The sequence below is a fragment of the Chrysemys picta genome, chromosome 14 (assembly GCF_011386835.1).
Source record: "Chrysemys picta bellii isolate R12L10 chromosome 14, ASM1138683v2, whole genome shotgun sequence".
In the NCBI taxonomy this organism is placed as follows: Eukaryota; Metazoa; Chordata; order Testudines; family Emydidae; genus Chrysemys; species Chrysemys picta.
The window spans coordinates 37818078-37890166 of record NC_088804.1 but is presented as its reverse complement, the minus strand read 5'-3'; the positions used below and the strand labels follow the sequence as shown (position 1 = coordinate 37890166).

Here is a 72089-nt window from a genome sequence, read left to right as displayed (position 1 = left end):
GTTGTGTTCATAGATGATTCAGATTCATCTATGTTAGATTGTTGCGATCTCTTTACTAGGGCTGTTTGATTGGCGTCCGGCTGGCAATTAGTATTTATTGTTATGGTCTTTTTCAAAGAGCCTAGGGGAGTTAGGTGCACAGGTTCTATTAGCCCAGTTCCCTTAGCTAAATATTGTATTTAAGCTGGGATTTTCATAGAAGCCTATTTTCAACCCTCTCATTATTCACCATTAAACTCTAATGGCAAGAGCTAACAAAACTCAGCTGCTTCATTTTGCAAAGGTTTGTGCAAAAATTCTCTTAGGCAGATGCTCCAGTAGTAGAAATTGTTATAGCTATTGTGGAGCGATGACTATTTATACCAGATGAGGATCTGCCACTCAGTGGTTTCACTCTGCATGGATTTCCCACCCCCAAGATTTGCTTTGAGTATCAGATTTGAAGGAGCCCCAAAACCCAAAGGGAAACTCAATTGTAACCACGACTTTTGCTTGGTCTCAGTTCAGACCCATCAGTCAACCCCGATTTGCTTTGAACTCAGTCATGCTTGCCTCAGAAAGTTCAGGAAGCTTAATAAACCTTTGGAAAAACTTGGGCTGAATTTGAAGCTTGTAACAAAACATCAAACCAGGAGAATTTCATGTGGTTTAGCTGTGAACATTTGCAACAACTCTGGGAAGGACCTTCTTTCGCATGGCAAGAAACGTGACTGGCAATGTTCAAATAGCCAAGTCCAGATTATGAGCCAATGGGTAGCCCTGAGAATGCCTTGGCAAGTATCCATTCAAAATAACAATAGCGATAAAGTTAGTAATTGAGTTATACCAGCGGAAAACAAGCAAACAGGCAAGCTAAAGCATCTTATGCTTTTAATAGGTTGGTTTTGTATCACTAGAGCTTAGCAAACATACATAATGGGCCTGATCCTCCTGTCTCTGTACACTGTAGTACAGGGGTCGGCAACGTTCGGCACACGGCTCGCCAGGGTAAGCACCCTAGCGGGCCGGGCCAGTTTATTTACCTGCTGACGCGGCAGGTTCGGCCGATTGTGGCCCCCACTGGCCGCGGTTCGCCGCCCTGGGCCAATGGGGGCAGCGGGAAGCCATGGCCAGCACATCGCTCGGCCCGCGCCGCTTCCCGCCGCCCCCATTGGTCCGGGACGGCGAACCGCGGCCAGTGGGGGCCGCGATCGGCTGAACCTGCCGCGTCAGCAGGTAAATAAACTGGCCCAGCCCGCTAGGGTGCTTACCTACCGACCCCTGCTGTAGTAAATCATGAGTAAATACATAGTAATGGAGTTGCACCAGTGTAACTGAGATGATTATCAGGCCCAGATATGCTTTTAAAACTGTTTTAAATACCTCCCCTGTAGATCAGGAATGCCCAGAAGAGTAAGTTTTACATCTAGGGAAGTGCTGACACAGTCCTTTTTGCAGCTATAATATTGTTTCAAATTAGAACACTAAAGTATTTGAAATAAAACCATGATGTTAAATATAACACGTATATTTGCACATTTTTAAAAAAATTGCTATTTACTAGTTCATTATTAACATTAAAGATCAGAGGACAGATGATTGCATATATTTGTCCTTTAATTATGCTCAGGGCCTGATCCTATCACTATTAATCCTGATTGTGATCTCTGCTGCACCTGTGCAAATCCAGAGCAACTTCAGTTGATTTACTGCAGATTTGCACTGTGTAACTGAGAGCAGAATTTGGCCTATTGCTTACCGGGTACATCCCCGTTGAGCTTATCCAACCATGAGAGTAATGAAAGGCTGAAGTGTCTTACAACTATTTTAAGCACAATTCAACAATTTACCTTAATGTTGAGGTGAAACAAGATTTTCTGTTTATTTTTCATGTTTCATAAGGTATTCACTTCTTTTAAAAACCTACTGATGCATTTAAAAGATTTGCCAAATGTTCGTAGTACCCATTTTTCATATGTACAGGTATTAAAAGGTAAAAAATAATTATACAGACAGATTTTCATTTATAGATTTTAAAGCCAGATGGGACCATTATAATGATCTCGTCTGACCTGCACAACATACATGTTAATTATATTGTGGGGCTGGAGGGCATTGGCAGTGCCAGCAAGTGTGTATTTGATCATCAGCTGACTGAAGCTGAGGGCATGCTAGACACCTTTCATTCAGGATAATGACTTCTTCCGTTTAAGCTCCTGCATTTAGTTTAGGCTCTAGAAAGTGTGTTATGATTTTGTTTGATATATAACCATTTGTTTCTCACTTTCTATCATTTGCATATCTGTTCTTGGATTAAATAAACATTTTTTTTTGCTTCATAAATAGATGTAAGTACTATGTGTTAAGCAGAATGGGGATCCTGAGTTGAATCTTGAAGCTGGTGTGCACCGTTCTTTTGGGAGTCGTGAATTTGAAAGCTCAGTGGAACAGGAACTGAGCACTTCAGAGGGATGCTTGTAGGCCTCGGGGATTGGGGTGTGACTATTGCTAGCCTGCACAGAGACAGCAAGAGGCCTGGTGGAGTCTTGCTGCAGACACAGACAAGACTTCCTCATGCTAAGGGCAGGTGCCCCACACCTATGGGTAGCCCTGGGAGCATCACAGCAGAAAAACAGATTTTTCAGAACCTCTGATTGTAAACTGATTAGCTGTCAATCTTAGGGATGTGTGCTGCTACCCATCACCCTAGTATCTCAGCACCTTCCATGTAAAATCACAAGAGCAAAGTCCTGGTGGTTTTCATGGAGTCCTTTCCTCTTCTCCCTTTTTGGGGTAAAAACTCTGCTTGGGGATATTTTTGTTCTTAGTTATGGGTTTGGGCTTTATTTAATTTTTAATTTTTTGTTTAGGTGTCTACATATCTATTTCCATTCACCCAATTTTCCATCTTTTCTTTTTCTTATTCTATGTTTTTGTTAGGCTAGTAGTTATTGGTTCCATTCTAGTAATCCGGACCCTGAGCTGGCCTATTGACTTCAAAGAAGCTGTGCCGATTTTAGAGCTTGTCAAAAATCCCAGTGATTTTTCTTCTCCTTTTTTTTTATTTTTAAAAATATTTCCCATCACAATGTTTCAGTTTGTTTTTAAAACCATTTTTGGTAAAAACAATTTTGGTTTTCAAAAACCAAACCGATTTTTTTCTTTTTATTATTTTCTTTTATTTTTAACTGAAAACTGAACCAAGAAACAAAAGCTTTTACTAAAAATGTAAAATATATATATATTTTCATTTTTTCATTGAAAAGTCAGAAAACATTGACCAAAATGAAAAATTTCCATTCATATTTTTGGGTTGGTAGAAAAAACATTTGCCATTTTAAAAAAGATCTCTTTCGGTCTACACTAGTTGTCCTTAATGTGTGTAGGTCTACTGAATTATTAGGCCCTGATCCCAAAGACATAAGTAACTCTACTTTTGTTAATAGGTCCATTCATTTCAATGAATAACTCACACAAGTTAAGTTATTCACACGTGTAAGTGTTTGCAGGATCAGGCAATATAAATTAGTCACAGAAATAAGAGTATTAAATTGGACTCTAGTTTAAGTTATTCTCTTTGGCAGCCAAACTGCTTGTTGTTATACATGTTTTTATAATCACGATCAATGAAACATTGTTCCTAAAATGCGAGCAAAAAGAAATGGCTTGAGCAGGGCAGGACAAAGTGAAACAATCATCTTCCAACTCCCCCTTTTCCCCATTGCTGGTCTTTAAGTAGCAAAACTTGATCTTCTGTCAAAGCAGATTTTTAGTGGTTATACAATAAGTAGCGGGACAAGCTGGGATATGAAAATCCTTCAAGGTTCTTAATCAGCAGTCTATGCAGCTTACTACAGGCTCTTTTTCTGCTCTTTTCTTTGGAAGAAGTCATGCTTGAGAATTCTTAATCCACTGCAGCCCTTAGCACAGTCCCACAGGGACCTCACTCATGCTTGTTATCATATGTTCACCATGTCAGAGGTCAAAGGGCACAGTGTGGGACTTAAGCCAATCACCATCTCACAGTTCTACTGAGCATTATCTATGATCACAGTTAAAGGCTGGTGGGAGAGGGATCTAAATGTAACAACCTTTTTTCATTAACATAGAGTTTGGGGGTGGGTGGGAGGGAGAAGTCACATCGCTTTGTAAATACATCCAGAATTTGTTTGAAATTTTATAAGGTGTTTTTCATTCCCCGGTATTGACTTAGTTCTAATGAGCATGAGAAATTTAAATATACAACTCCCTTCTACTTGAAAAAAGAAAACAGTATATTTTAAACAATCATACAGAAATGTGGTGTCAGAGAACAGAAAGGCCAACAGGTTGGACTTCCAGAGAGTGGTCACCCTGAACCCCTGAACAGTAGAAAGTTAGCTAAATCTAAATATTTGAAAGAAAGCATTGGTAGGAGCAGAGGTAAGACATTGTTCACAATTAAGAGATGGCCCAGTCAGATTGGGAAATGTTCAGATGCCTTTTGGATATTGCAATTGTCAATCTACTGCTCTCTATTTTTATAGGGCTACAAAGAAACTACCTCCTTCACCTTAAAAAAATTCCATCTTTTCTTCTCTTGCATCTGAAGAAGTGAGGTTCTTACCCACGAAAGCTTATGCTCCCTATACTTCTGTTAGTCTCAAAGGTGCCACAGGACCCTCTGTTGCTTTCTACAGATCCAGACTAACACGGCTACCCCTCGGATATCTTTTCTTCTATATACTTTACTGAAAATCATGTAGCCAGTACAGCTGAGCGAATAATTCACGGTGAATGATTTGGTCCATGAATTTTCCCATTTTTGTCCATGTTCATGATTGTCCAGCTACAGACCACAGCAGTCTCATATTGATTCAGGATGGTTGAAATTCATTTTTGCTAGAGTTGATTGGCCCAAAACATGCCACACTGCTTAAAATTCAGTGTAGGTTTGTGAAATATTAGGGTTTTATCTTGCAAAGATTTGATACTGACCACAGTGTCATTATACTGTAGCCACAGTACCAACATACGGCATCATCCATTGGCCTCAATTCAATAGTTCAGTCATACCAGGCAGTAGCACAGTTCCAGTTTATTTTTTTATTTTTAATTTGACAGTATACTGTGTGACAGCAAGAAATTAACCATCGGTGTCCCTGTAACCATTTTAACTTCAGGCATAAAGATCACTCATAAAGGAATTTATGAAACAGCTTAGTCCGGCAGATTCAACTGGCTAAATATTGTTGACAAATAAAAACATCAGCTGGAAAACTGAACTTTTGCAATTAAGCAATAAGAAGAGGTGTTATGCTCTTTGGGTCAGGGACTGTTTTTTAATTGTGTGCGTGTACAGTTACTAGCGCATGGGGTTCCATTCCGTAACTGGGAGAAGCCAGGTTCTGCTGTAATGCAAATAAATAAGAACAACAAAATGGATCCTTAGACTTTTATCCAAGTACCAGTTCACAAAACCTCCTCAAAACATCTGTGGATCAAGGAAATATCATGCCAACTTTACAGATGGGCAAAATGAGGGACAAACAGGTTAACTGATTCACACCATAGGTTATTGAAAAAGAAACTTGATTCCCAAGTAGCTACTTTAACAACTAGGCCACATTGCCTACCCTAGTCCTCTCTACGGTGCAAATAAACAGATATTCTCCCTGTACGTCTGTGTCATCCGTTTCCAGAAATGAGCACTTAGGAACTTGAAATGATTTCTAAACATGCCTTGTCACACATTTCAAGCAATTTGCATTTCACACAGCATATGTACGCACTCACGTACACACACAGTTCATTTACACATCACCCTGCCTACAAAGATTCACAAAACCCCTTTATTAGGTGTAAAATGCTGGCTGCGGCGGGGCATGTCTGAATTCATTCTTTGAATAATTTGCACCTTTCATTGGGCCATCAAAGAAATGACTGCTGAACAACTTTAATGAAAAATATAGGGGGCAAGAAGTATTTCAGATGTTTTGCTATGCTTAACAGTCAATGTTACAATATAAGAATGGAATGGCACTGTGAATTCATATTCCACCAATTATCATGAATACCAGATTAGCTCATTATTTATTCATCTTGCCATTAATTTGCCCTATATTTATAAATATAATTTAAATAAATGTATAAATATAAATGACAGTTTAATGCTGTTTTCCAAGATCCAGTGGCTTCTTCTTGAAAGAAAATAGCACAGGTCATTTGCTGGAAGATTCTCTGCATCTTGAAGTCTTTAAACCATGATTTGAGGACTTCAATGGCTCAGACGCAGGTTTGATATAGGAGTGGGTGGGTGAGATTCTATGGCCTGCATTGTGCAGGAGGTCAGACTAGATGATCATAATGGTCCCTTCTGACCTTAAAGGCTATGATTCTATGTGCATATATGCATGTGTGTGTGTGTGTATATAAAATAATGTAGCATCTAACCACCGTTAGCTAATGACTACACCTATGGAGGACTCCAGCTATAGAGAAACCAATGGACACAGCAAATGGTCTTTTTTTCTTTTTTAGCATGTATTTCAAAGATTTGGGCACTGTGCGCCATTAAAAACATTGATCAATAGTTTATCTTTGACTATTCATTAGCAGGGATGGATTGGCTCCCACCAACTCTACTCTGTGCACCTCTTGATCATTATTTTTTTTAAATAATTGTCAACATATTATGATTTATAAGCCTCCAAACAAACATTTTACCAACAAATAGAAACACAAGTGCACACATTGTTACAAAAGATGTACAATTTCTAAGGACATAGGTAGAGCCATACTGGATCTGGCCAATGGTCCATCTAGACCAGTATCCTGTCTTTGGAGGGAATGAACAGAACAGGGCAATTTTGCCATTCAGCCCAGTTTCTGTACTGGAGGTTTAGAGGTACCTGGAGCTTGGTGTTGTCCCTGACTATTCTGGCTAATAGCCATTGATGGACCTACCCTCCAGGAACTCATTTAATTCTTTTTAGCCCTTGCCAAGCTTTTCAAAACTAGCCTCATGTTAGGACCTAAATATGAATTTATGGTAGGAACCTAATTCAGCAAAGCATTAAAGGATGCAGTAGAACCTCAGAGATATGAACACCAGAGTTATGAACTTACCGGTCTAACGGACACACTGTCCTCAATCAGGGGGCAGTGCTGACCAAAAAAAAGCAAATGCTGTACTGCCTCTGGGCTTCAGCCAGTGAGGGTTGGGGCTGCAGCTGCAGGCTGGAGCGGGGTGTGTATGTGTGTCAGGCTCTGGGTGGAAGGGGCACTCAGGGCTTCTGACCCTCAGGAGCACTGGGGCACAGGGTTTTAGACCAGGGTGTGTGCTGGACTTGGGGCTTCAGCCCCATGGCTCCGTTTCTGGTTTCAGCTGGGGAGGGGGAAGGTGCACTGGGGATCGGGTTTTAGCAATGGGGGGGGGGTACCGGTTTCAGCACAGCACTCCCCCCACCGTAGCTAAATCCCAGAGCCTGAGCGCTTCCACCCACACTGAAACTGGAGCGGAGCCATGGGGGTGAAGCCACAAGCCCCAACGCTCTCCCCAGGTCTATAGCCCTGAGGGCTAGTGCCCCCAGAGCGCAGAAGCCCTGAGCACCCCCCGCTGGGAGCCCTGACGGCCCATAGAGTCAGAAGCCCCAATCCCCCACCCTGAGCGCTGCCCCCCTCCCCAACCATGTGGCTGCAGCCCCAGCTGCCTCCTGGCTGAAGTCCATAACATCTTGTTCAGCGTGGTCTCTACGCAAAAGAATAAATGGACACAAATCTGACATCAGGAATCATAACATTCAAAAACCAGTAGGAGAACACCAGCCTCTCTGGTCACTCAGTAACAGACTTAAGGTGGCAATTTTGCAACAGAAAAGCTTCAAAAACAGACTCCAACGAGAAACTGCTGAACTGGAATTAATTTGCAAACTAAATACCATTAACTTGGGCTTGAATAGAGACTGGGAGTTGCTGGGTCATTACACAAATTGAATCTATTTCCCCCGTGTTAAATATCCTCACACCTTCTTGTCAACTGTCCGAAATGAGCCATCTTGATTATCACTACAAAAGGTTTTTTTTCTCTGCTGATAATAGCTCATCTTAATTAATTAGCCTCTGAGAGTTGGTATGGCAACTTCCACCTTTTAATGTTCTCTGTATGTATATATATCTTCTTACTATATGTTCCATTCTATGCATCAGAAGAAGTGGGCTGTAGCCCATGAAAGCTTATGCTCAAATAAATTTGTTGATCTCTAAGGTGCCACAAGTACTCCTGTTCTTTTTACAGACAACCAAGATGTCCGTAACTCTGAAGTTCTATTGTATGATTAACTTTAAGCATGCTCTAAAATTCCATTAAAACTAACTTGATAGTATTACAATAGCATCTTGAAGTATTACAGGAGTCAATGTGGCTTAATGGGTGTTTAAAATTAGGCACATGCTTAAGTACATTGTTGCATCTGGGCTTTAGTGACCTAAGCCCTGATCCAGCAAAGTATTTAAGCATGTGCTGAACTTTAAGCCTATGAGTAGTTCCAGTGATTCAGGAAGACTACTCCAGTGGTTCAAGTTAAGCACATGCTTAAGTGCTTTGCTGCAGTAAATCAGTGGCCTGATTTTCAGAAGGGCTCGATGTGCTACTAACAGGAGCTTGTTTAAATCAAAGGGAGCAGAAATATGCTCTGAGAGCCATTCTAATTTTTATGATCTAGGTACTATGGCTGGTGTCATATTCCAGCTAAAAGAAAAAGGAAAGAATCACACTAGCCACCTTGCAGGTGAGATTCCATCAGATGACCCCCTTCAGTGAAGGTATTACTAAGTTCTTCATGTGTAAATACACATGATGCTTTTCATATGAGCAAACAGTGCTACCCCAAGTCAGTAAGAGAGCAGAAGCACAAGGCTTTTTGACGTTAATCCGCATAAGCCTAAGCAGTTCATAACCATGATGCTCTGGAAATTAGACACCACCTATCATTAGACTGCAACATCAAGCAGCACAATATGTTTCAGAACTAGATTTTTAGTCGAGCTATAATAATTGAAGCACAATTTAACCCTTAACCTCTCAGCACATGGGTCACATTTCTGCCCCATAGAGGACACACACCAAGTGGCTCATGTTTATTTTCCAATTGTCATTTTCAGTTTACATTGAAGAGCCTGATCTTTCAGTCGGTAACAAATAGCTACTGAAACCTGCAGAAGACTTTTGCAGTCGGCCTGCACCTATAAACCAGTCAGGCCCCGGAAAGACACTTGGAGATTGCAGCGCATTTGCTTCTCACAACAGCTGTGAGAGTTGCAAAAGTTTTGAAGTTCTGGCTTGCGCATCCTAACCTCGTTCAGACTGTTCTGCTTCATCAAGGGTTGTGAAACTTACCAGACTTCACTAATTTTAATGTTCAGGCAAGAGAAGCAATTCAATGAAGTCAATAGGACTTGTGCTTAAGTCACTTAAGACTTGATCCGAAGCCCATTAAAGTTAATGAAAAGGCTCTCAGGGTATGTCTACACTGCAATTAGATACCTGCACTGGAGGTCTCAATCTAAGGGTCAGTTTAATTGCCATGTAGACGTTTAGGCTTGGGCCTAGAGCTCCAGCCTGAATGTCTACATCTCAATCAAACAATCCCTTAGCCTAAGCGCCGTGAGCCCAAGTCAGCTGGCATGGGCCAGCAGCAGGTTTTTAATTGCAATGTAGAAATATCCTCTCTGACATTAATGGGCTTTGTATGAGGTCCTTAGCTGCCATTTGGATTTAGGAGCATAACTTTAAGCTCTCTTTTCCCCCCTCAAAATTGTGGCCCCCTGATTTTGTAAACATTTAAGCATCTGGTAACTTTATTGACATGAACAGTCCCAATGGATTACTCATCTGAGTAAAGTAATCCATGTGCTTAAGTGTTTCCAGGCTCTAGACCTAGTTCTGTACAGATGATATATCAGACATTGGCCTAATGGGCACCAGGACCAGATAGCATTCACCCAAGAATTCTGAAGGAACTGAAATATGAAATTGCAGACCTAATAACTGTGATATGTAACCTATCACTTAAATCAGCCTCTGTAACAAATGACTGGCAGATAGCTAACGTGATGCTGACTTTTTAAACAGGCTCCAGAGGCAATCCTGGCAATCATAGGCTGGTAAACCTATCTTCAATACCAGGCAAATTGGTTGAAACTATAGTACAGAACAGAATTATCAACACGATGTGTTGGGGAGGAGTCAACACAGCTTTTGTAAAGGGAAGTCATGTTTCACCAATCTATTAAAATTATTTGAGAGAGTCAACAAATATGTGCACAATGATGATCTAATGGACATAGTGTCTTGGACTTTCAGAAAGTCATGGGATAAGGGGGAAGGCCCTCTCACGGATCAGTAACTGGTAAAGAGTTTGGAAACAAAGGGTAAGAATAAATAGTCAGTTTTCACAGTGGAGAGAGGTAAATAGTTGGGTCCCCCAAAAATCTGTACTGGCATGTAGTGAGTCGGTGTGGCTCCCCGCCGCCCCAGAAGGAAAAGAGCCCATCCAGAGGCTGGAGTGGGCGGAGTTAGGGAGTTCTGAACCCACCCCTCAAAGGGTCAGGCGACGACCCGGAAGTATAAAACCGGGCCCTCAGAACTCAGTCTGGGCCCAGCAGCCGGAGAGACCAGACGTCTCCAGCCTAGCTCGGGGCTGGGAAACCTCCGCGGACCGGAGTGACCGCCAGGAGCCGCCAGGCCTGCCCTGCGCCCGCTACCCCGAGGAGCCGCCGGGCCTGCCCTGCACCCGCTACCCCGAGGAGCCGCCGGGCCTACCCTACGCCTCCTATCCGGAGGAGCTCCTGGACTTGCCAAACGATCCCTGGCCGGACAAACCCATGCTCCAGGATCCCCCCGAGGCCGACGCCAGCAACCAGGTAGGCCCAGAGGGGGAGTCTGGAAGTAGCCCGGGGGCAGCTGACCCCAGTCTGGCTGCAGCACTGCCAGAGCCGATGTCAGTGTGTTGCGGCCAGGATCCCCACTGACGAAGCAGCGGGTCTTCTGCCGCTGCTAGGGCCCCGGGCTGGGACGCAGTGGAGTGGGAGGGCCTGCGTCCCCCCTGCCACCCAACCTGTGGATGGCCGTCTCCCCCTCTCCCAGGCCTGTTGAGGCTTAGGCCTATTACTGTGGCTCAGCCCTGCCTGAGGGCCTGAGCTCTGCCTCCGCGTTTGTTGCCCCGCCCTGACCTTGGGCCTGGGCTAAACACTTTGTTTACTGTTGCTCAACCCTGACTAAGGGTCTGAGCCCTGGTCTAATGCTGGTGCCTGCCCTGAGCCAGGGTCGGGCTTCCTGTATCTTTCAGGACTACAAAGGCTGCCGGGCGAGATCCTGCAGCCAGACAAGGCACTCAAGCCCCAGCAGGCAGTGAGTCGGTGTGGCTCCCCGCCGCCCCGGAGCGGGTCGAGCCCCGGCCAACTCCTGTACATGGCACCAGTGCTGTTCAACATACTCATTAACGATCTGGAAAAAGTGGTAAACAGTGAGGTGGCAAAGTTTGCAGACAATGCAGAATTACTTAAGATAGTTAATTTCAAACCTGATTGCAAAGAGTTACAAATGGATCTCACAAAACTGGACGACTGGGCAACAAAACGCCAGATGAAGTTCAATGTTGATAAATGTAAACTAGTGCACATTGGAAATATAATTCCATCTATACATACAAAACAATGGGGTCTTAGTTAGCTGTTACCACTCAAGAAAAGGATCATCCTGGACAGTTCTCTGAAAACATCTGCTCAATGTGTAGCAACATTCAAAAAAGCGAACAGAATGTTAAGAACCATTAAGAAAGGGGTAGATAGTAAGACAGAAAATATATAATGCCACTATATAAATCCATGATACGCCTACTCCTTGAATACTGCAGATAGTTCTGGTCACTCCATCTCAAAAAAGATATATTGGAATTGGGAAGTGCACAGAGAAGGGCAACAAAAATGAGTAGGGTTACAGAACAACTTCCATAGGAGGTGAGATCAAAAAGGCCGTTCAGCTTGGAAAAGAGACACCTTTTGAGGGATATGATAGAGGTCTATATAATCACGATTGGTGTGGAGAAAGTGAATAAGGAAATGTTATTTATCCCTTCACATACCCCTCACTGCCAGGGGATGTGGTGAAGGCTAAAAGTATAAATGGGTTAAAAAAAGAATTAGATAAGCTCATGGAGGATAGGTCCATCAGTTGCTGTTAGCCAAGATGGTCAGGGATGCCACCCCATGCTCTGGGTGTCCCTAAACCTATGATTGCTCTTTATATAAACACATCAGAGGGATAAAAAAACAGGGAGGGAGAGAAGTTATTTAAGTTAAGCGCCAATGTGGACACAAGAACAAATTGCTATAAACTAGCCATCAACAAGTTTAGGCTCAAAATTAGGCGAACGTTTCTAACCATCAGAGAAGTGATGTTCTTGAGCAGCCTTCTAAGGCAAGCTGGCTTCAAGGCTGGCTTTAAGACTGAGCTTGATAAGTTTATAGATGGGCTGGTATGATGGGATTACCTACAATGGCATGTGGCCCATCGGCAATTGTCAGTAGCAAAAATCCCCAAAGGCTGGAGACGGGACACTAGATGGGGAGGACTCTGAGTTACTACAGAGAATTCTTTCTAGTGAAGACCTGCTAAATCGATGCCAGAGTGCTCTCTGGTTGACTCTGGTACTCCAACTCTCTGAGAAGAGTAAGGTAAGTTGACGGGAGAGCTTCCCCTGTCGACGCAACGCGGTGAAGACACCGTGATAAGTCGACAAAAGCTATGTTAACTCCAGTTACGTTGTTCATGTAGCTGGAGTAATGTAATTTAGGTCAACTTACCCCGATAATGAAGACAAGCCATAAGTGACTTGCCTATAGTCACAGAGGAGTCAATGACAGAGCCAAGAATTGAACTCAAAGCACATGAGTACCACTTCAGTGGCTTAACTGCAAGACCTTCCTCTTGCTTGGTTGCACAAATCCTACAGTGGTTGTCAATAGGATTTATTGTTGGATGAATCCATTCTTAACTCAGAGGCATTAGAAAGCCACTATTCTTCGATTGAACTATGCTTTTTCTAAACCCCACGCCAGCCTCATGGTCAGGAATTTTGGGAGCTACTCTGGATTAAATAATCAATTAAATAAGAAGGGGAGATACAATGATATGCAAACTCAGCAATGTGCTGCGCATTAAGGAAAGCTCCAGGTGTGTTTATACACTGAGAGTTGCAGATGATGTCAGAGTAAGTGACCATGTTTAATTATTAGTGAAATAAATACTCATGGCCATGTTTATATCATGTTCCGAATGCAGGACAAGAGAAATGCCTCCGGGCGGGTCTGATTTAATCTTGGGAAATGTGTTTTGATTATGATAAATTTTAAGAATGTCTAAAAACCAATGGCATCCTATTTTGTCCATTGTATGATTTAAAATAAACCGAACCACACTTTTTCATGCACAATATCTCATCAATGATAAGTCCCAAACCTACATGTAAGTAACGTTGGGCATCTGAGTTAAACCTACCCAAATGAGCAAACTCATCCTGCTATGCTGCTTTTTGGCTGCCAAATCTTGGACACCTACAGGAAGTCTCTTACACAGAGAATGAACAAATAAGTGTAACCCTTCGGGTTCCGTTTCAATAACGCAATGCAAAACCGGCTCGAGCCCCCACCCAGTGACCTGGGACAATTACATACCCCACCCCCTGGGCAATACTTCCCCTCTCGCAAGCACGGAGTCTGAGTGTAACAGAAAATGTTTAATAACATGAGGTAAACGACATCAGCATTAAATTGGAAAAACACCACAAACAGGATTCATAACACAAACCATGAGCAAAAAACCCACCCCAGCAAATTGGGCTGTGTCCTTTCCCTTTGGTTCTTGAATCCAGCAACCCCAAAATCACCCAGAGTCCCCAAAGTCCAACACCCCCAAAGTCTCTTGGGTCCAGCAACCACCCAAAGTCCCAAAAGTCCAACAGACCCCAAAGTCTCTGTCCCTGGTCAGTGCCGCCCCAGAGTAAAAGGGGGGGCACGTAGGGTGTTAAGGGGCACCTTACGTGATCTGAGGCCGGCTGGCCGTCTCTCCGTGGGGTTCTGCCACAGCCTTCACCACGAGCCAGTCCACTTCCTGTCGTCCCACAAACTGCTCCGCTCTACAAGCTGCTCCGCTCCGCTCACCGACCTGTGAGCAGTTCCAGCCGTCCCTGCAAACAGCTCCGCTCGCCGTTCCTTGGGCCACTCCAACCGGCCCCGCAAGGCTCCACGCCGCTCCTCCAGTCGTCCCCACAAATTGCTCCACCAGCTGCTTAGCAATATAGCTTCAGGCTCCCCCACTAGTTAACACAGCACTCAGTGATCTCAGCTCTTAATAACTTTAGCTCTTTTGTGATTTCAGCTCATAGTAGGGGAGCCCCAGGGCTATTGCACCATTGGCCCAAAGTGAATTCAGCTCAGCAGCCTGTAACTAGACGCCTAATGGAATCAAAGTTAGCTCTGACATTCAACAGTGGAGAGAGAAGGTAGTGCAATTGGTGTTTCAAATCCTCAAGGGGTGGGGGGGGGGAAGCATACCATCAGGTACAAATACTTGTCCCCATCCTCTCTCAATTCACTGGGTTTTGTAACCCATGCCCCTTGTCAAGCAAGTGCTACTTAGGTAATGGTGAAGGACTCACTCAGTCCTTCTGTCATACAACAGTTCCACTGGCCTTGATTCACAGAATCAGGGTAACAAAACTTTATTCTTCCTGCCCCAATAACAGAGAAAACTGGGGATCCCACACCAGCCAAAGTAACCACTTTGAGTTGCTATTGTTTCATGCCAGGCGAGTGGGTGTGCCTATGCAAACAAGATCAGCCCCTGGAGTTCTTTTCCACACTCGCCATAATTCACCACCAGATGTCAGGGTAGAGCTCATCCTGACTCTGCTTACATCAGGAATTGATCCCATCAGATAATTCACTATTATAGGCACTGCATCACCTCTTTCCCCAATGCACATCCACCTCCATCCCAGCCTCATGCTGCTAGAATCATAGAATATCAGTATTGGAAGGGAACTCAGGAGGTCCCTGCTCAAAGCAGGACCAATCCCTCATTAAATCATCCGACCATGCTCAAGATGTTGATTCCCACACACAAAAACTACAGGGCATTTAGGGCCATAAGGGATGGGATAGTCCAAGAGTTGTCCTGTAGTATCTAAGAGCACATCTCTTTGAAGAAACCCATAATACATAGTTACAATGGAGCTTTGGCCTCCATTCCAAATGTCTTGGCTTTAGTGGGTAAGTCAGACCTTGAGCCCTTCTAAGAGTTGCATGAGATTTTAGCTGCTCAATTTGCTTTAAAATCATAGGGGGTCATGTAGCTAACCCTCTGCCCAAGAGTTGGCAAGAGACGGCCAATAGATACATTATGTGGCCTTTCATAATGATTGTAAGAATTGGTTTGGTGGGCTCTATGAAACTCTCTTTGGGTGGGCTTGAATTTCCCCCACAAAAGGCAATTATATACTCACTGATTATAAACACTAAGCTTTCCAAATACTGCACTCAGCTATGGGCTGGACTCAAAGTTAGCCAAATCAGTCAGCCTTGTGCCGGATAATGACAGCTGAACTCTGATAGCATCAAATGCTGGATGAGGTCATCGCTTCTAAAATCCCACTTATCCTTACCCAAACACTGCGAAAAACCTTCAAACTATCAAAATCATACATAAAGTATCAGACTTAATAAAGCTATTGTATCATGGCAAGGCCTGTATTTAAGCTTCCTAAGTCCTTGCTGTTTCCTTAGGTATAGATTATTTGGTTTTCTCTAATGCAGGATTCTATGCATTGTTTTTACAGAACATGCACAGTGCTGTTCCTCTGAGCTAAATCCTTTCTTCCAGAGCATATAGCTTGGAAACTTTAAGTCATTTTTTGTGTGTGTAGACTGCACCCTTCTATTTCTAACATCTTTGTGCAAAGCAAACAGCCATATTTTCTCAGTGTTGATGCAGCATGAGCAGAAGAGACACACACACTGTACTCCCTTCCAGAGACTTCACTTTTGTTCTTTCTTCTTGTTTTCCTTGCTTTAAAAGGAAAGCAATTCACTCTTAACCCTTGGGACTGTCAATAGCACCAGGATTTCAGCCATAATCTTTTTCTTGTACAGTAAATCATATCTAAAGGTGTTGGTTCATCCCTGAGCCCAACAGAAGAGATGTATACACACAAATTACCTTCAACACCTTTTGTGATCTCGGTTGTGGACACTGAGGCAACACGCTTTTCACAGGTGTCTGAAAATAAGAATGATTTGGAGTCAGGCCATGGCATATTCACTGCTTCCAGTCGTGAGATAGGTGACTCTAGGTGGATTTGAGCTGGAGACCAAGCGCCTAGAAGAGGCAATGTTCCTGATCTCCGGTTGCTCATTACCTTTTGTGGCAAACTGAGCATCACTTGGAAGTACAACTATAGAGGGTTATTGCTGATGAAAGCTGCATCTTGACAGCCCAGTCAGAATTAAGGCAGCTGGAGTATGGTTTGTAGTAGCAATTGAGCAGTGATTGTGAGTGGCTCAGTATGATGCATGGGCATTTCTGGGGGGGAATTAAATCCTGGTTCCACTGAAGTCAGTGGCAAAATTCCCTTGATTTCAGTAGGGGTCATGATTTCACCCCAGGAGCTGAGGGAAGAATAAAACTGCAATGAGTCAAGGGGTGCAGAAAAAAATGCCCCTTATCATTACTAAGAACATAACCAAACAATAGAAGACAAAACCAGAGAGAGCAAAAATAATTATGCACAAACCATACATCAGCTTATTCCCCTTCACTAAATCTCAAATCCTCAACTGGCAGCTCCTTCTGGAAACACTATTTTTTACCTTGGAAAGAATTCCCATCATGCCCTGCTCTTAAAAGGACACTTAGTCCTCCGTGAAAATTCACCCAATTTTCTCCCCTCCCTCTCTGCTGAATCTCTTAAAGGAGAAGATGGCCATCTAAATCAGTGGTTCTCAAACTGGGGCTGCCGCTTGTGTAGGGAAAGCCCCTGGCGGGTCGGGCCGGTTTGTTTACCTGCTGGGTCTGCAGGTTCAGCCGATTGCTGCTCCCACTGGCCGCGGTTTGCCGTTCCAGGCCAATGGGGGCTGCGGGAAGCGGCGGCCAGTAAATCCCTTGTCTTGTGCCGCTTCCCGCAGCCCCCATTGGCCTGAAGCAGCGAACCGCGGCCAGTGGGAGCTGGAATCGGCCGAACCTGTGGAACCAGCAGGTAAACAAACCGACCCGGCCCGCCAGGGGCTTTCCCTACACAAGCGGCGGCCCCAGTTTGAGAACCAGTGATAAATCATGTTTAGCATTTTGATAGACAGAGAAAACAAAAGAGTGTATAAGTTGAAAGATTCCATCTTTCTAGCACAAACCTGCTCCCCCATCTTCCTTTGAATCCCCCCTTACCATTCACTTTTCTAATTTTTTTCCAAAGCTTATTTATATTAGCAATTTATTGAAGGTAAAAAAACAACAACCAGGTGCTGTTGTGTCACCATAAGACACAAAACAATGTCACATCTCTCATTTTCCTTTACAAAATCCTCCCTTCCCCCATCAAATTCTTTTTAGTGGCCTCTCTCAAACAGGAGAAGCTAGAGGTAATGGCATTTGTTTCTGAAACATCTGGTATGTATCAATATGCAAATTAGTTAGCCACAAAAGGAAACATACAAAGAGATTTTAGTCTAAAGACCTCATGTTTTTGTTGCTGTTTTAAGAAATTGTATCCAACCACTGCTGTGCGCTATTTTTTTAAAACGTATTTGTACCGAATCACCATTTGAGAGCCGAAGTTTGTTTGTTTTAATTTTAAAAGCGATTGTTATCACTTTTTCTAGGATCAAAATATTTTATTGCCAAGGGAATTTAGGCCTGATGAATTATGATTTAGTTCTTAATGGGAGCCCCTGTCAATAAGTTTTAATCCATGCATCCACTAGGGCAAGCAGACTTGCGTGCTTTGGCAAGTCATTTGGAAGTGACTTGGAAAACACAGGAACAAGATGTTATCAAAGTGAAGAAGTCAAAAGTGGGCTTGCTTTCATTTCTTTGAGAGAACTTTCTCCAAGGTTTGGAAAGTTCCATCTCCAGAAGCTGGGGCTGTATTGAATTCCTGAAGAAAAAGAAAATAAAGACAAGGCTTTTCAAAGACAGGAGCAAAAAGTTAGGCTCCTAAACCCAAAATTAGGCTCCTAAATAAGTGGCACAATTTTCAGTAGTGCTGGGAACCCATTGACTTCAGTAGGAACTGCTGGGTGCTGAGCATTTTTGAAAGTCAGACCCCTTTTTTAGGAGTTTAAATATGGACTTGCATTTGTTGAGACAGGATTTTAATATACCCTGTATATTTTAATATACAGATCTGGAGAGATCAGGGATTCTAATCTCAAATACATAACCAAGAACAGTTGCATGAATAACCTCAGAGAAGTACATATAATGGTGTAATTTAGACCCCAATCGACTTAACTCCACCTCCAGGAGAGGCATAGTGCTTAGGTTGATGTAGACACTACATTGCTTACATCGCCTGTTGCTGCCTCTCAGGAGCCATCCCACAATGCCCCACACGGACCATTAAATTGGTGCAAGAGCTCCTGGTGAGGCCGTGCACTGCCAACACTAGCGGAGTTGTGTGGAAATGCAAAATTGATTTAATTACTGCCGTAGCTGTATGTCGGCGGGAAGTAATCGATTTGTCGGGGATCAATTTATCGCATCTCGTCTAGACGCGATAAATCGATCCCTGAATCGATGCCCGTACTCCACCTCGGCAGGAGGAGGAGTAAGCGGAGTTGACGGGGGGAGCCGCGGCGGTCGACTTGCCACCATGAGGATGGCCAGGTAAGTCGAACTAAGATACTTCGGCTTCAGCTACGCGAATAGCGTAGCTGAAATTGCGTATCTTAGATCGATTCCCCCCCCGGTGTAGACCAGCCCTTAGGTTGACTTAATTCTGTAGTGTAGCCTTGCCCTCGGGGAGTATGCTGATATGCATAGATATCCAGCACAGAGCACACCAAAAATAAAGTCTACGGACCAAATAGTTTTCTTCCACATAAATAAACATGCAAAGGACTTGAGAAGCATGAAAATGGTGCAAGAACTGGCCCAAGGAAATTGTACCCTATTACTCCCTCTGATGACAGCTCCTCCCTAGCTGAGGGGGGAAGCACTGCTATTTTTGACTTGCTATTGCCAACAGTATGGAGGCTGAAGATCTGCAGGAAACACACCGCCAAATGCTGTAGATCTCAGTTATCTTGGCTTTCAGCATGTGCTGCTAAATGGATAGAAACCATGTTTAAACCAATTTAGGAGTGTCTACACACAAACGGCACTCATTTTAAATCAACTTAAAAATCATACTTTTCGTTAAACCCATGGAACTTTGTGTTTAGACTTGGTCAGAGGCAGAATAGGCACTACAGACAAAGCCTGATCTTCTACAGCTTTTCATCTTATGTGGCCATTTAGAACTTTAGGTTGGTAGTGTGGCTTACTGGTAGAGCCCTGGATTGGCACTCAGGAGATTTGGGATCTATTTCCAGCTTTGCCACTGGCTGGCTGAGAGTCCTTGGGAAAGTCACTTCACCTCCCTGTGTGTCAGTTTCCCCGTCTATAAAACGAGGATGATGATATTGACCTCCTTTGTAAAGTGCTTGGAGATCTACTGATGAGATGCACTAGATAAGAGCTATGTAGTGTGCAAAATGAGTAACTCAGCGCTGTATCATTTGACACCCATTTCACACTCTCTTTGCGTAGGTGTAAACAAGGATAGCGTGTGAAGCAATGGTGAGTCAGCCCCCAAATATTTTAAGAACAGAAATTGTTGTCATTCATACGTAGACTTTTTAAATTTAAACATTTCTTTACATGTCAGACCAAACAGAATTGTGCTAATGTGAGAACATGAAACAGACTGTAATAAAAGAAAGAGATGAAGTTGGATGAGGTAATATCTTTTATGGGGTCAGCTTCTGTTAATGGAAAAGGCAAGTTTTCCAGCTTCACGGAGCTTTTCTTAAGGTCTGGAAAAGGTAAACAGAGTGTCACAGTTAAATACAAGATGGGACAGGTTGTTATGCAGAAGATTGCAAGAGATCGCTTAAGATGGAGTGGGCAATTAACACCTCTGCAGTAATAGGAGAAAGGAGGCTTAGTAAACTACAAACTGATGAGCCATAAAACTGTTGAGACTATCATTTTTAGGCTATGTCTACACTACAGCTTATGTCAGCAGAATTTATGTCACTCAAGGGTGTGAATAAACCACCCTCCGAGTGACACAAGTTACACCAACATAAGTGCAGGTGTGGACAGCGCTATGTTGGCAGGAGACCTTCTCCCGCTGACATAGCTTCTGCTGCTTGTGGAGGTGGTTTTATTATGCCGACAGGAGAGCTCTCTCCTATCTGCATAGAGCAGGCCTGCACAACTCATAAAGTGGCGAGGGCCGTATTACTCCAAAGAAAACAGCTGAGGGCCGAAACCCTCCGAGAGCCGCCAACCCCGCACCAGCGCCACCCAAAACACAACACCGCGCCACCCGCCCCACAAAAACAACCCCCCCCAGCGGTGCCGAAACACCCCCCCTTTCCCCTAGCGCCACCTGCCCCACAGAAACAAACCCTCCTTTCCCAGCGTCACCCCACCGAAAAAGCAGTATTGAACCTCGGTAATTTGTTATAGCGGGCCCCAAAGGTAGTATAATTAAGGTAAAAGAAAAATGTCTTTTTGCTAGAAGTAGAATAAGATCTCCCCCCCCCCCACTTTGTAATCAATTGCCCTGTTGAATGAATGAGGTGTGAATGAGGAAGGTGTGGAAGGCAGGCACCTCCAGACAGCTGCAACACTTGGAGAGGGCAGGGCCGGCTCTAGGATTTTTGCCGCTCCAAGCAAAAAAATTTTTGCCCCCCCCCCTTTTTTCGTGCCCCTCTGCCCCCGGCCCCGCCGCAACTCCACCCCTTCTGAACCCCTTCTCCAAATCCCCAGCTCTGCCTCCTCCCCTGGTGTGCCGCATTTCCCCCCCATCATTGCTTCCTGCAGGCCCCCCGTGACCTCCCGCCCTAGCTCACCTACGCTCCGCCTGCTCCCCCTGGTGTGCTGCTGCTCCACTTCAGGCGAGGGAGGGCGGAAAAGTGGAACAGTGGTGCATTCAGGGGAGCAGGCGGAGCGGAGGTGAGCTAGGGTCGGGGAAAGCAGGAAGTAACGGGGGGGATAGAGGAACCGCTCCCCGCTCCAGCTCACCTCCGCTCCACCACCGTCGCCTCCTCCGAGTGCCCGCCGCTCGGCTTCTCCTCCCTCCCTCCCAGCCTTGCTGCGAGAAATAGCGGTTTTGCGTGCGGCAAGCCTGGAAGGGAGGGGGGAGAAGCGGAGCGGCAGCACGTTTAGGGGAGCAGGTGGAGCAGAGTAACGGGGGTGGGGGGGGGTAGAGGAACCACTCCCCACTCCAGCTCACCTCCGCTCCACCACCACCGTTTCCCCCGAGAGCCCCGCTGCTCGGCTTGTCCTCCCTCCCAGCCTTGCTGCATGAAACAGCTGTTTCGCACGCATCAAGCCTGGGAGGGAGGGGGGAGAAGCAGAGTGGCGGTGGCGCTCTCAGGGGAGCAGGCGGAGCGGAGACAAGCTGGGGCGGCGGGGACACTATTTCCCCATGCCCCAGAGTCGGCGCCTATGATGGCCGGTGCCAGAATGCCGCCCCTAGAAATGTGCCGCCCCAAGCACTTGCTTGTTTTGCTGGTGCCTGGAGCTGGCCCTGGGAAAGGGGATGGGAGCCAGACCAGATCAGTAGAACAGGTCAGCCACCGATTTGCCGCTCGCCTCCTCAGCCCCCCTCCCCCGGCTCGCCGACTCACTCCCTGCAACTGCCTGCCCATTTGCCTACTCACTCCCCCACGGGCCGCACAGTGAGCCCACCTACTCAACCCCCGCGGGCCGCACAGTGAGCCCACGTGGGCCGCATGTTGTGCAAGCCTGGCATAGAGCGTCTTCACCAGAGCCACTGCAGTGCAGTATGTGTAGACATGCCCTTAGTGTCTAGCAAAGTTATGAATTTAAGTTCCTAGACTTGTCTTTTGAAGGTGCTGTGCAGGCTTCCTTTGAGGACAAGGACTGATTGGTGAGATCTGGAGTGATCGCTTTGTGAAAAGTGTTTGCCCAGGGGTGCTGGGGTGTTTTAGTCTTTCATCATTGTTTTGTGTGAGTTCATTCGAGAACGTAGTGATTGCCTGGTTTCACCCACATGGTTGGTCTTGGGGCATTTGATGCACTGGATGAGGTACACCAGAGGTTGTGATAAGTATGTGTAGGACCCATGGATCTTGAAAGGTGTGTTGTGGAGTTATTGAGCATTGTAGCAGTGGAAATACGTCTGCAGATTTTGCATCTATTGTTCTGGCAGGGTCTGGTGTCACTTTGAGTTGGTGTGTCCTGGTCTGCGGGGAGCTTGCTAAGGTTGGGGTGGGGGTTGTTTGAAGGCCATAAGGGGGGTTTGGGAAAGATTTCTTTGAGGATGGGGTCCCCATCAAGTATAGGTTGTAATTGTTTGATGGTAATCTAGACTTACCCGGAACCCACACCGGGTAGATATCCAGGCTGAGTGAATTGCGAAAAGCCAAACAAAGCATAAACACAGTGAAAAGTAACTAGACTTTCAAACTCTCTCCATTTCCACAGCCAAGCTGAATCAGTAACACAGCTTAACATAGGATTTTTATCAAGATAAGTTCCCTGACAACTTTTCATTATGGATCAAACTGAGTACAAAAACTTCCTCCACAGGCTGGTCACGTTTCTATTGAGAGTAAAGCTCTTATTTTCCATGTCACATCATCTGTGTACGTGGGCAAATTCTCCCAGGGTAACCAACTGCCAAGGAAGCACATTGGATTAAGTCACAAATGGGAAGTGCTCTCATATATTAACATAAGAGAACTAGTACACAGCTTGCTGGAGCTGGCTAGGGATTCAATAGCCTTTCCAACTCCCTCCTTCCCCTCCCCGTAATTTTTTTTTTGTTTGTTCTCCATGAAGTTATCTTCCTAGAGCAAGCCCCAGAAAAAAGACCTGCTGCCAAAGCAGGCCATCACAGTCAGTCAGTCGGAGAGGAGATGAATGTTCTGTTTTTAAAGTTAACAGAAGTGGGTTCCTCAGAGTTCAGACTGGTGTCACAGCACACTCCGAACTCCTACACATTTTGAAACCTGATCTTACACCTTGCCTTTTATGAAGATGAAATCCTTGGCAGGTGATTATTTTGCTTTCTCACATCATATCAGACGGACTAAGCACTAGTCTGCTTGTTAAGAGCCAGCTGTTGAAGAAGAAGTAACCTCCCCACCCCACTAGCCTGTCAGAAATTCCACGCTGACTTAGCTGCCACTGCTATCTGTGCTATGTTGTTAGGCTTGACTACTAAGCGGTGAGCATAAGCATATGAAAAGGTGGGTCCCCAAATCAATGCTCAGTTAGGGAAATATAATGCAGAAAAGCACAGGAAATCAAACCACATAGCATGGAAAACTATGTGCGTGTGCGTGTGCCAAGTCACTCCATATCAACAAGCACACAAGGGCAGCTTCCTGTCTCTGATGACGCTACGCCTTAAAGGTGGCTTTTCACCTAGGGGACAGCTTTGAAACGCAGACTTGCTTACAACATTTTTAACACTTAACAGCTGAGAATTCCCCCTTCCCCAACACGATCAGTAAAGTTTGGCGTTCAACAAACATTCCTGCCTCCACAGCCCCATCTTTTGTGCTCAGTTGATCCTTAGCCAGGGAAGTCGTAGGGGCAAATAATTCTCCTTCACTCTCTGGGGCCGGAGAAACAAAAATACAAACAAAAACTTGTGGATCTGAAAAGGGGGCGTAAGAGGAGGATTCAGCCTTAGTGGAATCATCATCCAATTCCAATTCCCTGGGCCTCTGAATAGGGAGGGTTTGGAGTGACTAGTCTCTTCTCAGCACTTCCACACCCCCCCCCAAAAAATCAACAACAGCCAGCTTGGATTTTCTGAGAAAGTGCATGCTGTCTCCTTCAGCACATTCTTAGGCTTTGTCTACACTGGATTTTGTTGGTAAAACTTTTGTCGTTCAAGGGTGTGAAAAAACCACCCCCTCAACCGACAAAAGTTTTGCCGATGAAAAGCGTCGGTGTGAACAGTGCTTTGTCGGCAGGAGAGCTCTCCTGCTGACAAAGCTACCACTGCTTGTTGGAGGTGGAATTTTTTTGTCGGCGGGAGAGCTCTCTTCCGCTGACAAACACTGGCTATACTGCGTGCCTTTTAGAGGCACGGCTGTAGCGCTAAAAGGTGCGTAGTGTAGACATAGCTTTACTCAGGTTCTACCTCTTATAGCATGAACCTCTCCCCCCACGCCAACGGGGTGGGCTTTTTCTTGGGACAGCAGAGGTGGGGGGAAACTCTAGTAGCGTGGTGGTGGGAGGCAGTGAAGTGGTATGGGGCCTCCATGCAGATGATCCTGATTTGGATTGGACAACTTGGGGGAATAAGTGGTTTATTTAACCAGAAACCTTGCTAGTTCCAAATGGGGTGGAAGGAGAGATGGAAAAGAAACTTTAGAAGCGCAAGCTCAGGGAGCTTCCAGTGCTTTACGTGTGAATAATCAACATAGGGGACAATTAGTGACATTGCATGCATTACTTAAGTGTCAAGATGATAGGTCCTGCAGGATGAGGTTCTGGGCTCTAACGAAGGACAGTTTTATCAAGACACAACTAGCTACAATATTAGGCAAAGAGAACAAAGGAAATTACTACCCATGTGCTCTACCTCTTGAGAAAAAAAATCACTTCTTTGCTCCGCATGTCCACACTTTAAAAAGATCCATCATCATAATGAATCCCCTCTCCACTGTCATCTGCCAAACAAACCTTTCTGTGACATGCCTCCAGCCAATCTCACCTGAAAGGAAGGAGCCCAACATAAAATATCATTGACCTTTCATTAGCAAATTGAGCCTGGAGATGGTAGGCTAAGTTGGGCGGAGCCCATTTGAAACATGTGGGTTTTCTCTAGAATTAGTCTTGGCAGGAAAATATTTTTTATTTGATTGAAGAATAGAGCCAGTGCAGGCTACCATACTAACATATAAAAAGCATGAATCAGTATTAAAAAGTGTGCAATTTCAGTATGACCAAAGGAAATGGAGTTTGTTCCACTATCAACAGGAGAAACATATTTAAGTCTCAAATATTTTCTTCCCCTCTTAAAGCTGAATTTGGATCATTTTGAAATGAATTCAATTTCTCTACACTGAAAGGAACAATCGGCCAATTTTGTCCCTAGTTCAACCATTGATTTTGGCCCTGTGTATTCTGCTGAATTGTTTTTCCTTCCTTTCCCCCTTTCTGCTGTCATTTCTTCATTTGAGCTACTATGGCTCTGATCCAACGCCCATTAAGGTAACGGAAAGACTCACATTGACTTTGGTGGGATTTGGATCAGGCCTTAATATTTTTGCAGCGAAAGGTAATTATTGAGGGGAGTTCTGGCTTCAGGGAGAGCTGGAGTGTGTCCAGTATCAGTTCTCTTTAGGACATTAAGAACGTAATAGAAAGTGGCTACTGCTACTTGAGCATAGAAAAACCCTGTAGTAAAAATGCAACATTGGTCCTCCTCTTGATGAAAAAAGAAAAATCCCCATGACCAGATTTGATTTCTGGCTTCAGCACTGAACACACACCGAATGTTGTCAAGATTCCCCAGGGTGACTTGCCTTTTGTGGACACAGTTCTATGCTTCCACAATTACTGAGGATGCAAATATTATGCTTGCATTTTGGCAGGCGCCATAAAATTGCAGGCAGCATTCTTAGAATTTACAGGTCTAATTAGAGATCGTGGCTGCAAATGAGGTAGTAATACATGCGGTAAGATCTGTGCTTGCAATTAAGTGATACATTTAACTTTGTCTATCTACGCACATATTTTGCATACACACGTGCACACAGAAACAGTCACATCCACATAGCCTTATGACACTGTGACATGGTTAGAGAAGAGAAACGGGAGCCAAGACGACAATGTGGGACCTTGGCAAGTCATACGACCTCTTTGTCAATCCCACTTGCAAAACTGCACTACACTGAAAAAACAGATGCTTCTTCTGAGCTGCTATTTCCTTGGTACAGATTTAACAGTTATAAACGTCCCCTTTTATTCATTTTTAATGCAAAATTAAACAATTTTGGGGGCTTTTCATTATTTAACAAAAATACACTAATACTACAAGAACTTGACCTTGAACAACTGAATTTAACATCAATTTTCCACGAGTAATGGCTGAAGAAATAATTCAGAATTTGGTCCACAGCATGTCATTCTTGCATATAACAAAGGTTCATTCATAACTGTCTTCATTTTTCAAATATATATTATATTAGTGCAAAAATAAGCAAACATTTTCTTTTTCTTGTGGAATGGGGCATAAAATAATTGCCTTTAATATGCAATGCCTGGAAACATTATTTTACTGATACAGAGCCCTTGCTGGTCTGGGAGTTTCTCCCATTGTTCTTGTTGGTAGTTTTGCACCTATCTCTGAGGTCAGAATTTGACCTATTAATAACTAACCTGCCTGAATATGGCATGTAAGTCCTATAGTCTTACTGAAAGTGTGTGTGTGTGAGGTGCATTGAAATGAATTGGTTTTGTGTGATTGTGGTAAAATATTAATAAACCTTCTAAATGTTAAAATCTTTGTAATATATAACTATAACCATATGCACACACACACACACACACATTGGTGGAGAAATATGAGTCCCTATTTTCCCAGTGCAATGCACCCTTTTAGGATAAATTATTTGTTGTTGGTATAGCTATGAACGCATATAAAAAGATGGTCCTCTTTCTAACACTCTCTCAGTGTGCTAGAATCTGATGCATTAGCTTTAGTGCTGTCATGGTGCTGGTGAGTACATGCCATTATAGGTAAGATCATGTAATGACTTCTACCATCCACCTCTGTTTTTAAAGGGTTGTAATAAGAGAACCATAAAAATTTGCTTTGAGATGAAACTTGGTATAAAAGTTATCAACCAGGAAACATGGTAAACCCATTACAAAGTCAGAATTTACAAGTTACCACATAGTCGTATACAAGATATTGATATGAGATACTTATATAGGAAATAATTGATGTCTATGTACCATGTTTGGACATCATGGGTAGGATTTTAAAAAGCACTTGGCATTTGGCCTCATTTTCCCCCCATCAGAATTGATGGGAGTTTTACTGTTGACATGGACCATTTTTGAAATCACATTCTCTAGATTTTGGCACTTTTGAAATGCAGATAAGACAGGTGCCACTTGTGGTAATAGTAGGCAAATGTTCGTTTTTTAAAGTTAGCCACTGTACATCATTTTATATATATATATTCTGATTTTTAAATTGCAGTCAATATTTACTTTTAAATTATAGTCCATTTTTTCTTGACAAGTAGAAACAAAGGTTCCTTACAAAATGAATACAGGAGAGCTGGGAGTACTGTACAGAACAATACATTTGTAGCTTGTAGGCTCATTGTTTTGTTAACAATAGGATAAATCAAGCCCCACTGTTATTTTATTTTTACAGTGCGCTTTAAAAATACTCACACACCCACTTAGTGCTTCCTCATTGATAACACCAGCAGTGGGGGGTAGCCTGTGTCACCCTGCACAAACAGGTAGTGTTTACGTATGGCTTGTAAAATAGAATGATTTCAATAGAGTTAGTGCCAGCTAAAAGAAAAGGTGCAGATAACATTGGCTTATCTGAAAGTATAAGCCAACAAAATATTTCTTCATGTTTGAAGTACTGTATTTGTCTGATCCACATGTACTTTGCTGAGACGGGGCCAATGCTAACAATGGACCTAACTGGTTGTACAGATCAGCCGATGAGATCCAGGAAAATGAAAATAACATTGGCCAAAAGAGATGTATTTTGTGTTTAAACCTTGTCAATTTCTGCTCCAAGTTGGGCTGCAGTCATGACAGACATACATGTCCAAAAATAAAACAAGGTTTAATGAAGCAGTTTGGCCCATGGCACAATAACAAAAACATTAAAAAAAATTGTTGAAGCTCAGTAGAATCTTTCCAAAAAACTGATTTGCTTTTCCCTTAAAAATGGCATGGAAATGATATAATTGCTGAATTTTTATGAGACTTTCCCCATGCGAACGATGCTGATTTCACACGTAACAAATACGAGTTTTGAGAGGTGCAGGCTCATGGTTTTCTTAACAATAGGATAAATCAAACCCCGCTGATTGTCCTGGTTTTCAGGGATTTCATTTTGCATCCACTACATTTTATTTTGTGTGTGAACCCCCAAAATTTAGCCTAAACCACCAAAGGTTTGCCTTGTTTGGTCTCAAAGTGTGGCTCAACCACCAACATCCACATACTCATAAATCAGTTGAGGTTCTCTTAAAAACTTGGCCAGATCAGATCAAGTTTGCTGAAAGTTTCTATTCTCTTCGGAGGTGGGCCTGAACCAAAACACTGTATCCAAGACCTCCTAAACTCTGGGATCTGGATGTAAACCGCACAGCTCTGGCTCTTCTTATTCTTTATGTTTTTGATCTGCAAGTCTCACAAGGGGGAGGGGTAGCTCAGTGGTTTGTGCATTGACCTGCTAAACCCAGGGTTGTGAGTTTAATCCTTATGGCGGCCACTTAGAGATCTAGGGCAAAATCAGTACTTGGATCTGCTAGTGAAGAGCAGGGGGCTGGACTCAATGACCTTTCAGGGTCCCTTCCAGTTCTATGAGACAGGTATATCTCCATAAATGAAATTCATTGCATTTGTTTTATTTCAAACCATACACATTTCTAAGCATCGCTTGCCAAGAAATGTCTGTACAGTATTTCTAGATGTTTGGAATTTCATAGCAGTAGGCATGGGAGTTCAGTTTGTCTGAGTCTCTCGCACACCAGGAGGAACATTAAACTAAAAATGTTTATGGGCATAAAAGACATCTGTTTGATGGGGTCTTTAGAGAAAGTTGAGGGTATACTTCCTAGATGATGAAGGGACAGTAAGGAATTTATGTAGCTGGCTGGCTGAGTTCCTGTACAAATGATCATTTTAATGCTGCTAAGAATTATTTGTATTGTTAATGATGTGCTATGATGCCCCGAGCCTTGGAGAGGAGTCATTTTAGTTACTATGTGAATCCAAACAAAAATTATAAACTACTTTTAAAAAAGACTTCCTGAAACAAAGTCCAACATGAACAGCCTTTAAAATGTTTACTCACAGACTCAACCAAAAGTACCTCCTATCTCTGGTTCTTGAAAGTGTTTTTGATGTTACCTGAGGCTGTCATAAAGCATTTCCTGCAAGACTTTTTTTTTTTTTTTTTTTTTTTTTTGGTAACATCAAAGCCCTTGATGACTAAAATGTTTTTATTTTAAGGTTCTATCTGACATGATTTAAATAGATATTTCAGCTCACTTAGACAAATTGAAAGTTGCAGGCAAAGTGCCTACAAAAAGTTTCCTAATTTAGTGCTGTAGTTTGGTGGCATTTTTCATAATTTTGGTCACATTTTGACATTACTAGGTTTTTAAAAAAAGAATATTTCAACTGAAAGCATGCTAGAGAATTGTTTCATGTGACCAAATCAGCCCTGTGCCATTATTGACATGAACTGTGACCGTATAGATCATTGTTGCACCAGGTCTTGTACAGAGGAGGCCAAGTGGGGTGTCTATGGAAAGGTTGTAGTTTGCTGGTTATAATTGTGCTGTCTGTATGTGTGTATCATTTTTGTATTTGAAGTTATGAATATTGGCTATGTACTTGTATCTCAATGTGTTTGATTCTAAGTAGCCTCAGTGAACCATTTGGTCAGCTTCTTGAGAAAGGACTATTCTCAGTAAGTGCCCAGTCAAGAAACACTGAACTGACAATGGACTTTGGGAGACGCCAATCCACATCTGAGCTTTCCTGGGAACGTTTAAACTAACATGTAAACAATGGCATCGTCTTGCAAAAAGCTGGATAATTCATGGACATGTGATTTGCCCAGGTGGCTACAAACTCCATCTTGTTGTTGTGATTTTGCACAGGAGAACAAAGGGGTTTCCACTCACAAGAGAGAATATAAAAGGCCCTGGAAACCCCTCCATTTTGTCTTCATCTGGTTTAAGAGATGGCCTCTCCACACCCAAGAGATGCCTGAAAGAAACTGGAACAAAGGACAGTAACTATGGGGGTGTGAGTGATTGCTGGACCCAGACTAGGAAGGAGCCCAGATTGTGAAAACAGCTTATTGGAACATCTCTTAGGGTGAGATTTACTTGTATGCAGTTTCTTAATGTATTAGGCTTAGACTTGTGTGTTTTGTTTTATTTTGCTTGGTAACTTACTTTGTTCTGTTTGTTATTACTTGGAACCACTTAAATCCTACTTTTTATACCTAATAAAAATCACTTTTTGCTTATTAATTAACCCAGAGTAAGTAATCAATACAGAGTAAAACAGATTTATTTGGGGTTTGGATCCTATTGGGAACTTGGTATCTGGGAGCTGGAGACAGGAGTACCTGCTAAGTTAAAGCCTGCAGCTTTGGAGGACGTGGTTCAGACCTGGGTCTGTGTTTATAGCAGGCTAGCATGTCTGGCTCAACAAGACAGGGTTCAGAAGTCCCAAGCCGGTAGGGAAAATGGGCTCAGAGGTAGTCTCAGCACATCAGGTGGCAGTCCCAAGGGGGTCTCTGTGACCGAACCTGTCACAAGCCCAAATCCCATATATTGCAAGAAAGGACCTGTGTAGATCTCCAGGTGACTGCATAAGATAAAGGGACTGGATAGCTCCAGGGACTTGGTAATGGCAGGCAGCTGCTAAGTCACCTCTAAGTCGTTGCTTCAGGTATAATTGCCATCCGATGGCTGGTCGGTGGTTTATTGTAAATGAGCTTAATAGACAGGTATCCATAGCATAAAAAACGCCATCACACCTGATGTTGATGACAGTTTGCATAGATCTGGGGTTGGCAACGTTCGGTACGCGGCTCACCAGGAAAGCACCCTAGCGGGCCAGGCCAGTTTATTTACCTGCTGACACGGCAGGTTCGGCTGATCGTGGCCCCCACTCGCCGTGGTTTGCCGTCCCGGGCCAATGGGGGTGGCGGGAAGCGGCGCAGACCGAGGGATGTGCTGGCCGTGGCTTCCCGCCGCCTCCATTGGCCCGGGACGGCAAACCGCGGCCAGTGGGGGCCGCGATCGGCCGAACCTGCTGCGTCAGCAGGTAAATAAACTGGCCCGGCCCGCTAGGGTGCTTACCCTAGTGAGCCGCGTGCCAAACGTTGCCGACCCCTGGCATAGATGGAATTGTGGAGGAGACGGGAGGATATACCAGGAGGAACTGATAGATTTGGGTAGGAGTAGTGGTTGGAGGATTGTATCGATAGTGTCAAAAATGATCTCTGATGTGCAAAGTATTGGGGAGTGTTTCCCAGAAAAGGGTGGGAAGAAGACTTGGGAGGACTTTCCAGGGATAAATTCCAGCAGATGGCACGGAAGAACCATTTGGCATTCCAGAAGATTTCCTTCCAAACCAGGGACCAAAATCTCTGTTAGTGTAAATGGGCACAGAACCACTGACTTGCTGAAATTTCACCCACTTCTACCAAAAGAGAATTTGACCTGAAGATTCTATATAGTTTAAGTGGTAGCCCGAGCCACCTAGAAACTCTCCTTGGGTTTTAATCACCTTGTACAGACAGCCAACATTCATTTGAAGAGCAATCCACTATATGTAGATTAAAAAAAAAACACAGTTGAGATTTTCAAAGCCAGCTAGAGGATTAGTGAAAGATCGGTGGCTAAATCCCCTCTACTGCTCGGAAAATCTCACTCATCCCTGTTCTCTCTCCTCTCAGATGTGTAACCAAAACTCAAAATATTCTGGTTGCAGAATCAAAATCGCTAAATGCTAATTAGCAGCACACTGAACAAAGCTAAATCAATACTGATGACAAAGATGGATGAGTCCTTTTCACTTCAATCCCTGTCAGATTTGTCCTTTCCTGCTCCTGGCATGGTAATTTGTTCAGTTTTCTGAATCTGCTCCAGCAAGGCTGGACGCCACTGGTATTTTCTTTAGTGGATTGTATGCTAGGGATGTTTTTTTGACACCATCAGTACACTTGGAGAACATTTGTTACATTACACATGAACGGTTTGGATCATGTTGAGTGTGGAGACTCTTGTAACCTTCACAAGTATTTGATTGTACAAAGAAAAATACAGCTGAGCTAACAGAGCGTTAAAAGAAGCTGACTCTGGTGCTTGGTACTCTTCGTTTGAGGTTTGCTTGTCAACATTACAAGTCTCAATCGAGGAAATCTATGCCTTCAACCTGAATGCATTAGGGGAGCCAAAACAACACATTATAAGTTCTAATGAAGTTGCAAGTGAAATCGTGTGTTTTCTAACAGGTTTAAAAGCTCATTTGAAGTAGGGCAAAGGGTCAGAAATGCAGGAGTCCCATTTATATAGCTTTGGCAAGCACTTAAAAATGAACATGTACATTTCACTGTAGCTTCACCCTTCTCGTCTTTGAAGGTTCATGGAGTGGCAGCATTCCTCATTCGGAATCCATAGACTCAGAGAGTTTCCATAGCTCTCTTGGAAAAGTTTGCTCCTGGTTAAGAGTCAGTGGGGTAGGGCTCAAACTCAAGACAATTTTTTTTTTAAAATGAAATTTTAAAAGTTCTCTTTGGCCATATTTAAACAATCACATCTGGAAGAATCTGGGTCCTTTCTTGCAAGAATCCAGAGGGAGTTTTAAGATCTTTGTTTATGATCCTGTAACCCAGGGAGATGATTTTCTATGCCATCACTGGGGAAAGAATAGGATTGAATTTAGAAGAGATGCCGCTTCGTGTCACTGATGTGTTGAAAGGGACACTGGAGCTCCATGGAGTTATCCCCTATCTGGATTGTTCTAAATCTTCTTTGCCAGGCCTGGCTTCTAAAAATACTTCTGAAGAGCAAATATTTTGCCTTTCAATGAACCAGATTGCAGGAAATGGTGACTTTGGAGAAGATATCATTTATTTCTCTTCAAAGGTCTTCCGAATTTCCCACTCCAGATGATTCACATAGAAGACTACCCTGTATTATCACTATACTCTGTATATTACTCAGGATCAATGCACGAGTACTAAACGCAAAGTGCAACTTGATACAAATTTGCTTCCTCCTGCCTTGATTAGGAGAAAGTGTTTGTTTAAATGGTAACACATATACCCCGGTACACTGGATTTAGCACAAGGTAAAGGGAAGATTTTTGTCTGAAGTCCTAGTTCAAACACTGGCAAAAAAAAAAATCACTGCTTTACATAAACTGTAATTCTGATCCAACAAAAATCTGTAAGGGCTGTTAAGTCTGGATGAACGAAAGCCACAGTGACACTGGAATTTACTACCGCTCCAAAGGGTAAACTCAAACTACTGCATTATGAGGAATATAACTCCTGCTCTCAGAGTTCAATCTGGTAGCACAATGAATTAATGCACAGGATATTTTCTCCTTAGAAGATCTGGCATCAAACCTAATTTAGATCAATAGCAAAACTGAATGTGTTGCTCATAACCTAGTCCCTAAGGGACAATTGTCCACATCACAAAATTTGGCATGATTGGTAGGCTCTGTTTAAAGCAGGCCTTCGGCAGGAATTACATGGGCTGTGGCAGGTTTGTCTCAAGGTGGATTTGAAGAGATGCGTAGAAGATAAAGAGTGGAAGAACTGGAATAGCAGGGGATGCCACAAGATAGGATCAGACCTGCATGTGGGATAATTGCTTGGCACCTGTTTACACTACCCTAGGTTTAAATGCTATACATCCCTCATTTTCAACAGCATCTAATTTGCCCCCAGAGTGGGCAAAGGGATGAACATGGAATGAACTAGTGTTTAATAGCTTTAGGAAAGTTAACAGCGATCACATACATTAATAGTAATATTGTAATTGGCAGCTTATTCCATTTCTAAAACATTTCAGAAACCTATTTGCAAAAGAAAATACGGGAATGATTTTAAATTTAGATCGGCATCATGAGTTGTCCCTGGCTGTGCACATAGGTTAGTATGGCTACATGAAGAGGGAATAACCTGCTTAGGACTGTATGCTGAGTATGATGTGGAACAAAGAGCCATCATGTGCACTAGATTCATAGTAAGGCAAGTGATGTGGGATAGAAGTACAGTCATGTGTGATAGTGTTTCATCAACACTGTGCAAAATCTCAGTTTCATAATTCAACCTCTTATCTACTGTACATATTTTATGATGACCAAAGTGTCTAACAGCATATGGTATGGATGAAACATATGAGATGTTCTGAAATATTGGAAGGCCCTTGTAAGCGGGGACCAGTGGAGATTTATGACTGCATAATATATATCTCCAGCAGGGCAATCCTCAGAGCTCATCCTGCAAAGAAGTCTGGAGATCATTCTGGGAAGTTCCAAGCCTGTTTTTCCCCAGAGGGCCTTCCTTGAGATTTTACAATCTAGATAAAAGGGCTGGCAGTCCCCATCAGGAAACTACAACAGACCATAATAGTCCCTGACAGGCTTACTCTTATCCCACTCAGATTTCTCTGACATTGGTCTGAAATTTCTGTTGAAGGTTTCCTGCTTAGATTTTTACATATGATACTTAATCGAAAGGCTCTTCATAAATATAAACAAAGTATGGGTAGTAACATATCCAGTATTTTGGTCATTCCAAACTTCTAAGACTATTATATCATCATTATTTTATATTATCAAAGTAACACCTAATGGCCCGATTATTCTAGGCACTATGTTAACACAGAGCAGCACAGAATTCCTGCCCCCAAAAGCTTATAATCTAAAGAGCCAAGTCAGACAATGGAAGTCTCATTTTTTATCTCCATTTTACAGATGGGGAACTGAGACACTGGGAGATTAAGTGAATTGCCTCAGGCCACTCAGGAAGTCTGCGGCAGAGCCAGTGATTCAACCCCGATCTCCTGAGTGCCAGTCCAGTGCCATAACCACACAACTAACCTCCCTCGCCAAACCTTTCCTGTGAAATTAAGGAGTTACAAGGGCAAAACATGCTCTACAGCCATGGAGGGCCTTGATTAGAGAGAGTGCGGTGTGGGTTTGCTGTGTAGGGACAGACTTAGATACTATGGCAGGGATGCTGGAAAAATGTTTATAATGGGGGTGCTGAAAGCTATTGAACCCAACAGTAAACCCTGTATGGAATGGAAACCACTTCAAGCCAGGGCATGCGGCAGCACACCCACACCTCTAGTTCCAGCACGTGTACTATGGTAAGGAGCATGAGATAAGAACCTATATAGAACAGAACTCCTCCCCCTTCAAGCCACCTATGTGCCATGAGTCTGTGTTCTGGGGGGAGTCCAGCCCACTGGAAATCTGAAGCACAATTGGCTTGGGGCTCAGGTGAGCACAAGGCCAATGGCCCTATGATCATGTGGAGCCACCAGCCATTTCCTCTTGAATAGGGGGTAGGGAATGTAGGGCATTCCAGGGGCTACTAGAGCCATGAGGTAGCAATAACAGTTATGGAACAATAACAGTCAGCAAGGGGGGTTCTTTCCGTAGAAAAGTCCCCCTGGGAGTAAGCTGTGCATTGAGCTTTGGATCTGGGGCATAACAAATTTAATTTCCTCACAGTTTTGTGAAATCTTTCATTGCCAGTGCAACCACTCACTACTAAAAAACCTTCCTTAGTAAAACAACTATTTCTAGAAACTACAAACTAGCCACATAATTCTAACAGGAGTATCCAATCACCATGAATTCCTTCACTGTCTTCTGAATTCAAGGTGATTAATCTAGTGGAAGGAACTAACCAAGAGTAAGGTGTCAGGAAGTCATCATAAGGAAAAGGGTGTCAGCCAGTATTCCCTTTCTGTGTCAAGGTGACTTTCATCACAGATGCTTTTTACAGATTCAGACTAACACGGCTACCTCTCTGATACTTTTCATCACAGTAGCTATCTTAGCTATGTGAGAATAAAATCAGAGCTCTGTTAAAAGCCTGGAAGCCAAAATGTCCCATTCCCAACTGGTAAGGAATGTTTTGATGTTCTGGTATTGGCAGTGGAATATGGAGCCTAGCAGGGGATTGTTTGTATTTCAACCCAGACTGGTAGGGTCCAAAAGTTGTTGCCATTTGAGCAGGCCCGCTGATGGGTGGGGGCAAAGGGGGAAATTGCCCAGGCAGGGCTCCTAGGCGTGCGCAGGGTGGTACCGGCAGCGGCAAAGGCAGCCGGGCGGGCATGTGGAAGCCCTGGCCATGCCGGAAGAGTGCCCATTGACTGTTCTGCCCTGAGGCCCAGAATTGCTGTCGACGGGCCTCCATCTGAATGCCCTGGTAAATCAATGGTGGTGGGGGGGGGGGTCTCAATCTAGTTCTTAATGAATAAGTGTGCTGGTCTCAAAACCCTGCTTTGCAATCACCACCTACAGTGGCTGCTTCACTCTGAAGGCCAAGTACTGGGTTGACCATAGAGACTGAGCTCACTTTTAGAAGTAGTTACTCAAGAAGAGGTGCCTGGATAGGTGACATATGTTCCATGGATTAATAAAAGGCATCAGTGCCCAGGGCCGTCCACATTGCATCTTCCACAAACATTAGATTTATTTTAAATATAGAAATCTCCTGTTGCCTTTGGAATCAGATCTATTTTGGGGTCTTTGCAGAAAACATTCCAGACTCCGTATGGAGAGGGATTACTCTGAAGTCTCGTGATCTTTGAGTATTTTGTTAAGCAACTACAGTGGTTCGGGGTTCTAAATGGATTGGGGCAGAATAAAGAATACAAGTTACAGAAACAAAACGATTTACACAAGTCATTGAACACCAGAAACTGAGAAGATACAGAAATAATGTCAGGGACACAAGCAGAGTGGAAGTACAGATATTTTGCCATAACGATGTAAAAAAAGAAAGCAGGAAAGGAGGTTTATCTAATGCTCCAAAAATTATTCTTCTATAAATCCTGCTTCTTTCTGAACCACTGCATGCCAATTTATTTTCTTGTGTAACTGTGGTGAGAGTCAGAAACACTAGTGAAGTGGACTCCAACCCGAGTACAAGCTGAAATCCTACATGATAGTCAGAAAAAATATATATACAGTGACATATAGGTTTAGAGATACATTTTTATTAGAACTTCCATAACTACATAACACACTTCAAAGAAACAATACCAATCTACATAAATAACACTGTATATCCCCATGGTCCAGGAGCAGAAAAGAAAGGGACAGAAATTGGAAAGAAAAAGAAGACGGGGCAGGACAAACTAATAATCCAAATACTTTATATCATACACATTACAGTATGAGTGCAGGCCCTTCTTAACAAATCATCATTAACCTAAATTCAGATGGTGACTCAGTTAAAACAGAATTACGTTAATGCGAACTAGGCACCTTTATCATACTAACAGGGCAGTTTGAGTGCTTTACAAATCACACCCCTATAAACTGCTTTGACAGTGCCATGTAGACAAACCCTATTGTCACTGAGAACAGAGTCCACAATTAACAGCAGAGAAATAGAATCTGCAGAATTTTCCCAGATAACATTTCCTTATCTTATCTATGTGAAAGAGTCAGATGAGGCCAGTTTTATAAAATGTAGGCCAGGTTCTGCAAACATTTGTTACCAGGCATAATCCCATTGAAGTTGTTGGGGCTATATCCAGCAGCAAGAACTATGCAAGTGTTTGTAAGATCAGGCTGGTTTCATATTAAATACCATTTCCTCTTCATATTTCTTATGTGGCATTTCCCTTACCATCTCAGTATTCAATGTGGCAAAACTGTACATGAAAAGTTGTAGGTGCAAATTAGAGTTTGTCTCTTCTGATTATGTGTTGGCACATTTCAGAGTGTAAGTTCCTTTAAAAGTATCTGAGAAAAGTTAAGTTTCATCCATTCCCCCCACTGACAGAGGTTCATGGATTTTGTATTTAAAAGACAATCTGTTACATTTTTCACACTTCAAAAAGGATTCATTCTGATGTTTGGCTGGTTTTTATTGTATCTAAACAGGGTTGATCCTTTCTCAGAATTAGGACTTGTGGGAAAGTTTCAGTGAAAAAGAAATATCACCATTAAACTCAGGGCCGGCCCACAACATTTTGGCACCTGAGGTGGGGAGTTCAAATGACGCCCCCATGCCCCCTCGCTTGGGCCAAAACTTTGAAAGGTCTCAATTCTGCCTTCTTCCTGTTCTACTCCTCTCACGGTACTGCTCTGCTTCTTACCCCAATAAAGGAGAACTAACAACTTAAAATGCCTTGTTCAAAAATTTTAAGTAACACTTAACTTTCAAATGCCTGAAAGGCAAATGAAACTTTTCTTGTCTGCATAGTAAACACTGGCATTTTTATCTGTTTGAATAATCAAAGTGGTGCTTTCTGTGCCTTCCTGGTTGCAAAGATTTGAACTGCTTCCTGAAGGTCCACAGTCTGGGCCAGCTCATGCTCTATTGAGATGGTTGCAAGGCCGAACAGCCTCTCCTGTGTCATTGTGGAGCATAGATGTGCTTTTATTAACTTCAGCTTGGAGAACCTGCATTCTCCACTGGCAACTGTTATAGGAAGTGTTAGAAGTATGTACAGAGCAACAAAAGCACTTGGAAAGAGGGTGGTCATCTTATTTGTGCACATATATTCCAGAACAGCCTTTGGAGTTGATCCTGCTGAAATGTATCTTGAAAGAGCTTTCAGTTCATCACCTAAATCACTCGCATCAATATCACGCATGTCATCATGTGTCAACACTGTCTCTAATTCCCTGCATTGCTGGTGTAGGTCTTCTTCAGGTATAGTGAAGAGTTTTGGAATATCCTACAACAGGGGTCGGCAACGTTCGGCACGCGGCTCGCCAGGGTAAGCACCCTAGCGGGCCGGGCCAGTTTATTTACCTGCTGACGTGGCAGATTCAGCCGATTGTGGCCCCCACTGGCCACGGTTTGCCGTCCCGGGCCAATGGGGGCGGTGGGAAGCTGCGGCCAGCACATCCCTCGGCCCACACTGCTTCCTGCCGCCCCCATTGGCCCGGGACGGCGAACCGCGGCGAGTGGGGGCCGCAATCGGCCGAACCTGCCCCATCAGTGGTAAATAAACTGGCCCGGCCCGCTAGGGTGCTTACCCTGGCGAGCCGCGTGCCGAACGTTGCCGACCTGTCCTACAACATCCCCAATATACTACTGGGTTCCTTGAGCTGCATGAAACATTCTTCAACTGACTGGATTGCACAATCTAGCACCTGGTTAAATAATTCAACTTTGAATTGTTGTTTGGGGGTCTCTTATGGGATTATCCCATGCCTCGTAATCAAAATGTCTTCTTCGGTGACTCTTGTATTCTTGAATGGGTGGGAAAATAGCTTCAGTATGAAGTTCCTCTGCCAACTTCTGTGCACTCTTCAGAACATTTTGAAATCCCTCATCTGACCGGTAAGGCTGTAGGTATGACTTTGCTTTGTCTAGTTGTTCCATTGCTCCAGATATATCAAGGTCAACACCTTGGAGTCTCTTGCTTACAACATTTATTTCAAACAGTATATCATGCCACAACACTAAGCCACACAGAAATTTGAAGTTATGTATGTTTCTGGTGATTCCATTTCCCTCTGCCACTGTTCTCCCACAAACAGTTCCTGTCATAGCATTATCCTCCATAATGGCAACTGTGGCATCATCTATCTTCCCAATTTGGTGTTTAATAGACTTTATCCCTGCCACTTAGGGTGACCAGACAGCAAATGTGAAAAATCGGGACAGGGGGTGGTGGGTAATAGGAGCCTATATAAGAAAAAGACCCAAAAATCAGGACTGTCCCTATAAAATCGGGACATCTGGTCACCCTACCACCACTCGACTTTCCCATTGTGTGGCACTCAGTGGTTTCAGTGTCAGAGAGGATGTTCCCAGATGTTGCTTCAAAATTTGCCATTGATGAGTTGATGCAGAGAAAAATACATAGATGCTTTGAATTATATTTAAAAAATTCAGCAGCCTCACTAGAAGCTGATGCTACATCACTGACCACCAAGTTCAATGAATGAGAACTGCATGGGACAAAAAAAGTTTGAGGGTTTAACTCTCGGATCCATGTCTGCACTCCTCTGTTCTTTCCTCTCATGTTAGCACCATTACCATAGCCCTGATCTCTCATGTCAGCTATGGCAATTCCCATATGTTCCAGCTTTTTAAGAAGCACATTTCTCATACCAGCTCCTGCAGTACCATCAATGTCAATAAACTCTAGAAAATGCTTTCTGACAGTAACCATTGCAGAGACATTTTCACTGTTGTTGTTACAAAACGCACCATTAAAGTCATTTGTTCCGTATGGCTGATGTCAGGTGTACAGTCCAGAATAACAGAGTAATATCTTGCTGACTTCAGATCTGCCACAATCTTCTGTTTGACTTTTGTTGCCAGTAACTGATCTCATTTTGAATTGTTTTTCCAAGGTAGTGGGGTGTGTACATTTCTTGGGTGGTGACTCTTAGATGCTCCTGGAGTACAGCATCAAACTCAGACATCAGCTCCACAATTTTAAGGAAGTTTCCATTGTTTGGCACATACAGCTGATCTGAAGTGCCACGCAGTGCTAGGTTTTGGATAGGAAGCATTCTCACAATGGCAATAAGCCTTTTCAGAACATTTTGCAAGTAAAGAGACTCTGATGCAATCTTCTCTTGATGCTGATCATCAAGGCCGGTGCAAGGAAATTTCGCGCCCTAGGCAAAACTTCCACCTTGCGCCCACCCTCCCCCGCAGCCCTGCAGCAGCTCCCTGCCCCCCCCCAACCTCCACCCTGAGGCGCACCCCCATGGCAGCTTCCCCCCGGGAGCCGTGCAGCAGCTCCCCGCCCCAGCTCACCTCTGCTCCGCCTCCTCCCTAAGCACGCTGCCCCCGCTCTAATTCTCCTCCCCTCCCAGGCTTGCAGCGCCAAACAGTTGATTGGCGCTGCAAGCCTGGGAGGCGGGAGAAGTGGAGTGGCGACCGCACGCTCGGGGAGGGGGTGTAGCAGAGATGAGCTGAGGTGGGGAGCTGCCGCATGGCTCCCTGGGCTGGGGGAGAGGGGTGCTGCCGCGGGAAGGGGGGGAGCTGCCGCAGGGCTCCCCACCCTAGCTCACCTCTGCTACGCCCCCTACCCGAGCACGCCGCCCCTGCCGGCAAGGACAATAATTGCATGGAGCGGCTGCTGCGCTGGGAGAGGGAGTCTGTGCACCACCAGCAGCCCAGCCCAGGAATGCTGTAAAAAAAAATTGGGGGCACCGCTTTTTGGCGCCCCCAAATCTTGGCGCCCTAAGCAATCCCTAGTTTGCCTTAATGGTAGCACCGGCCCTGCTGATCATCTATGGTGGCCTTTAACCTTAATCTCATCTCAAGCTCTTTCCACCTATGGAATGCTCTCTGGTGATTTGCTGCCTTCTCATGGCATGCCAGATTTTTCCAGTCCTTTGTTCCTATAGAACCCAATGTGGCTGGAACATTAGACTGGAAGAGTTTGCAACAAAAACAGTATGCAGCATTCTGGATTTTTGAGTACATAAGCTATGGCCTCTCCACTTTGTCACCATTGGGGATTTCACGCCAGTAATGTGTTGAATGGAAACTTCTATTTCCATTGTCTTTTGGGAACATGAAGTTTTTCACTTGCTGTGGCCCAGGCAGGACAAGGAAGTCCCTCAGGCTGCTGCTCAAGTGGGTCCACAGTCCTGGATCATCTAGACTTAAGGAACTAAACTCAGCAGCAGCTGTTCCTTGCGCCTCCACCTCACTCTTCTCTGATCTACACTTTTCTTCAGGAATGTGCATGGTTACATCCATTTGAGATGGAGATATGGATGCTGCAGTAGCTGCCAGGTCACCTGCACTCTGACTAACTGGAAGATCAGGCATCTCCTCACCATTCCCATCCTGACTGGGGCCGGAAGACTCACTGTGAAAATGTGTGTCTCTGTATCTCAGGAGAGCTCCTTCCTGCTTAGATAGAAAAGCTTCCTTTGCTTTCTTTCTTTTTCTGAATGCTGCCCCAGAGGGGCGTTCTCTTCTTTCACTCATGACTGCTGTTCTGTGCCAACTAGAGTGACTCTCAACACTCAATTGAAGGGGACAAATAAGCGTCTTAAGGGCCTAACTGGCTCCTACCAGTTCAGTTGACTACCTGTTCTCCTCAAGTTTCAGGGAAGCAGCAGGAAACAGGAAGCTCCCTGAGAAGCTGGTGTTAATCAGTCCAGGCTCCTGGAGGTGCTAGAGAGGTACATAAGAGGCTCTCCTCTTTTCTCTCCCTGCAGCTCCTGCTGCTTTCTGTTATTCCCTCTCATCTTTTCTCCTGCCTGCCTGTTGTGTCGCTTGTGCACTTCTTCCTCCAGCACAGCACTCCTCCATCTCTGTGCATCTAGAGCAGAGAGAATACATATGCACCAGCAGGAGACACAATTTTCTACACTCTGGGTCCTAGTGGTGTCCCCCCACAGTCTGGCACCTGAGGCGGCTGCCTCAGTTCGCCTCATGGTAAGGCCAGCCCTGGTTAAACTGAATCAAAAGGTCCTCCTCAGGACCTTTGCAGAAGTATACCAACTGAAAAGCTGGCTTGAAATGTTTTGAAAGTTTGTGTGTTTTTTGTTGTTTTTCTCTTTGCCAACCAGCTTACTAATAATCAGCAAGTAGTACTGGACATGAGGGGAGAAACAAAAGATTTTTGGAAGAAAAAACCCAAATCACAAATGTAAACTTATGTAAGATGCTCTGTTTCTATCCGACTAAAATCCTATTTACATCAGGGGCTGATCTCTTGGTACCTGATCCAAATTCAAACTATTCCAGGTGACCCAAATTTTAAAAAAATCTCTTGGGTTGGTTTAAAGGGGCTATACTGAGATCTAAGCATGTATCCGATCTCTTCATCAGGAAAAACAAATGAACAAGTACTAAGATGATCAGGAGTTTTCATGGCTTCCATCCCACATTCCCATCCTGCTTTATGGGAAATCTAATGTATCAGCTTCAAATCTCATCGGTGGACTTATAAGAAGCAAACATAGTCATTGTACATGAGGCCATGGGTATTAATCATTTGTAGATTTCCCTTTCCTCTTTCTAAAGAGGGGAAAAAAATTAAAAAGTCAATAAATAATCCTGTCCGAGATTAGACTGTCAGGGACATAATGCCAGGAAAAAGCTGAAAATGCACCAGGCTGTAGGACCCAGACCTGTTTTCAGAGACAGAGCTCAGGCGGTGCAAGTAACCACTGTGGTTTTGATTGAAACATTACAAGCCCTGCTTTATGGCATAGCTGAAGAGAGTGACGGTCCCTGTGGTCTGAATATGCAAACATCATTGGATTAAAAGAAGCCAGATCACGTCCCAAACCAAATATTGAATTAGGTTTTCCTCCAATCCTTTTTCATCTCACATTTGGGCTGCTCTGGTCTCAGCTGTGTCACTGGCTTCTTTGTCACAGTGTCCTGCTTAAATGTTGAGTGCCCAGCTGTTACTTCCACTTCAGTCTCCATCCTTATTTTACCTATGATCTTAATTCACTAACAGTGATGAGCAAGCCTCAAGCAGTTGAATGATGAGTATTCAGGTGTAATCTGGACAAATACTCAAAAGTACAGATACTTATCTGCGTGTCTTGGGTCAGCAGAGTTTGGCTGGTAACTTGGTGAGAGTAGACTCTCTCATGAGATTTCTTACACGTCCGATTTCTCCCTAGGATGTAAATCCAAGCATGGACTTTTGTGTCGTTAGAACTTGACAGACAGAAAGCTCTTTTCACAAAAAATGATGTAGAAAGTACTGGTAATTTTTCATCAGAAATGTTGATTATTCAAAAAGATTATGACCAACTCTGCTCCCCATATCTCAGCACTTCCAGTTCTAGTTCCAGCCAGAATGATGAACCATATCAAACACGAACAATGACAAATAATGAAAACGAAATTAACCCAAACTTCTCAACTGCCAAAGCAGGCAGAGCTTGGGTTCAGTTATGGGAAGAAGCAAAGACAAAAGGATATGTTTTCCCTGTACTCAGTACAGTTACTGCCATAAATATCCAACCTTTCTGATTCAGTTTGATAACAATCCTCTTTCAAACCCTCAACATTTGCAGCCTGAGATAAACATAGATAAAGAGAGAGGTTGCTATGGTTTTGCTTTGCTTCATGAAGCATGGGAGCTTTGGCCATAGGGTATCTGGTGAGGCTTTCAAGTTGCTCTTGGAAATGCTGCATTTCGAAGTGGTACTTCTAGGAATGCAGGATGTCATTCAAAGCAATGACACCTCCTACTGGGTAAGAGGGTTGGGTATCTACTAACAGGTTTATGGATATACAGGCCTGGGCTACACTACAAGTGTTAGGTCAACACAAGGCAGCTTACATCGACCTAACTGTACTACTAACATGTAGCTCCCACTGATGTAACTCGCCCACTACACCGACTTAATAATTCCGCCTCCGTGAGAGGTGTAGTGCTGAAGTCGATGTAGTTAGGTCAATGCAGTGTCAGTGTAGATACTGCATTGCTTCCATTGTCTGTTGCTGCCTTTCAGAAGCCATCCCACAATGCCCCACACTGGCAGTTAAGTCAATGCAAGCATCACTGGTGAGGATGCACACCATTGACACAAGGAGCATAGTGTGGACGTGTAAAACTGATTCAATTACTGCAGTGGCTGTACATCGACATAACTTAGGTCAACTTAATTTTGTAGTGTAGTCTTGCCCAAAGAGAGGTGAAATATGCCTTTGGCTTTTAATGAATCACTGCTCTTTCAGAAATACTGTAGTAATATACTTTTCTCAAAGCATCGCATTTAACAAAAGCAACTAAAAATATGCACCATCATATCATTGGCAATCATGTTGCTATTTGGCTACTCTATCAAACAGGCGTGTCATTAGCACAGCAGGCTAATTGCTTGAGATTTCCTTGACCTGCCACTTCAGCACTAAAGTTCTGGGTGGCCAAGTGATTTTCATAATTTTGTCTGTATTTCATGAGTCAGGGGAAACCAAGGTCTCTGATTGCTCTGGTAATTTTCCTTTCAGGACAGATTGCTTGATTTGACATTTTAAGTACAGTATTTTGCAACTCACAAGCAGACAAACTTTTAAAATAAATAACCATAAGTGCTTTCCCCTATTTTTCTTTCTAAAACACTCTCCTGTATCTTTAGAAGATGTATCTTTGTGAGAACACAGCAGCAGATCATGAGAATTGAGTTGCCACTGAGATAAGGTCATGTTATGTAGAAATATGAGCTCCGTAACCTTTGATCTTTCCCCCACTTCAGACTTTGTAACCTTTTGCTATATGTAGTTCAGAGTGAAGTCAGGGGGAACATTTGGATTTGCCTTGGTTTTCCCATTGAGAAAGCAACAAACCATTTTTTCCCACCTCTGAGACGGGTAGGAAACAAATTCTGCTTCTTTAAATAGATTTTGAACTAGCTTCCAGAACAAACTCCTCAAACGTGTGTGAGTCCCATCATACCCAGAAGATATATTAATGATAGACTTTAAAAAAATCACTACAAACGCTAAGACAGAGGTGAGCAGGGATTTTAACCTCCTCCAGGATCGGTAGACAACTGGAGAAGCTGCTGAAGCTCAAGTTAGGATTCGGACTGAGATCACTGCATGGCTATCTCCTGAAAACCAAGGGAGAAATCACATGCCAGACAAACACCAGGCATGACTGGCAAATGCATCTGAGATGGAGGCAGGAGAGAGAGAGAGAGAGAGAGTGCAGAATGAGAAGGGCAGGAAGTGATTTTAAAACTAGGGAGGGATGACCAGATTCTGAAAAAATGGGGGTGAAATGCTGGGTCCCTTGAAATCAATGGGAGACAGAACTAGAATCCCAGATGACAATAGCACCAAGTTCTGTGGGCATTTGCGACTCTAAACCTAGATCTAGACTAGGATTTCACATTCCTTGTTTTTTACAATGGACCAGATGAAATCTTTGGCTTCAAACACTTATGGGGAGGGGAGACTATGTTTGAAACCCAGCTACTGATCAAAAAATGTACAGTTATCCCATCTCTACTTACATTTACATTGGGCGCTTGGGTCTACTTCCCACATAATTCCTCTTGGTTCCTGGGAGTATTCAAAAGAAAACAAAAATAATAGGTAAGAGCAGAGCAAGAGAAATGTTGAATCACTCAGTTAGCTTTAAAGCCAAGAATCTGCATGCATCCCATGGAATTACAGGAGAAGAAATACAGGGAAATGTTTTCCATTTATTCATCTTTGGATTTTTGGGTGTCCAACTTGAGATGCCTTACAAAGGTCTGATTTTTAGAAAACGTTGAGCACCCCTCCACCCCCGAAAACCAGACCCCGTAAAGACTTCCCAAAAATCACTAGTCATTTTTGAAAAGCTTGTGTTTTTCTTCCATCCTACCCCTCCATACAACCCCACCCTCAACTAACCAAACATCCAGAAGACTAGGAAATAGGGTAAACAAAGTGAGCAACCTGAAAATATTGTTAGATCTGCCACAGGATACATACACATCCATCTTCACCCTAACTCCAAAGTGGTAAATTTCAGGAGTGTAAAGAAGAATTTTAATAGTTGGTACAATATAAACCACAATCTTTTCCTCCCCTATCTTCCCCCCGCCTCCACTCCCAGCCACTTGAGAGCAAACTAGACTGGAAACTAAATTGTGCAGCTCCAATTTCCAAAACAATAGGGTGTAATTAGGAGAATTTACTCTCCTGTAACAGGTTGAAACATTCATGTGACTAAATGTTACTGAAATATTGTTTTAGCCCATAAAGCTATATAGCTAGGCCAAACAAAAACACTCATTGTACTGAGTTAAATTAGCAACTCCCTGTTATAATGTGTACTCCTTAATATTACTTTATGCTGTTTAATAGCTTAGCCCTAATTCCATTGAGTGGGCATAGCCAGTTCACTAAGAATATTATTTAAATAACCAAAAACAAAAAGTTCATCTAGGAACTTTAAGTCCATTCTTCCAATATGGCATAATGAACACAATACATGCTTTAGAGTTTTATTTCATAATCACTTTTAATATACTAATTTACATTTAGGGTTAATGACTTATGGAACTCCTCACAGCAGGAAATGTCTGCTTGTAACTTATGGAATACAACCCAGGAGGAAACTGCTGGCTTTTACTTATATTGCTCCAATCTTGTAGATCCACCAGGACATACTTGAGTTTTACCACTGCGTTTTGTAATTGTGATTTAATTATGCTAGGACTGCTGCAAAGTAGCTCACAGCAGGCATTGACAAATATAGCACATCTGTCTTGTGTTTATATGCATAACCAGTGCAGACAATTTTACATGGCATGTGTCAGGGCATGATTCTCCACCCAAATACTGTAGAATGGGTGTTTTATTGCAGTGTAGATGTACCCATAGGGAATGACACCCTATGGGTACATCTACACTGCAATAAAACACCCATGGCTGCCCTGTGTCAGCAGGGGCTCAGGCTGTGCAGTTATACAATTACAAAGTAGGCACTCAGGCTCGGGGTGGAACCCAGGCTCTGGGACCATCCCCATTCATGGGGTCCAAGAGCCCAGCCCAACCCCAAATGTCTATACTGCAATTGTATTAGTTCTGCAGCCCGAGCCCTGTGATCCCAAATCAGCTGACATTGGCCAGCCACTGAGCCACAGATGTTTTATTGCAGTGTAGACATACCCCAAGACTTCCTTTTCTCAGTGTTACAGTTGGTTTCAAAATGGGGAAATGTTTTCATGAATATTTTTGGGAGTATTCCTCCACCCCATTTTTCAACAAAATTAAATTTGACAACAGTTTTCCAACCAGCTGAGCACAGTATACAACATCCATGTGCAATGGCACCACCGATCATCTGTAGGGGTTGAACCTATGATCTTTGGATTTAAAGGTACAGACCTCTACTTGTGGAGATACAAGACCATGTAAAAGAGATTTGAGTTTGGTACTGTCTGCAAATCAATGGATCTACTCCTTTAGCTCAAGCCATACAGATTCATGTCTTTAGATTCAAAGGTCCATAGATGGCCTAACTAAGAGTGCTGTTACACACAAAGATATGAAACAAAGAGCATATACACTGTGGCTGGGAAGAAGGACCATGCTCCTTTTACTGAGTAATATGCAAGTTTGCTGCTCTTGCTGTTATCTTGGTCAGTTGTCTTCTCTTTAGGAAGAATGGATTTAATTATATCACATTTTCCAGTTTTATTAATGCTCAAACAATACAAGCATTATAGTGAAATAATATGCCAAGTACTGTTGAGGCCACTGAAACATTTCCTGTTATTGTGTTGTAATGAAGATTGCAGCAACAGAGACTAGTTCCAAAGGATTGCAGCAGAAAATATCTCCAACACTCTCCATGATCCACTACTCCACAGAGATCTCAAGAATTCAATGCTTGACAATAGTTTCTAGGAATTAACAACTGAGGTGGCAAAGAATGTGCGGAGGAGGAGGACAGGGCAACACTCAAGCATTTCTTTGCTTTCATGGAGCGTTTAAAATTGAAAACAGTATATGACCCAATTTGGTGGAATGTAGAGCTGCATTTTATAAACATATTAGTGCTTTCTCTAACCGAAGTAAAATGGCCAAACTCACAAGCATGTATAATTGACAAGCAGTGCATTACATTCTGAATCAGCTACATCTGGAAAGCAACTACCGTTATGTTAATAGCTGGGTGGCAAACTTCTTTCTGGGATTTGCACCTGTAGCCATGCTCTCCTGGGGGATATGCTCCTGATACATAAACACTTTTCAGTAAAAGGATGCCATACGAATAATGCTTGTCTTTCCCAGTTCAGTAATGGTCTTGTTGGAAGAGGGAACCAGAAATTCTTGCAGTACCCTTAGTGAAGCTTCATACTGGACTATGGAAATACTTATGCTTATTTCAGATGCAAAAGGAAGACATAGCTGATTGAAACATGTTAGCTGTTACAATTTATTCCAGGGCCTTTGGGGTTATATAGGAAGGTTCTATAGATATTTGTTTTGTAATTATATGATCCTGTTATGGACCTTCTCATGCTCCCTCATGGCATTGTTCTCACTCACTGTCCCAGAGCACCCCCTTCTGGCATTGTCATCCATCTTATGTAGTAGGTGACTTGTCTCTCCAGCCAGGTCCCGCTGGAGTCCCGCCCCTCCTGGTGCATCAATGTTCTTAATGTCCTGAATAATATCCTTCACTAGTGGGATGTAGCAAACCAGTGGGATGTAGCTGCCACAGCTGGGGTCTTCAGTTCCAGTCTCTTCACCAAATGATGTCAAACAAAACAATGGCACCAACTCACTGCCACCCCTATAGGCTTCAGATTTCTGAATCTCTTCCAATTTCCCTTTGGTCTCTTGTCAGGACACCCAACCCACAGAGTCATTTCCCTCAAGTCCTGCCCCTTCGCTAGGGGCCGCTTCAGAAGCTAATTCTGGTTCCTACAGCTTATTCCACTCTGTCTGGGTCCTTCTTCAACCCCTCTATCCGGGAGATGAATTCCAACCTGCCTCTCCCCAGGCCTTATTCCTTAACATATTACCCAGGAGCGTTCACCTCGGGTCTCCCATCCTAACTACTGCTCTGAACTCCTTACTTTTTGGCCACCACCCAGCTCCTTCCCAGATGGGTCTCATACTGAATTAAGACTGGCATGCCCTCCAGGTGCAACAAGGTGGGCTAATTGGGCTCTCGGGATGTTTATACACTCCATCACAATCAGCCCATCACCATAGTACCTGAGCACCTTACAGCCTTTAATGTATTTATCCTCACAACAGCCCTGTGAACTATTATCCTCGTTTTACACATGAGGAACTGAGACACAGAGACAAAGGGTAAAATCCTGGCTCCTTTGAAGTCAATGGCAAAACATTCACCTGTTATGAACTGACCATGGTCACGTGAACTGCAGCTGATACCCACAAACCCTTTATTTTATGGATTTGTTATCATTGCCTTAATTGTGTGTGGTTCAGGGTGGTTCAAACCATAATGCTATAGAGATAAGCTTCTGAATATAAACTAAATCTTAGAAGTTTAAATTTGTGTTTCAAACTACACCTTTTTCTAACCAACTATTAATCATTGCATTTTATAATCATGTTGTCCCTCTGTCAAACGGTAACAGATGTTGAGACCTTGCAGGTGAACTTCCTATTGGAGGAGAAATCAGCAAAACAGAGTCTGGGTATATTCTTAATGTACTTTGTTTTGTTTATACATTCATACCAGCCCTAGAACGGTGGTGGTCACAAAATGCATAGGCACTCCCCTCTTTCACCTTCCATCCCAGGATCTAAGTGCTTTCTGAACATCTGTGAAGTAAGCTTCAAAAAATTTTTTGAGATAGGTAATTTCTTCCGCCACAGTTGGGGAACCTGAGACACAGAGTTTAAGGTCCAATTTCCAGAATAAAGTGCATTTGTGTTCCTAAAACTTCGCATCTATTTTGCACATGGTTTATCCGACACACAAGTACAAATCACGAATCATATAATGAGTAGTACTTGTTCATGTGAGTAATCCCATTGAATACTCAATATGAACAAAGATTGCAGAATCAGGTCCCAAGTGTTTAAGAGATCTGTCTAGCCATGTGCACATGCAAAATACAATACTTGCACACACGCATTGCTGGAGGTGAGAGTGGAAAGTGGATGTCCAAGTGCACACACAGGATGGCTTTCTGAAAACCATGCCCAGTATGATATACCTAATGTCACACAGAAAGTCAAATAGAGTAAGAAACAGAACTCAAATCTCCCAACTCCAGTCCTGTGGTTTAATCATTGGGATTTTCCTCTTTCCCTTTGAAACTAAAGAAATAAAGAGGGACTATGTACTAAATTGTTTTTTGTGAAGCCAGATCTTTCAAGGGAGAAGGGATTATTTTCCTTTATCCTTCTTTTCTCTCTGTGTCAGGGCTAATTGTACTGACAATATCTGTCTTTAGGGTGTCGTGCTGCTCACACTACTCATGCAAGTTGTCCCATTGCCATCCATGAGTCTACTCATGGAATCCAGGCATGAGGCGCTAGGCCCTTAATGTGCTTCTGAATAATGGCGTCTACATTGAATTCTTTTAAAGAATAGTGTTAAATATGGAAGAGGTCAATCTGAAACCAACATACATTCCTTACCAATACACAACCATATCAAATTTGTATCTAGGTCTCAAGACATCAAACTACTGTAACAAAGACAGCCCCAAAAGAATCCACGTTTCCAATCCCCCTTTTTACTCGGCTTGCCATTTATAGGGATTACTTAGTCAGTGCCCCACTTTTAAATAGAAGGAATTAAAAAGAAAGTTACTGCAGACGAAATTGACAGAGAATTAGACTGAGAGCCGCGCTCACAAACATGAACGCGAGCAATAGAAACTCATTTAAGAACGGTGGGAGGGTGGGGGATCATGAAAGAGAGCCAGACTCCGTACAGTAGTTCCAGTGTTTGCACTGGCTAAACCCCTTTTATCTCACATTCATAAACACAGGCTCTCTATATGATATAAAACACATTTAGCTGTCATTGAAATGCTGTGATTTATGGAACGGGGTTGTCCCTAAGAGGGTAACAACACTTGATGCTTATTTTGGCAGGTGCTTGACTTCAAACTGCTGAGCAGCTCAAAGAACTGCTAACGCTAATGACAAAAGGTTAATGATTTTCTTTTTTCGTTTGAAATATTTATTCAGTTTATAGGCTGCTTTGTATGTGACCCCAGCTGAAGCCAAGCAAATGTCATCTTGCTTTTGCATTTGGCAAAGCCAGCATTTGGAGAAAATATTATTTTAGTTTCAAACACGGTTAAATAGCCCTCGTCATCACAGGGGTAATGAAGAGAAGTCTGTGGAGATTTGACCTCCCTGTACATGCACATTTAAAAGCTGATAAATAACTAACAGTTCCCATGGTAAGTTTGAAATGTCATGACTGATAGAAAATCAGCATTTAAAAATATCAGTTTGGGATTATTGCTGGATCTCTGTGCATGTGTCACTTTCTTTTTTATATTACCCAGCTCTCTTCAAAACCTTCCCTTTGCCTTACATTTCATCTGGGTCAACAAGACTATCTAGACATCTACAACTATTGTGTGTTAAATGAATCTGTGACCTATATGGCTTGCTAGGGCACTGCTGCAAGTTACCACAGTTCATTTTGGCATTCGCATGATAGAAACAGGTATGGTCAAGTCCAGATGCCATTGTAATCAAAGGGCAAAATTCCCACGAACTTCAATAGGATCAAAATAGGGCCCAGTGCATATAGGTTCAACAATTGCACACGTGCGTTGCTGGAGTGGAAAGTGGACATCCATCTGGATCCCCTATCCCAGCTTTGTGAAGCATTAGAACAGGATTACTCATGACAGACAGCAGAGTAGTCGGTAGCTCCAGTGGGAAACTGCAGGAAGCTCTGAACAAGCAACTCCATTTTTCCCTCTGCCTAAATGCCCATTTACACTTAGGAATAAGGACAGCAATTTAGGGTTGGCTGGATCGTCGAAGCTGAACCAATCCTAAACCTTTCAAACTGAGTTGGTCACAGGCTAGCCTGGATTAATGCCTGCCAAGGTAACTTGCTCTGCCACTCCAGCAACAAAGGAAACATAAGGGCCAAAAGCAATAAACTATGTAAGGTCAAGTGGTCAAAAAGCACCTTATGGTCCCATGTAGATCATTCAGGACCATCAGGCCAAGCCAGCACACGGGATGGAAGGGCTCCAGAGAATACACAAGTGCTGCAGAAAGTGATGACAGGGATGATTCAGTTGGTAGTGCTCTTCCCTCTAAGCCTGCAATGAACATGTTGCATAGAGCCAGGAGGCACTGTTTCATTGGCTGAGTCATGATACAGAGGTCTTGGCTTTAACAGTAGCTAGTAGAGTTAGTAAACTCTGACCCATGGCACGTGACAAGGGGATGAATCTTTTGTAACATTGACCCTATTACTTTTGCCTGGGGTGGGGACCAGGAAATAAAGACTCCTGTGTAGCACACTGATAACTTGTAGTAATTAAAAATCCATGTGTCCAGGGCCAATTCCCTCTGCTGTTTCAATTGAAAATGGTCTTTTGTCATTTCCTATCCTAAACTGTTGTGTAACCCTGATGATCAATGTTAGGTCTCTGTTACGTTCTACACCACAGCTGGCTGCATTTAGTAGTGGATGAAGACATCTCGGTATACACCAGGGTTCGGCAACATTTGGCACGCGGCTCGCCAGGCTAAGCACCCTGGCGGGCCGAGCCAGTTTATTTACCTGCTGACGCGGCAGGTTTGGCCGATCGCGGCCCCCGCTCGCCGCGGTTCGCCATCCCGGGCCAAAGGCGGCCGCGGGAAGCGGCGTGGGCGAGGGATGTGCTGGCTTCCTGCCACCCCCATTGGCCCGGGACGGCGAACCACGGCGAGCGGGGGCCGCGCCGAACCTGCCGTATCAGCAGGTAAATAAACTGGCCCGGCCTGCTAGGGTGCTTACCCTGGCAAGCCGCGTGCCAAATGTGTACACCTTAGTTCACTTATAAGGTATTGGAGATATGTAAATAATTATTGTTTGTGAAGCATTTTGAAATTATCAAAGGACAGGGTCCTCTAAGTGCAATGTGTCATCATTATTACTATGTATGCAATGGAAAGAGTGCCTGTAGCGAAGCATCCGAAGAAGTGAGGTTTTTACCCACGAAAGCTTATGCCCAAATAAATCTGTTAGTCTTTAAGGTGCCACCAGACTCCTTGTTGTTTTTGTAGCGAAGCGAGACTCACCAGTGCGGTGCCTCCTGCTGGTCATCTTGGGAATTAGCTCTCCAGTGTATGGAGCACCCTCTGCAGGGCAGTGTCTCGCCTGCCATTGGCCCCGTGTTCCTCACGGACCCCAGTGCCCTTTAACTCACAGTTCTGCCCCAGCAGTACCCCCACATTCTGGGTCTCCCCTCACAGGGGAACCCCCAACCCTGTAAACCCACGTGCCTCGGTGGCTACTGCAAGTCATCATCTAGCCCCCGCTCGCTGGGGCAGACTGCAGTCTCTAATGGCCACTCATCTTCGGCAAGGTGTTAGAGCCTGCTGCCTTTGCCTATCCCTATCCCTGGGCTGCACCTCTGCAACCCCAGTACCTGCTTTGGCCTTACCCAAGGCCTGCAGCCTGGGGGTTTGCCAGGCTGGAACTCCCCAGCTCCCTTCGCCCTTCCCCAGCACTGCTCACCTTCAAGTAAGTACCTTATTCCCAAGCAACTAGCCCTTCCCACTCCAGGGCTAGAGTGAGACTCCTGCATCCTGTCCCTGCAGCTCTCTCAGAAGGGCCAGCTGGGCCCTGATTGAGCTGGCCACACCTGTGGTCAGCTACTTACTCAGCCGCTCTCACTCTCCAGGGCTGCTTTTAACCCTTGTTTTCCAGAAGTGGGCAGTTGCCTCACTACAGTGCGGTACGAAAACTGCCCATGACACAAGCTCCTGGCTAACTGTATGAAACACTGCAGAAAACTCCAACAATAACAACAAAGAAGCAAAATCCTGGCTAACAGTTATCAGTAGGTCACTCTGAATGCATCCAAGGACAGTGTCTCCTCAATGAGCCGGATAAAAATCCGACATTTTTTGCAGTGTTGTTGTAGCCGTATTGGTCCCAGGATATGAGAGAGACGAGGGAGGTGAGGTAATACCTTTTAAGTTAAGAAATTGGTCCAATGAAAGATATTACCCCTCACCTACCTTGTCTCTCTCAAAAGCCAAAAATACACGTGTACATTAATTATTGAAGGGGAAGTGCCCCTAAAGTTGTGTTGCGACCATCTTCTTATTAACCTTTGACATATGGAAGGTTTGAGACAGGCTGATAAGTGTAATCTTTCCTAGAAAGTCCAGTTAAAAAAAACCTTCAATGTTATACAGACCCAGGGCCACATACACTGCTCTGTGATGATACACAAGGGGGCAAAGGGACTCCGTTATGCCATCTTGATTCACCAGTTGCCTTAGTCCCACCTGCAGCCTTAGTGTATGCCGAGCTATTTACGGGCTGAGCTATGATCTCCTATGGGACCATACTCTAGTAGGGAACTAGCATGGCAGAGGGGGCCATTCCACACATGCCCTCTGCATCAGTTGGTGTAGGAACCACCTAAGCCATTTTATACCACTTGAGAACTCCCCTGCACTAAGGGAATTGTCCGTTGGCTAATTAAGGGACAGAAAAATATCTAAAGGGATTCAATGAATAGTTTGATCACAAACTCTGGTGGGCACCACTTGCGTTCCTCAAAGCTTTACTGGAAAGGGAAGAGGGAAGACTGGAAAAACTTGAAAATTAGGAACAGAAGGACCACCTTACATGAAAAGTGATATTGTTAACACAAACTGTGAGCAGAATTCTGAGGTCTTGTGAGTAGTACAAGAGAGCCTCAAAAGTCTGGAAGGGGCATTAATAGTAACAAGTCAGCAGGCCTTTAGGTTCTGTTTGAGGCAGTTATAATATATGTAAATTTAACATATTTCTTCCCACTCCGGGCCAAATTTTACTCTCACTAACATGGAAGTAAATGGAGTTACTCTGGAGTAAGACAGTGTGAAAGTAGAATTTGGCCCAACTATGTATCTGAATCTCTTCCAAACTTTGCAGCTCAAGGGAAAGCCCAGAGAACCTTCAGCCATCATTTGACAATTCAGTTTGAGCTGCTCAGAAAGTTCTACATGAGGGTAAAAAGTGGAGGAAAATAATCCTTTATACTGGAGAATGAAGAGGAAACACTGAGGTTTATGGTGGGAAGTTACCTAAAGAAATGAATGTCCTGAGAACATTTAAAAGGAATAAAGGTGGTTGGTTGGAGAGGGTGTTGGGGGGAGGATTCTGAATTTTCAGTGCTACTGGAGTTTATGGATTTCTAGAGAAAAACATGAGCAAGGCCACCTTAACCAACCACTGCATCTGTATCGAAGGCAAATGTCCTGGTTGTAGGGCGTTAAGGACATCTGAATAATGTATGGGGATATTGGTGTAGGAATCAAAGTCCATAAATAGGTTGGGCATTAGTTGAGAGTGTAGAAATTGTTGCCAGTCACGAATAGCCAGGCAGCTAATGCTCCAATGGTTAGGAAGAGGTGCAGACATTAAGCCATTTTTGCTTTAATATCCTCAAATCAGAAAATGATTCTTTGCCTACTTAAGGCAAGTTTTAGAGTAGCATTGAATCAGGACCCCATGACCCCAAACCACTTTCTATAATCTGGCTACATTTCTTCTAATTTGTCCATCTGCGTACAAAAAACGACTCTGCTACATTTAACTCTCTGTATGTGTGTGTGTGTGTATTTATATATATATATATAAAGTAGTTCTCATGGAGCCCTATAAATGGCAAATCGAGGGGTGCAACACTCTATATTTGTTTCCTTTTTGAAGGAAGATACATCACTAAATCACTGTAACTAAATAATCCTGTGATATTGAAAGAGTGCAGAATTTACTGGTGCAGTGGGATTACTTTTGTTAAAGCAATAATGCCTCATTTGTTCTTATGACAGAGCTTTACAACTGTTACACAGGCAAGTCCCTAACATCCATCAACATTACTGTCTGGATTGTATTATCTAGGAAATCCCAGAGTCACTAGCCTACAGGTCGAATTAGCTGCAAATTCATTTCAGATTAGAATCCCTTTTGTAAATGCTGCAGTCACTCAGGCTTTCTCTGAGGTATTGCAAGGGGGATGTTATTGAGTTTTGTGTTAATAATTTCTTCCCAACATTTTTTTTTTATAACCCCAGTTTCTCAAAAAGCATTAAGGTAACTTTAAAATAACAGAAGCAAATGCTTTTCTAAAAACCTTCTTGTGTGTATGTCCACCAGGAAAGAAAATATTTCATAGACTGGGGAATAGGGAACACTAGCCAGACTAGATTTTAAAAGCATTTTACAATGTATGGATTCTGTTCCTCATTTCATTAGCAGTTTATAGCCTTATATAGGGCCAGATCCAAGCCCCTGCTATACACTGTTTGTACCAATCTGCTGACACAAAGCCAGACACCCAACCAGTCCCTAGTATAGCAGGGCTCTATGCCAGCTCTCTCTAGTCCTCCCAGCATGCACTTGTCCTCCAGCAGTACCCAGATACCAAGATGTCATGACCGGGGCTTGGGCCATCAGATCTTGTAGTCAGAGCTGCAGTTCAGAGTCAGCAGTCAGTAATCTTGAGCCAAGGGTCAGCGTCAGAGACCAGGGGCAGGGATCAGGAATAAGGCAGGAAGGCAGAAACCAGGAACAGATCAGGAAAGCAGGAACCAGGGAGAAGTCAGGAAAGCAGGGTTCAGGAGTCAAGTGAGAAGGCAAAGTCCGATGTAGCAGCCAGCCAGGAATTCTCATTGTTGCACCAACAACTTATAGTGACTCCTTCTGACTTAAATAGTGGAGCTGGATCAATCGGTGGTGTTGGGCACTCCTCCAATCAGGACTCCCATGGGCAGTGCCTCTGATGGGTCTAAGGTTCTATTAGCCACTAGGCCCCCTAGTTACTAAGAAGCCAGTGGCTGGAATGTAATGGTTGCCTGGAGCCCCACAGCTCTGGGTTCAAGATTTATGGATCCTCACACAGGCATATAGACACCTTTGCCCCCATCTCCACAACTCATGTCTTGTTAGACTCAGTGATCACATCCAATATCTTATAGGAGAGAGAAAACAAATGTAGGATTCAATGCTACAAGGTGCTACATGCCTTCAACTGCCCTGCAGGATCAAAAGGTAGCAGGCAAAGTATTGCCAAGCACAAGTGTTCAGAATTTATGAGTCAAGCTTAGGGGTATGGAAGGGCTTCCATATGAAGAGAGATTAATAAGATTGGGATTTTTCAGTTTGGAAAAGAGATGGTTAAGGGGGGATACGATAGAGGTCTATAAAATCATGACGGTTGTGGAGAAAGTAAATAAGGACGTGTTATTTACTCCTTCTCAGAACACGAACTAGGAGTCACCAAATGAGATTAATAGGCAGCAGATTTAAAACGAACAAAAGGAAATATTTCTTCACACAACGCACAGTCAACCTGTGGAATTCCTTGCCAGAGGATGTTGTGAAGGCCAAGATGATAACAGGGTTCAAAAAAGAATTAGATTAATTCATGGAGGATACATCCATCAATGGCTATTAGCCAGGATGGGCAAGGATAGTGTTCCAAGCCTGTTTCCCAGAAGCTGGGAATGGGCGACAGGGGATGGATCACTTGATGTTTACCTATTCTGTTCGTTTCCTCTGAAGCATCTGGCATTGGTCACTGTCAGAAGACAGGATACTGGGTTAGATGGACCTTTGGTCTGACCCACTATGGCCATTCTTATATTCTTAAAGAAATCATGAGATTGGTTTAAAAATCATAAGATATTTTAAAACAATACATTTTGTGTTCTTTTGTCTTCTATTTTCTGAACCTTTAAGTCACACTCAAATCACGTTTTCATGCTTTTCTCTACAAGCACAACCACTAGAAATTTACTTTGGTGGGTTGGTTTTTTAAGATGGAAAGCTGAAATTTCCAGATAATAACCTGACTCCAGGAGCTTTGGAGTTAAGAAAAACACCAACTATCATGAGACTTGTAATAAAATTGCAAGGGTTGAAATTGCTGGAGATCCCTCCTGCTTACATAGCCACCAAAAATGTGGAATAATAGTGAAGGAAATGGAGGATAATACTGGCCTATTTTTTTTCTCCATGCCTTTTCCCCATGTTTGCTGCAGTATGAAATTTCTTCTGTAAGGAGCGGGGAGCTTTGCCATTGATCACAGTCAGAATAAGAGTTGTCCCTAAATGCTGAGAAACCTCACTTGGTTTTCTGGTGCTCTCTTGTCTCAGACCTCCCTGGGATTATCTGCCACAGCAGGAACAGAAGCCATCATAACATTTTACATGTCTAAAACCAGCTTTGCTAAGACAGAAATGGAGAGAATGTCAGAAGGAGTCTCTGTCAGACTGGAGTGGGATGGATTTGACAGGGTAAAAGGATAGGATTTGCTAATCTAGGCAGGGTGTTCTGTATACACGCGGTATTCCTGTGACGTCAGCGGATGTGGATGAATACTGGTAGTTTATTAAAGATTTCTGCTATTAGCAGTTCAAGTAAGAGATGAAGCATAGACTCAGTGCTTAATTTTTGCCAGGGCTTAGCCCCAGCACCTCTAGGATTGGCAGTTCATAGCCCAGGCAACTCTGGGCCTGCTGTGTCAGGTATGAAAGTAAAAAAATCGCTTGAACCCGCGCACTTAATTGGTTGAGTCCCAGCATCTCTTTCATTACAAGTGAAGCACTGGATGGACTTATGGCTGAAACACTGGACTGAGTCTTTGACAACCCGATTTCAAGTCTCAGCTTTGATGCAGATTTCCTGTGTCACTTGATCTCAGTGTGCCTCAGTTCCTTAAACTGTAAAATGGGGATAATAATTCTGCCTTATCTCTTAGGTTATAAACTCTGTGCGACAAGGTCTTCTCACTTTGTACTTATATAGTCCCTAGCTCAGGGAGGGCCTGGTTTCTGTTGGAGCTTTTAGTCACTACTGTAATACAAATACTGAAACTAGGATAAGATTCTGATCTCATTTATTCTGGTGTAAATGCAGAATAATTCCATTGAGAAGTGCAAGTAAGATCAAAATCAAATTCTGAATTAGCTTGAGCAGTATTTATGCCTCTTTTTGTATTTGCCTTCAAACAAATTTGCAGGCAGGAAACAGTGGATTTAAATCAAATATTAGAGAATATTTTGAGAATATGAACTTTGAACTCATGACCATGAATAGTCACAATAGAATCCTAATTCTTCAAATTACCTTAATCCAATCAAGGAATAGAAACAATACCATGTGACTGATCAAAGGTATCCAACTCAGCTTGAATTTCAAATAGCATATACTAAACTGTTCCCAAACAATCTGCAGATAAATCTATTTTTTGGCAAATAATTTTGAATAAGGGATACGTTTGAAAATTAATTTGGACACTTAACAGAGAGGTTAAATTTATCATATGAGTTATTCAGTCCGATCTAGCAACCAGTCTTGCTATGGGAACATTTGTGATATCACAAATTGAGCATCATATCTTCATTGTAGCATTGCTTATTAGGGGACTCAGATAGGGTGAGGGAACAAGAGCTTCTTTAAACACAAAATCAAAATATACATTGGTAAAAGTTAAGACATTGATATTTCAAGTACCTTAAAGTTTCCAACCTAATACATTTAAAGGTTACTCTTGGTGCAAAAGGCTTTCCTTAAAGAAAGGAAGAAGGACATTTCCTCTCCACACTTGATATATTATTTTAGAGGTCTTCCAATAGATTTTTATCCCTCAGTTCAGGAAAACATACAGGCGAGTCTCATCTTACACAGGGGTTCCGTTCCGCGATTAGCGCGTAAAGCGAAAACTGCATATAGTCAAAATCACATTGAGTTGAATGGTGGGCGGAATCGCCCGCATTACAAGTATATAGTATATAGAGGTATATAAAATCATGAGTGATGTGGAGAAAGTAGATAAGGAAAAGTTATTTACTTATTCCCATAATACAAGAACTAGGGTCACCAAATGAAATGAATAGGCAGCAGATTTAAAACAAATACAAGGAAGTTCTTCTTCATGCAGCGCACAGTCAACTTGTGGAACTCCTTACTTGAGGAGGTTGTGAAGGCTAGGACTATAACAGCATTTAAAAGAGAACTGGATAAATTCATGGTGGTTAAGTCCATTAATGGCTATTAGCCAGGATGGGTAAGGAATGGTGTCCCTAGCCTCTGTTTGTCAGAAAATGGAGATGGATGGCAGGAGAGAGATCACTTGATCATTGCCTGTTAGGTTCACTCCCTCTGGGGCACCTGGCATTGGCCACCATCGGCAGACAGGATACTGGGCTAGATGGACCTTTGGTCTGACCCGGTACGGCCGTTCGTATGTTCTTATGTAAGTACAGTATTAAAATGGTTCTTTTTCTTTTTTTTTCTTTTGTTTTTTCTTTTTGCTGACCGCGTAAAGCTGAAATCGCGCATGTTAAATGCGCGTAAGATGCGACAGACTACCTGTGAAGGACAGCATTTAAGCATGTGTTTAATGCCCACTGTAGTGATGCAGGGTCAATGCGTAGTTATGCATGCTTTCCTGAGTCAGGGCTTCAAACTTCAAGCAATGTTGAGTTAATATGCAGGTATAAATAAATATCTAAGGCCAAGTCTACATAACTGTGTGATTCCATTGAAATTAATGCAGTTACTCCAGAATTACACCAGTAAAACTCAGAGCAGAATTTGGCCATTGATGCAGGACAAAGTCACAATTCTCAGATTCTTTGCCTACTCAGTCATTGTTTTCTGACAAAGATATTTACTTCATAAGCATCAGTTTTGGAACCGCTCAACTGACACATTTTCTGAATGACATAAATCAATGACTTTCTACCCAAGATGGAAATCTCTGATTGTCATCTCCTCTGCATACATACACACACACACACACACACACACACACTTGCAGACACAGAAGTAATGGGTATTTTATTCTGTCATTCTGTGCAGCCAAAGGCTCACCTCTGCTCACTGGGGTCTTTACGTAACCTGACCTCCAGAAGCCAATTACATCTGTTTTCTTTGTGCTCATGTGTTTCTAGTATTGACACCAACTCTGCTTTCAACAAAGGGTGGGTTCCCATGAACTCCGTTCTTTATTACCAGCTGGTTCTTATTAGAGATTAACCAATAAAAAATGAGTAATACAGTCAGCAGCATGTTCCTACATGTAGCACTTTTCCATGTGTTTCAATTTACCAATCGACCAGTAAAGCCCTTCCCTCCAATGAACTGCATTCCATACCTCACATTTTTTTTTGCTTATTTTGATAAATGTAGCTTTTAATAGATAAAAAGGGCAAGAATCTGGCTTGTGCTGTCTACTGTTAGCTGGAACATTGATGTTGGTTAGATGAATCAGACAATACTGCTTGATCTTTTCTCTGACAGCTTATTATTCCTTGGTTAGCGGGCTTCTAAAATTTCTTTCACAGAAATTCCCTGTCATTGTGCTTTGTTAAAACACGTCAAAAAGTAACATCCCCACTTTTGGGGCTTGTTTTGCTTGCTTCCTTCAACAGCAAAAATTAAAAGAAACATTGTAAAATGTTCAGCAAATCCCATTGCGGTTGGGGTTTTTGCAGTTTATAATGCTTATCCAGCATCAAGCGTTCATGTACAGCATTGAAGGGTTGACACCTGAAAGCTGCGTCATATAAAATGGGTCTCTCCTAATATACACTATTGTGGGGGAAAGGGCAAACTAATGGATCCCTGCAGTTGAGAAAGCGGAGGACATACCTATGAGCTTATTCTTTATAACTACATCTCCTGTCCTGCCAACACCTACACTTGCTTAACTTTAATCACTTACATAGTCCTAGTGGAGCAAATGCTCATGTGCTTAAAGTAAAGCACATGCATAAAAGCTTGCAGGACTGGGGCTTAAATCCTATTGTTTAACATTAGTGGTTAAGGGCCTGATCCCAGTATCATTGGCATCAATGGGAGCTTTACCATTGATTTAAGTGGGCAAAGGATCATGAGCTAACTGACTAAGGCCCTGATCCTTCAACAATCACGGGCACTACTCGCTCATGTCTGTACTCTCATAGGCAAGACACGATACACTGACAACAATAGGAAGGTTGGAAGGTGATTGGTAGAGAAATATAGGTGTTGGGTATACAGATTTCACAACATGCTGACTGGGGTAAGGCCAGGTCATCTTTAGGCAGGGGTGCTGGAACAATGTTTATAGTGGAGGTGCTGAGAGCCATCGAACCAAACTGTAAAGTCTGTATATAATGGAAATCACTTCAATCCAGGGAGTGCGGCAGCACACCACGCATCCCTAGTTCCAGCACCTATGTCTACAGCAGAGGAAGTTTATGAGCCTTCATCATTTGTGTTGGTCTGAAATCTTTGATCAAAAAACCCTCCAGTAAAATAAGGGCTAGTAGGTGCACACATGGCAAACATCTACCAACTTGGGACCAACAAGAGCCTGATGAAGTTGGTGCTCTGATTAAACATAGCCGTTCATTAAAATTCAATAAGTTTTGCTTTTATTACTACAACCCATTTTTAAAGTAAGCAAGTTAGTATTGGCATTTGACTAAGGATTTTTTTTAAATAAATGTGTTCCCTATTTTTAATTTTTCACATCGATAGTTTATGAGGAATACCCAGTTTCCCTTTCCAGAAGGCAACGCCGGTGGCATGAATTGAGATATTAAACCCCTTATTTCTCTGAAATGGTTACAGAACTTCCCTCTTCGACACAGAGCTCGGAACTTGGCTTCATTATCACTTTTCAGCAGGAGAATGAAAATACAGTAAATCTTTCCATTAAACCAAGCTGTTGAAAAGGGGGCACTTTATTGTTTTAAGGTAGTTCAAAGTAGGCTGAAAAGCTCCCTGTAAAAACAGGCGCGAGCTCATTAAACCCCCTAAGGTATAAATGTGCTAACTCAATTTTTTAGTACCTCTGATTTCTTAGCTGCCACTTTCCCATTCCATGCAGAGAAAGTTCAGTACATAGGAACACTGACTCCACAAAGTCATAGAAAGTTCACCATGTAAAATATGGTGACTGGCATTGATGTCTTTCAGCTATCAGCAAACTAAAGACTTTCCTTGGAATTTCATTAGGCAAGTTTTTACTCTATCAGTTCCTCATGATTCAAGTTATTACATGAATACCAAAATAATTAGCAATGTCTGGCCACCTTCTATAAAGTATCACCCAAATTAGAGTGCTAATTCTCACATCAGTCCTGCACTATTTGCTGAGGATGTGATATTCACTCTGAGACTTTGCAGCTATAGGCCAAAAAATTGGATCATCCAATTTAGTAGTAGATACAACCGTGGATTATAGTTAATTGTATTAAAATAATGATTAAGGCCCAGATTCCGGAAAGACTTAAGCATGTATCTTTATATCTATATACATGAAGTGCGTTATATACTTTTATTTCACCAACTATAATACAACTCTGCTACAATGGGTCCTCCACCTTCAGAACACAATGGTATCAATTCCATTCAAGGGATGTTCATTGTAGCAAACAATTTTTACTTAAAAATTAATTAAGCCTTAAGTGAAAAATAGAGAGAACTGTAGAAAAATCATTTCCAGAAGGGATTTTTTTATACATAATTGAAGTAAGATTCTGGATGTGTGTGTGTGTGTGTGTGTGTGTGTGTGTTGACTGATAACATTTTGACAATGATAAGTGAGGCTTTAGGAAATAAATACAGCCTGGATTATTGAAGTCTTTTCAGCAGTGTAGCCTCCAATTCAGTGGAAGTAAAAAAAAATTGCCTTTTTAGAGTCACCTAATCACTCTAGAAAGCTGGCTGTAGTTCAAATGATGTACGCTTAGAATGTCAGTGTAAATTATAGATGTAAACCTTTCAGACCATGCTGTGAGGAATCATTCATTGGTGGGTTTTTTAGTTGAGAAAACGTTGACCCTTAAGCTTCTTATTGTATTACTTGTGTGGGTTTTTTACAGGCAAGGAAGTAGGAAAAAAATATTAAATTAATAGCAGGCAAAACAGATGAGAGGCACATAATAACCGATACCTTTACTGATGAATCAGCAAGTAAAAAGGAGGGTGACCTGACTGCAAACCGTGGCACTCAACACTGTCCCACAACCCAAAGAACCCCTGGAGCTCCCAGTTAAGCAACAATCCAGCAAAAAGCTTAAGTGCATCCTTAGGTTTAAGCATCAATGGCTATTAGCCAGGATGGGCAGGGATGGTGTCCCTAGCCTCTATTTGCCAGAAGCTGGGAATGGGCGACAGGGGATGGATCAGTTGACGATTACCTGTTCTGTTCATTCCCTCTGGGGCACCTGGCAATGGCCACTGTCGGAAGCACACGGGGCTATATGGACCTTTGGTCTGACCCAGTATGGCCGTTCTTATGTTCTTATAAGCAACCCCATTGAAGTCAATGAGGTAACTCCCCTACTTAAGCTTGTGCACATGCTTGAATACCTTGCTGTCCTGGGCTGTATGGGGGAGAATAGGGACCAAAATAATAGCAAACCAATATAAATAGTAATATACTTCCATGCACACTTAAAATCAGAGTGATACTGAGGAGCCCCAATAAGGGATCCTGTTGCGCTAGGTGCTGTAGAAATTCAGGACAAAAAATGGCCCCACCCCAAAGAGCTTACAACCCTCCCCTCCCCCCCTCCCCCCCCCCCCGCAAAAAATGGTATCTGAAGACTTAAATTGTGTTAGTTTACTGAGCAGTTTTAAAAGTAAATGAATGATGTGGGCAGCTGTTTTTGCCTAGCTTTTTTCATAGAACAGCAATCAAAAAGTATTTCTTGTACACAGGCTTAAGAATATTAATGATGATAAAAATCAAAATGCAGTAGTTATATACATCTGTATTATTCGTTGAATCTAAAATAAAATAAAACAAAACAAAAATCTTGCCCACTCAATTCTAAATACGAGGGAAAGTCCTTCAGATTTCAATTTTGGGTTGAAAGTCACAACTCCATTGGCAAGAAATTAAATATTTGTTTAAATGGCCAGTATTATTGCTGAATCTGTAAAAATACAATATTTTGTGCTCTCACTGCTGGTTTTGCACGTGCAATCGATTAACAGACACGGTTCTCCATGTACTGATTACGCTGGTGTCAAAAGATGACTTGAACTGATGTGATAGGAAACAATTCTGCTCAAAAACAATCTAGGTGGGAATTTCCCATTGGAGAGAGCAGAGGTTGGGAGCAAGTTGAAGCCGTGTTAAACTGAAGTGCTTTTGAAAATCCTACCCTGCTCTGTGTGTGTGTAGATTGGGGAAAGGAATCTAAATGTCAAAAGGCAAATTTATTTTCAGATACAAGCAATGAAAATAGGAAAATAAACAATGAATATTAAAGACGCACTAATGCCCCCTGCTTGTTAGTGCTTTAGGGAGGTGCACAGCCTCACACAGTGGGAACTGTGCGACACAATGACAGCTCTCTGCCCCCTCCCCAGAGATGTCTGAGCCCTGTGGGGTTTGGTTTGTGCCTGAAATTGAGAACTTGAGCCCTGAAGTTTTGATGGGGAGACGGTTCCAAAAAACCAACTCCCGCAGATGTGCTCAGAAGCCTAAGTCTGGAGAAGTCCAACATCCAGGGAAATAGCTGAATCCCCAAATGGTCTTTTACAACCACATTCCCTCAGCAAACCCTGGGAGCTCCAACTTAACTTAGAGGTCTCATTCCACTTGCTCCACCCTGCAACGCCCTGTTGAGAGGAAAATATTCTTCCTAGCTGCTTCAAATGAGCAGCTGCTCTCTTCCACACCCACACCAGTGTTTAATTTGTAATGGAAGAGGTGCAGGGGCTCAAGCAATTAGGTGCCGGGGTTCAAGCCATTTTTTGACATTCATAACTGATGCAGCAAACCCAGAGGTGCTGGGGTGATGAACTGCCAAGTCTAGAGGCTCAGCCCTAGCAAACCCTGGCACAAATGAACCACTGACCACCACCAAAAACTTTGTTCTCACAACCCCATCTTTTTCTTTGCTGCCAGGACTCCATTTCTCTTCTCTCCTGATCTGGCCTCTACAGGTCAAATCGAGGTGTAAGGAACTCCAGCCATTAATGGAGTTGCCCTGCTTTCACCAGGTTTGAAGTTCTCCCCCTCCTAATGCTGGGCAGGAACCAGATTTTTCATTTTGCTGGAAAAATCCGTGATTTCAAAACGTTTTTCATTCCAAAACAGAATGAAAACAAACTTTTTTCGACATTTCCCACAAAACAAAATTTAAAAAAATCATTTTGGTCCAATCAAAACATTTAGTTTCAATAAAATCAAAATGTTTTGTTCCTATTTTAACCTTTCATTTTTTACATTAAATAATATAAAATAAACAATTTGAAATGAAGTGGCATTTCAAAACAGAAAATCAAACCTTTTTTCGGTTTCTCTTTCTAAACGAAATGTTGTCGAAATCCACATTTCCATGAAATGACATCATAGCATTTTCTGAGGGAGAAATGTGCCCTCCATAATTTTCCGACCACCTCTACTCCATCGTTGTGCTTTCAGAACTTTTCAGAACTTAACGGCCTCTGTCAGAGGGTTGTTGGCCCTTTTGGGCCCCAGTCCCATCTATGACTAATCAGCTGCCTCCTAGCTGAGTCTGTGAGGCAAGGGATGGGGCAATAGTGTGACTATCACCTGGTCCTAACAGAAGCCACCAACAGCTCAGTTGCTGGGGAGAACTGCAGGAGGTGCCTGCAGGAGACCCTGGGTCAGGGGAAAGAGTCTGGTTTATCCTGCAGGCACCTACCTACGTCCTGCAGTTCTCCCCAGCAACTGAGCTGTTGGTGCTTTTGTTAGGACCAGGTGATATTCAAACTATTGTTTCATCTCTTATAAACCAGACTCTTTCCCCTGACCCAGGAACTCCTGCAGGCCATCTGCATATGTAATCCTGTATGGAGCAGGCTAGGAAGGAGAAGGGGATGAAGAGGCTTGCCTTGACTCCCAGGCTGATGGTGGAGTATAATCCTGCAGGGAGTAGATAGATCCCTGAAGAAGACCACAGGTTAAAGGGAAGGGACATGACTGATGTGTTGAACTTGTGTAATTTGAGGAAATTAAGCCGAGTCCCTGAAGAGAAGGAGACTGATACCCTCTGGCTAGAGAATGTTCTTTGATGCACAGGCCCTGAATTAGTCCACCACTTTACAGTCTCCCTTTCCTCCATAAAGGCATGACTAAGAGTCCATTGAAGTCAATGGGACTACTTCCATGGTCTTTGGATCAGACCCTAAAGTTGCCTCTTACTGCTGTAGATTCTTCTCTTTCTACCATTGTGGTCTGGGCTTCAAGCTCCATTGGTGGCTTCCTGCCTCTTACCTACTTCTACTCACCACACTAACCCTGGGGCATAAATACGGCTCGATCACACTGGCCTCAGTCAATGTTCCTATTGATTTCTATTTAATATGTCTTCCGCCCCTTCTTGCAAAAATTCTCAGTCAATCTGCTGCATACGGTTTGCTGCTGAGGGCAGAAACAAACTGATGATTGAACCATCTCCTTTTCCTGTTCCTGCTTCTCTATGCCAGTTTTGGAACACTGGTATAAAATAATTTATTCCCATCATAAAATGTCAGGTCAACAATGCTTAAACCTAACAATCATGCATGACCTTACTGAGATGATCTTATATATAATAATTATTATTGAATATTAATATTATAGTAGCACCCTCTAGAACATAGAATAACTGCTCCATTTTGGAAAATGTATAAGTATACATTATACATTTCTTAAGTATAAGAAAGACAGTCATTGGCATAGACTTTAAGGCTGGAAGGGATCATTGGATGATTTAGTCCAGGGGTCGGCAACGTTTGGCACGCGGCTCGCCAGGGTAGGCACCCTAGCGGGCCGGGCCAGTTTATTTACCTTCTGATGTGGCAGGTTCGGCCGATCGCGGCCCCCACTGGCCGCGGTTCACCATCCCGGGCCAATGGGGGCGGCGAGAAGCAGCGTGGGCGAGGGATGTGCTGGCCGCGGCTTCCCGCCGCCCCCATTGGCCCGGGACGGTGAACCGCAGCCAGTGGGGGCCGCGATCGGCCAAACCTGCCGTGTCAACAGGTAAATAAACTGGCCCAGCCTGCTAGGGTGCTTACCCTGGTGAGCCGCATGCCGAACGTTGCCGACCCCTGATTTAGTCTGACCACCTGTATAACACAGGCTATAGAATTTTTCAGTTACTCCTATACTGAGCTCAATAACTTGTGTTTGACTAAAGCCTATCTTCCAGAAAGGCATCCCATCTTGATTTGAAGACTCTAAGAAATAGAGACTTCACCACTTCTTTTGGTAATTGGTTGCAGGGGCTAATCAACTTCACCCATAAAAAATTGCTTTCTATCTCATTTAAATTTGTCTGGATTCAGCTTCTAGTCACCGGATCTTTTCATGCCTTTTTCCGCTAGTTTACAGAACCTTTTAGTACCTCGTATTTTCTCTTATGACAGTGCTTATGCACTGTAATCAAGTCACCTCTTGTACTTCTTTTTGATAAGCTTGACAGATTGAACTCCTAACTTCTCTCCCTATAAGACATCCACCTATCAGCATTTTTTTTTAAAGGAAACCTTTTTTTAAACAACAATCTTGCAATTCATTTTTAAAGTCATAATATTGCCCACAAATAATGCGCAAAAGCGACCCACCTGGGTATCTTCAACTATGATTTAGCCTCAACTGCTCTTCCCCATTTAACGGAGATCCTTTCTTTTTAAGCGAGAGAAATGCCATCTGGCAAGAGAGTCTTGTGAAATGAGATCATATTGTTTTACAAGAGCTTTCAGGAACCATTTGCCAGCTAGTTTCGATTGTCTGTAATTGTTCTGCGTGCGCTTTCTGTCTGGGTTAGTGCTGATGGCTGCAGCCGTGTCTGCCTGCATGCTCACTCATGTTGGGGAGGGTGATGCACAGCCATTACTTGAGGGAGACACTGTGTGACATAGCTCCCCAGGACTCCCCAGCCTCTGTGCTCAGCCTGCTGTTGCCAGCACACCAGAAGGAAGACCCCCTCTGAACAAAGCTGATACAGCAAGGACCCTTCCGCCATCAAAATTCTGTCAGCCCCCTTGGACCAATCAACAAAGAAGGCCCTGAGACAGCTGTAAAAAAGGAAGGAAAACTACTGGCGCCGGCAGAGTTTATCCAGGGTCACCCCCACAGCTGAAAATACGAAACACTATGCCATGTCACACCGGCCAGAACCCGGGGAGCGGGGGGGCTGGGTGTGTGCACATGGGGGTGGGGAAGCAGTACAGGGGAAGTCGCAGACCATCAGAAAATAAATCACCTCACATTGCCGCTGTCACTCTCAGCCCCAACTGGTTTTGACAAACAAAACTTCACTGTCCACTGACAAGAACAAATAAACTAACTTGGGAGAGACTGAAATTCACAGGGGGACTGAAATATTTACCTTGATACCTTATATGGCTAATAACCACTTCACCGCTTCACAGTCACTGACAGAATTAAAAAAAAAATTACATAAAATGGTTGAGGCTTTTGACTGGTCCAACCTGTCCTGGCAGAGGCATCAAAGTAGGATTAGAACAAGGTTTTAATTATACGTTGGTTTCCCCCCCCCCTCCCAAATCTCTTGCATTTGATTATGGAGTTCAGTTGAGTCAGCCAGATATTGCAGCTAATATAAATGATTTCATTCAAAGCCCCTCGGCCAAAGGTGCAAGGAGCATTTTTAAATTCTTCAGTAAACTTTTTTGTTTGTTTGTTTGCTCCCTGACTTTTTCAGGCAGTAACCCCTTGCCTTCTTCCTTCACAGTCTAGCAATCTGAATTTCTAAAAGGTACAGTTAGCCTTATTGATCAGTAATCCATGCACAACAATTGCATCGCACAAATAAATAAACCACACATGCCCCTTCAGAGGTATCACATTTAGGAAAAAATATCGATCATTTATTGGATTTCCAATGAGTCTCTTTCCATAAGGTGTAGATGTGATGGGCCTTTAGCCAGAAATAGAACCAGGGAACTCCAGAATCAAAAGCACGAATTGCTATAGCTTAAGCTAAAGTTCCTTAGCTGGAACTGTAACAGTGTTGTATCCTTTATGGATCAGGCACAGTGGGTTACATGCAACATGTACTTGCTCTTGGGTTACATACCTCAACGGATCAAAGAATACTCATCCCAGGTGTCTGAGGCCCACAGCAATTCAAATCCCGAACGAACTTTCACTTATTCAATGGGCACCATCTTGCTTGACTAGGAATTGAAATAGAGTCTGCCGGCAGTAAAAGCCTGATCCAATATAGCATGAGGTAAAGAGCCCATCTCACTAAATGGGCTGTAACAGACTTCCATTCTCTGTAGATTGCACACAGTGGGGGACTGTAACACACACTCACCAGTGGGTCACATGGGCACCAAGATCAAGATTTTTCAAAACTAATTGCCTAAAGAAAGGCTCCTAAATCCATGTTTAGGTATCTAGGGCGACAATTCAGGAAAGCACTTAAGCCCATGCTTAAATCCAATCCTATTCAGGACTACACTTAAGCAAATGCTCAACTTTAAGTAAAAAGAACAGGAGTACTTGTAGCACCTTAGAGACTAACAAATTTATTAGAGCATAAGCTTTCGTGGACTACAGCCCACTTCGGATGCATCCAAAGAAGTGGGCTGTAGTCCACGAAAGCTTATGCTCTAATAAATTTGTTAGTCTCTAAGGTGCCACAAGTACTCCTGTTCTTTTTGCGGATACAGACTAACACGGCTGCTACTCTGAAACCAACTTTAAGTACTTACTTAAATCCTACTGGCTTTAAAGGGACCAAAGCTTAAGTGCTGTCCAAAATCAGGATCTTTCCTGAATCAGGGCCTCAATCAGTAGTCTGATTATCAAAAGTGCTGAGCACTCACAAGCCACTTGATTTAAGTGGGGTCTGCTGGGGACTCAGCACTTTTGAAAAATCAGGCAGATGCCTAAATAGGGACATAAGAGCCTATTGTTCAGCTCCTATTTTTGAAATCTTGGCCAGGATCTCCAGCAGAATCATGCAAAATACTGTAGTTCATCTTGAAACTACGGGAAATGCACATGGTTTCACATTTGATTACAAACTGAAAACTCAGACTAGATTTGTCGTCACTTTCAGGGAGCCCAAATTTTAAGCCAAACTGGTTATAGTTTTGCATCCAACAAACTATCAGTTTTGAATGGTTTTGACAGATTTAAAACTACAAAACCTGTCTTCACCAAACAGGGACACTCCACCAGAGTAGTAGAGCACATCATAGAATGGACCACCCACATACCCTGAGAGCGTCTTCTTCAATA

General features: G+C 43.2%; 1 long non-coding RNA gene across 1 annotated transcript; it reads right to left on the bottom strand.

Moving 5' to 3' along the window:
• Window positions 1-13720: 13720 nt before the first annotated feature.
• LOC135975637 (uncharacterized) lies at window positions 13721-69780 on the bottom strand. The gene is made up of 3 exons (XR_010592615.1): window positions 69437-69780; window positions 46187-46235; window positions 13721-16294 (listed from the first exon to the last, which is right to left on the bottom strand). It is a non-coding gene; the product is annotated as an uncharacterized LOC135975637 (long non-coding RNA).
• Window positions 69781-72089: the final 2309 nt, after the last annotated feature.